At 41.9% G+C, this 51,301-nt stretch overlaps 7 protein-coding genes and 1 pseudogene across 13 annotated transcripts; 5 read left to right on the top strand and 3 right to left on the bottom strand.

Annotated features, from left to right (window-relative positions):
- Positions 1–4,052: 4,052 nt before the first annotated feature.
- Positions 4,053–5,969, bottom strand: LOC115755110 (flavonol synthase/flavanone 3-hydroxylase). Its single transcript, XM_030694403.2, has 4 exons — positions 5,900–5,969; positions 5,334–5,846; positions 4,920–5,247; positions 4,053–4,291 (listed from the first exon to the last, which is right to left on the bottom strand). Exons 2-4 carry the CDS (start codon positions 5,798–5,800, stop codon positions 4,079–4,081), a joined length of 1,008 nt encoding a protein of 335 aa, XP_030550263.1. The 5' UTR covers positions 5,801–5,846; positions 5,900–5,969; the 3' UTR covers positions 4,053–4,078.
- A 3,471-nt stretch (positions 5,970–9,440) lies between these two features.
- Positions 9,441–12,710, top strand: LOC115755111 (GRF1-interacting factor 3). Of its 2 annotated transcripts, XM_030694404.2 has the most exons (5): positions 9,473–9,543; positions 9,580–9,772; positions 11,208–11,284; positions 11,620–11,704; positions 11,786–12,710. In XM_030694404.2, the coding sequence occupies exons 2-5, from the start codon at positions 9,695–9,697 to the stop codon at positions 12,224–12,226; spliced, it is 681 nt and encodes a 226-aa protein (XP_030550264.1). In that variant the 5' UTR covers positions 9,473–9,543; positions 9,580–9,694; the 3' UTR covers positions 12,227–12,710. The 2 variants fall into 2 exon arrangements, with proteins under 2 accessions (XP_048140091.1, XP_030550264.1); XM_048284134.1 differs by having other exon boundaries at positions 9,441–9,772.
- A 1,472-nt stretch (positions 12,711–14,182) lies between these two features.
- On the top strand, positions 14,183–23,450 carry LOC115755106 (TOM1-like protein 5). 4 transcript variants are annotated; one of them, XM_048281259.1, is made up of 14 exons: positions 14,183–14,399; positions 14,542–14,620; positions 14,733–14,831; positions 14,919–15,032; positions 16,133–16,326; positions 17,162–17,246; positions 17,978–18,054; positions 18,751–18,909; positions 19,117–19,208; positions 19,301–19,448; positions 20,169–20,253; positions 20,648–20,733; positions 22,497–22,659; positions 22,887–23,450. In XM_048281259.1, the coding sequence occupies exons 1-14, from the start codon at positions 14,299–14,301 to the stop codon at positions 23,214–23,216; spliced, it is 1,812 nt and encodes a 603-aa protein (XP_048137216.1). In that variant the 5' UTR covers positions 14,183–14,298; the 3' UTR covers positions 23,217–23,450. The 4 variants fall into 4 exon arrangements, with proteins under 4 accessions (XP_048137216.1, XP_048137220.1, XP_030550253.2 ...); XM_048281263.1 differs by having other exon boundaries at positions 17,969–18,054; positions 19,319–19,448; XM_030694393.2 differs by having other exon boundaries at positions 17,969–18,054; positions 22,497–22,655; positions 22,883–23,450.
- A 267-nt stretch (positions 23,451–23,717) lies between these two features.
- Positions 23,718–25,352, top strand: LOC115755108 (annotated as a pseudogene).
- A 1,340-nt stretch (positions 25,353–26,692) lies between these two features.
- On the top strand, positions 26,693–33,676 carry LOC115755107 (ferrochelatase-2, chloroplastic). Of its 2 annotated transcripts, XM_030694397.2 has the most exons (10): positions 26,693–26,875; positions 27,187–27,502; positions 28,811–28,954; positions 29,413–29,514; positions 30,584–30,687; positions 30,764–30,890; positions 31,714–31,866; positions 32,608–32,708; positions 32,794–32,995; positions 33,295–33,676. In XM_030694397.2, the coding sequence occupies exons 1-10, from the start codon at positions 26,793–26,795 to the stop codon at positions 33,517–33,519; spliced, it is 1,557 nt and encodes a 518-aa protein (XP_030550257.1). In that variant the 5' UTR covers positions 26,693–26,792; the 3' UTR covers positions 33,520–33,676. The 2 variants fall into 2 exon arrangements, with proteins under 2 accessions (XP_030550257.1, XP_048135245.1); XM_048279288.1 differs by lacking the exons at positions 26,693–26,875; positions 27,187–27,502 and adding an exon at positions 27,688–28,684.
- Positions 33,677–34,280: 604 nt separating this feature from the next.
- LOC115755109 (serine/threonine-protein kinase SRK2G) lies at positions 34,281–37,009 on the bottom strand. 2 transcript variants are annotated; one of them, XM_048279292.1, is made up of 10 exons: positions 36,860–37,009; positions 36,522–36,707; positions 36,299–36,373; positions 36,109–36,210; positions 35,949–36,002; positions 35,738–35,830; positions 35,551–35,643; positions 35,345–35,449; positions 35,144–35,242; positions 34,281–34,791 (listed from the first exon to the last, which is right to left on the bottom strand). In XM_048279292.1, the coding sequence occupies exons 2-10, from the start codon at positions 36,639–36,641 to the stop codon at positions 34,465–34,467; spliced, it is 1,068 nt and encodes a 355-aa protein (XP_048135249.1). In that variant the 5' UTR covers positions 36,642–36,707; positions 36,860–37,009; the 3' UTR covers positions 34,281–34,464. The 2 variants fall into 2 exon arrangements, with proteins under 2 accessions (XP_048135249.1, XP_030550262.1); XM_030694402.2 differs by having other exon boundaries at positions 36,522–36,717; positions 36,866–36,998.
- Positions 37,010–43,722: 6,713 nt separating this feature from the next.
- LOC115755112 (defensin-like protein 1) lies at positions 43,723–44,350 on the top strand. Its single transcript, XM_030694405.2, has 2 exons — positions 43,723–43,864; positions 43,971–44,350. The coding sequence occupies exons 1-2, from the start codon at positions 43,798–43,800 to the stop codon at positions 44,126–44,128; spliced, it is 225 nt and encodes a 74-aa protein (XP_030550265.1). The 5' UTR covers positions 43,723–43,797; the 3' UTR covers positions 44,129–44,350.
- A 1,342-nt stretch (positions 44,351–45,692) lies between these two features.
- On the bottom strand, positions 45,693–50,890 carry LOC115755105. The gene is made up of 5 exons (XM_048285323.1): positions 50,573–50,890; positions 50,316–50,436; positions 49,360–49,431; positions 45,896–48,047; positions 45,693–45,846 (listed from the first exon to the last, which is right to left on the bottom strand). The coding sequence occupies exons 2-4, from the start codon at positions 50,323–50,325 to the stop codon at positions 45,952–45,954; spliced, it is 2,178 nt and encodes a 725-aa protein (XP_048141280.1). The 5' UTR covers positions 50,326–50,436; positions 50,573–50,890; the 3' UTR covers positions 45,693–45,846; positions 45,896–45,951.
- Between the last annotated feature and the right edge of the window lie 411 nt (positions 50,891–51,301).

Here is a 51,301-nt window from a genome sequence, read left to right as displayed (position 1 = left end):
TTCCTTTAGGACTTGCACCTTTCAATAGTCGGTATGTGATCTATTATATTTTTAGTTCATGCGTTATTAATTCCTTCCAGTGCGTATAATATAAGAAAATTGAATGTTTTTTGTTTATGCGGTTGGAGTCACGGTCGAAGCACGACGGAGATCCCTACGCATACGTTGGTACATTTGCGCTACCAACTTGATAGATTGGCATCCGAAGATGTAAGTAATGATAACAACGAATGAGTTTAATATAATGTTAGCTTTTAAATTAATTCTTCATTTAATTTCATATGTTTTATTATGATAACAGATTATTTGGGAGCCCTATGGTGGCGACATTCGGGAGAATGTACCGCCTTACCGCTTGCAGGGACAAGATATTTGGAGGGCTCGTGTGCCACTCATCCGGTTTTGGATAGTTGAGTGGCATTATCTAGATCGGGTACTTCGCCGCTTTGGTATGCAAGCCCGATACCTACTCCTCCCCGCGATCACACAAGCTTGCATGATATTGACAATAGGCCACCCGGGAAGGATTGGGCAGCCAAACACGGACGATGGATCGCTATGTGGGACAGACGTACCGAATATGTAGTCCATGCTGATCCCGCCACGGAGGAACTCCACTTTCACTCAACATATATGGAGTGGTTCTGCAGACATACACGGAAGTGAATTTCTATTACGGGAGCTGCAATGGGTTCAATGGTTCGTGCAAATACTTTCAATTTAATTCATTAACTATATTTTTACTAACATAAGTTATTGTAATTTTATAACATTTGTTGCTTGTCATATCATTACCAGAGTGATGGCGTGGAACAAATCTTACGTATATTAAATTCACGTCCATCTCGTCGGACTTTGGGAGATGTGGGGAGGATAGCTAAGGCAATGCTATACGCCCAAGATGAGGAGAGGCGTCTCACGATGATGCCACCACCCCAACCAGCAACTACGGCGGCAACCGTTGGCCCTCACGATGATGATTCGCCCGAGCCTGTTTAGTCGACCCGGAGGACTCCTCGAGGTCATGTAGTTGGCGATGCCGTCCCTTACACCTTCGAGTATAATACGACGAATTTCGCTCCGAGTTTCACTTCAGGATTAGACCGGATCGGTTTCAATGTTGGATTCACCCATTTTGCCGCCCCATTTCCCGAGGGATCTACTTTTGCATTTCCCGATCCGGAGACTCCAGCTCCTTCTCCTACTTCGTATGTACCCGATTTCCCTCCTTTTTATTCAAGCTTCTCTGCAGAAGGATATGTACCGTCCGGGCGGGGCATATTTTCACAAGATATGCCTTCATCATCTACACATCCTCCCGAGTCGGATCCTCCTCCTCGGCCTCCTCCTCGTCCGTACAATACTAGAGCCGCCGAGCACCGAAGAGAGCCATGTTGCGGAACAGGAGGTCATGTAGGAAGACGACATCGTTAGTACATGTAATTGCGATCCGATTATTATCTATTATGAAAATAGCATGTTTTTCATATATCTCAAAGACTTTCATTTTATCAATATTCGAATTAATTACACTAATAAAATAAGCTTCAAAAGAAACAATTTATAAATAAAATAATAATTATTAAAAACTTAACAAAAATAATGATTTCCTTTTTAAAAAAATGCCGAGCAGAACAAAACGCCCGAATCGTCCATGGCCGTTGATTGTGGCAATTTTCTTTTTACAATTTTTTTGGGAGACAATTTCTTTGGAAGGGCAAAATCGTCATTTTCTAAAAGTCGTCGACCAAAATACCCTCAATCATCCATGGCCATTGATTATGGTCATTTACTAATTTTTGAGATTTTTTACAATTTTTTTGAAAGACAAATTGCCAGAAGGGCAAAACCGTCATTTTGTAAAAGTCGTCGGCCAAAATAACCTGAATTGTCCATGGCCGATCGATTATGGTCATTTACTAATTTTTGAGATTTTTTATCATTTTTTTGAAAGACAAATTGCCGGAAGGGCAAAACCGTCATTTTCTAAAAGTCGTCAGCCAAAATACCCCCAATCGTCCATGGCCAGTTGATTATGGTCATTTACTAATTTTTGAGATTTTTTATAATTTTTTTAAAAGACAATTTGCCGGAAGGGCAAAATCGTCATTTTCAAAAATCGTCGGCCAAAATACCCTCAATCGTCCATGCCAGTTGATTATGGTCATTTACTAATTTTTGAGATTTTTTATAATTCTTTTAAAAGACAATTTGCCAAAAGGGCAAAATCGTCATTTTCAAAAGTCGTCGGCCAAAATACCATAAATCGTCTATGGCCAGTTGATTGTGGTCATTTACTAATTTTTAAGATTTTTTACAATTTTTTTGGAAGACAATTTGCCACAGGGGCAAAATCATCATTTTCTAAAAGTCATCGGCCAAAATACCCCGCATCATCTATGGCCGATTGATTGTAGCCATTTATTAATTTTTGAGATTTTTTACAATTTTTTTGCAGACAATTTTCCAGAATGGTAAACCTGTTATTTTCTAAAAGCCGTTGGTCAAAATACCCTGAATCGTGCATGACATGTTCATTATGGCCATTTTTGACATTTTTTACAATTTTTTTAGAAGACAATTTGCCATAAGGGCAAAATCGTCATTTTCAAAAGTCGTCGGCGAAAATACACCGAATTGTCTATGGCTAGTTGATTGTTGCCATTTACTAATTTTTCCGAGCTTTTATAATTTTTTTAGAAGATAATTTCCTACGATGACGAAATCGCTCGGCCGGGATCGGGGCCGGGGGTGGGGAGGGGCGACAGGGGAAGGGGGTGGGGGTGGCAGGGGAAGGGGGAGGGGGGGTGGCGGGGCCGGTGGCCGGTGGCCGGGGGGCCCGCTCGGCGTTATGACTGCCGAGCAGATCCCAAAACGGCAATTATGTTTTCTCTCCCCTAAAATGGTAAATAATTTTTTTTTTGTATGCAATTTGAAAAAAAGCCCCATTTAAGATCACTCACATTTTCCTTACGTAAACCCCCCACAGCCCACACTCTCTTTCTCTCTCTCCAAGTTGTTGCAAAACGACGCACCCCCACAGCCCTCTCTCTCTTTTCAAGTTTCTGCAAAAAGAAGAAGATGACGAAGATGACGAGTAAAATGAATGCGAAGCATAAGCAAAACCAGAAGCATTTCCAACGATGTCGACGGCCCACTCTCTCCCTCTTCAAGTGATAGGAGCCGCGGGCTGAGCCGCTAAGATTGCGGGAGGCAAGGCCGAGTACTTGAACAGAGATTGGAAGAGAGAGGTCAGGGGCGGCGAGGAGAGATTTTGCAAAAACTTGGAGAGAGAAAGTGGGCCGTGGGCTACAAACGGGCGCGAGGCCGCTTCAACCGTGACCATCGCCTCGGCCTCGCCGCCCGCGATCTCGGCCGCTCAGCCCGCGGCTCCCTCGTCGCCGGCCTCGATGAGCGGCGATCTCGAACGCGAAGGTCGCTCTCAACCAGATCTTGACCCCCCGCCGCCGCCTCGTCGCCCGCGATCTCGGCGGCTCATCCCACGGCTCCCTTGCGGCCGACTGTTGGTTGAAGATGTGAAGGTGAAGGCGAGGGGACTGATTAGTGTGAAGGAGGCTTTGTCCCCGGAGAGTGTCTTGGGTGGCCCGTCGTAGGCGGTGGTTGCCCCCCTCTACGGTCGACGGCGGCGCCGATGATTTCACCACCCAGAAATGCCGTCCTACGTTGTGGTTGTCTTTTTTGCAGAAACTTGGAGAGAGGGGGTGTTGTGAGCGTGCTTGCGGAAAGGAAAATGTGAGAGAAAAACTGAAATGTGGGCCCCGCTAAGCACGTGTCGATCATGGGTGTTTCAGAGATGACGTGGCGCTCTAGAAGCAAACAATACTTTCTTGCCGCGTAGCAAATTGTAAAAAGTACTTTGGTTAACTGTGACTGAGACGTTCCAAAAAGTGACACGACAGAAGACAGCGGGAACAATTATTATCGGTTGAATGTCAAAACACCACTCAGAATATCGGTTGGAAATAAATTCTAAGCGCAGAAATTGGGGACCGGTACCGCGGCGTTCCGGAGCAAAAACCAAAGTAGTTTTGCCTTGTAAAAGAGTAGGGAGGGAGTTTTACTGGGGAAGCTTGTTGAGTTTGCAGTACATGTAATCCTTGAACTTCTTGGCCTTGTATTTCGGGGGACTCTCGGGGCTGAGCAGCTGAGGAAGAGGCCCGACCACCCACTCTTCCGGCGGCTCCAAGAACACCGGCCACGACATTCTCGCCTTCTCCTTGTTCACTGTGCTCCTGTGCAGCACCGCCTTATACAGTCCGTTGCTCAGGATCTACAACAGCCAAACAAAGGAGCCAAATCAGAAAGAAAAACCCAGTGTTATGGATCGCTAGGAGGCTTGAACCCGATGTTAAAAGTAGGAGTGTAAGACTTTGTAATTTAGAATCGTCTTTGTGAATTTATCATGAAAGCTTTCAGATTAAAGATCGTTTCGCGTAAGTGGGACACTCAGGGCGTCGCATGGGGCCTACTACACTACACCTAGTGGAAGTACGAGGTGCAAAATGAACTTCCGATGTTGAACCTTTGAAGTGAGGTCACGTGCCCGGGCAAGGTAAAGAGGCTTTTAGTGAGCTGTGGGCCATAAGAGAGAGAGGAGAAGCACGTGATTAGCATCCCCCACATGGCATCAACTTTAAACACCCGCTTACGGAAAAGTAACCTAAATTTTAACAGGGATGCGACTGTTCCAATCCCCAAAGTTCACGGTACAAAAAACGCCAGGCGCACCTACACCGACATTGGCTTGGCATCATAGACGAGTTAGTTGAGTTTGTAGTCACAATCACCGCACCGTCGCTGTCGAACGGTTTCCCTAATTTGATCTGGTTATTAACGGCATTACCAGGGGGTGGTGGGGGTTGGGGGTTGAGGGGGAGAAGGGAGGAAGGGAGAGAGACCTCAATCTGGTCGCCGATGTGGACGATGAGGGCGTTGGGGATGTGCTTGGCGTCAATCCAGTGGCCGTCCTTGAGGACCTGGAGGCCCGGGACGTCGTTGGGCACAAGGATGGTGAGCGTTGACAGGTCGGTGTGGGCGGCCACCCCAAGGGCGAGGTCCGGGCGGGGGCAGGGAGGGTAGTAGTTGATCTTGAGGTTGTACTGAAGCTCTTCCCCGCCGACCGCCTCCATCATGGCCTTCTCCTCCAGACCGAGCCCCACGGAGAGGCAGCGGAACAGCCCGTCCACCACCTCCCTAATGTACTCGGTATACTCCTCGTTCACCTCCCTGCGTGCATGCAAGAAAGCTTAATTAATCCTCACGCCATGCCATGCAAATGCAATATGCACCTCCTGTTGCGACAGGGAACGCACCTGTAGTCTTGGGGGTTCGTGGGCCAGAAGCGGTAGTTGATGGAGGAAGGAGGCCAGACCTTGTGGAAGAGGTGGTCGTTCCACGTCCGCTTGCAGTTGACGTCCTTGGAGACGCGGGTGCCGTAGCCCTCGACGGACTGGGACTCGGGGGGCTTGGCGTAGGCCTCCTTCTCCTCGGGGGGGAGGTCGAAAAAGTGCTTCCCGGCCGCCTGCAGGCGGGAGATGAGCTCCGCGGGGATGCCGTGGTTAACCACCTGGAAGATCCCCCACTCCTTGCTGGCGTGGGCGATGGCCCTCGCCACGGAGTCGCGGTCGGGAAGGCTGAGGTCGATGGTAGGGATGTCCGGGGCGGGGCCCAGGTAGGTGGTGATGGCGGGGCGCTCCTGCTCGGGCCGGATGAAATCTGCGGGGATGGTCTCCGCGGTCATCAAGGAGGACGCCACGGCCTGCACTCTCTCGACCTCCATGAAACCGTCAAAAGACAAAAACACGAACACGAAGACAGGGGGCTGGCTGGCTTCTCCACCTCTCTATCTCTCTCTCTATATATATTATATATTGTATATATATGGAAGTTGGGAAGAAGGGCGGGGAGGGATTCACGGGGGAGAAGTGATAAGAGTTAAAACCTGGTGGATGAGGGCGGAAATGCGGAGGGGGTACGTTACCCACTTTGAGAAGGGAAAGAGGAGTTTCATTAACATGTGAGTTTTATAGTGGCGGAGGGAAGGAAAGGAAGGAAGGAAAAGGGAGGGGGTGTTACGGACTTGGTTGTTACGACTTAGAAATTGAAATTTGATGAAGTGGAGGACAGGTATGAGGAGAGGAGTGGGCAAGAGCGTGACGTGGACTCGTCTCCATCGCTGCTTAGCGCTACCAACCTCCCTCCCTCGACTCGCCCCCCGCAAACAAGCTATGACATGAATCTTTGCCTGCCCCGACCTCACACACAATCTTCATGCCCCCTCCAAAGTGACGTGGTTCCCCATTCCGCTTCCTCTTTTGCAACCCCAGACACAACACGACAGTGCCACCCACAATCTCCATGCCCTTCCTCTGAAAATTACAAGAATCAGAAGAAAGAAAGAAGAAAAGGAACAGTTCGCCATGATAGTCTTATTTCACATTGAACCCGAGCTTGTGTTTTTCCATCCTTCGGACATGGAATGCGACCCTCGCCTTCTCTAGAATCCGGTTCGCCACGTCCGAACGGATCGCGATGCCGTACGCCACAAGTCGACGAGCTCGTCACATCGCTTCATATGCCAATCTCTTTTTTCCTTTGTAGAGCCTTTTTTCTCATGTGTGTGGGTATGTGTATGTCGGTTTTTCATCTTTAATATACTTTTGTGTGCCTATGCTAAAGAAAGAGACCATCAATTAAAAATGTAACGTTTGTCGAGTTAATTAGATAGGCCAAATCTTCAAATTCATTAATTATACCAAAATAAATAGAGGTTAAGGCTAAGTTGGTTTTTGTGTAAAATGCATGATTTAAAGAACATCTTTTCACTAACCGATTATTTCTGGGGCACAATCTCATGGGAGTTCATGTGGCAAACGCTCCCGCCACGGCACTGGCATAAAATGATGGACATGCATGACGCATTGCATTGACTACGTGTACGATGCCCATCCACCTTTGCCTTAAAAAGGAGCTAAACGCAGTTCGGCTGAAAACCACACACACACGATAAAAAGAAAAATGGAGAGTCCTGAGATGGCCCCATCGATTGTGTTAATATCTTACGACCTAACCTATCCTCATTAAAGCTCGCGACCACATTATTATAGATCTGCAACTTCTGGTTAAAGTCCACGTTGACAATTTTAAGGCGTATTTATGTGGGTGATGGTGTTTCTCCAAAATTAGGCTAAAGTACATTGTAAAGTGTCAAAGTTTATGTACGGCGCTCACTTTAGTGTCAAAATTTTCAAAACAATCACTTTAGTACCAAGCTCGGAGAAAATCGATCATTTAAGTGCCGATCCGGCCAAATGAAATCTTATCTTATGTGGCAAAATTTTATAGAGCGGCTGCCACGGTGGACATCCGACGTGGTTTGTACATGGGAAGACAGGAAAAAACGACGTCGTTTGTTTTATATACATTCACAAAACATAAACGACGTCGTCGGGTCCTCTCTCTTCGTTCATCGGTGGGTCCTCTCTCGTGTGAAGACTTTGTCACTCGATTTGCTCTCCTCAGCCGCTCGATCGATTATGGTTAGTCGCCGCCGTCGCTTGCTCACCGTCGTTTGTCGCTGGTCGGCCATCATCGATGCTTCCCGAGGAGGGATATATCTCTTCGGTCTCAACATCCGAGGGAATTAGGGCTCCGATAGCAAACTTAGGATTCATAGGACAAAATTAGGATTGTCATGGGAAAATTTTGAACTAGGGTTGTTAATTTTTGGGGCCAAAGAGAGTCAATTACAGTTCAACCGGTTAGGGTTTTTAATTTGGGGTTCAATTGAGGATTTATGGTTTATGTTTGGGCGAATTGAGCTTGAATGACATCGTTTTATCTTCAAATTGCTGAGTTGGCTTTTGGCGAGCCACGTCGTCCTAAGTTTTTTATGTAAAAAATCCACGTAGGCTTTTCGACGAACCACATATACTTCAAATCGGACTTGGCACCAAAGTGAACGTTTTTCAAAAAGCTTGGCATTAAAGTTATCGTTTTGAAAGTTTTGACACTAAAATGAACTTGTGCGCCGTACTTTAGCCCCATAATTAATTTTCCGGACGTTCGCTTGTTTGGTTCGCCGAAAATGACTATTCAACTGAAAATGATTTTCGGTCAACAAAAATATTCATGCGTAAAATTAGAAAAGTGAATTCCTAAGACACTTTCTAAAATTGCTTCCCTCTCTCCTCTCTGGAACTCAATCTGGACGACGACAGTCGTGTGCAGCCTGTAGCTTCTCGAAGGCCGCTCGAAAGTTCTCTGCTTGCAGCTTCGTCATCGAGAACCTCTCCGATTGGACGCGGAAGCTGCAATCATCGGATCGCAGCTACTTGGCCACATCTGCGGACAACTTAGGAGCCGAATCAGCATTATGGACGGAATCGGAGTCAATCGGAGAGGCTCAGTCAAGCAACAAGATCCGCTGGGGATCGATCCGACCAACAATGTTGAATCCCGACTTGGAGCTCTGAGGAGAGTCGAGATGCAGCTCACAACACCATGCTTCGAGAAGGACTCGCGAGGCTTCTTGGGCTTGGAGCTCTTGCTGTTAAAGAGGGGTTTCGATCGAATCTAGGAGGCCACTAGGGTTTCGGAGCAACACCAGGAGGTGAGGGGATGTCGGTTGCGGGGGCGTTGGCCAAAGGTAGGTTTTCGCTGGGCGGGGGTTGAAGGCATTGGGCTGAGTGGGGAGACGAGTCATGGCTGAGCTAGGAGAGCCAACTCACGAGCGCGTTCAAGGGCCGAGCAAGGTGATTGTCGTTTTCCAAATAAAATCCAAATACCATAAAATATTTTCGATTACATATCACCAAACAAAGAAAAATTAACCTATTTTTTTAAAATAATTTTTATTTTCTTTTATCATGAAAATTTTCCTCGTAATAAATGCACCCTTGCTAATTTTGAATTTTGATACAGTTTTGATCAAATCAAATACAAGCTTGGGTTTCCAGACTAGACCTAAAGTTTAGAGTATTTTTTTTTTTTGGATAAAAAAAAAGTTTGGGATAAAATTGGGATTGGACCTAAAATTTGGAATTTTTTTTTTAAGGAATACAATCCATGTCTCTTATGGAACGACATAATATGAAAGCATCTTAACTGGGCCTGCGAAGCCCAAATGTTGGACGAGGGGCCGAAGGCCGAATCTTAGGTGAGGAGGCTGGAGACGGGGAGAGGGGACCATTCATTATCAAACAAGCTTTGGGTTTGATTTGATCAAAACTGTATCAAAATTCAAAAGTAGCCAGGGTGCATTTATTTTTGAGTTCATGATAAAATAAAAATCAATTTTTTTTATAAATAAATAAATAATCGTAAAATTCGCAATGTGAAAAGGGGGAAAAATAGGGGTTCCACGGTCTGGCTCGTTTGTCTTCCCTTTCTCTTCTCCGGTTTTGAAGAGTTTTTTTTGGTGGTGTCGTCAATGGTGAGTCGGTCCAAAATCCAAATAACAACATTCGAAACAAAGTAAACAAACAATAAAGTCGGGAGAAAATCAGGAGCAGAAGCCGCCTCCTCCTCCTCCTCCTCCTCTATTCTCAATTCAATCTCCTTTCCCCCATCGATTTCCGTGTCTTTGTTCGAGTTCGGACTAGCTGAGGTAGTCGCTAGGGTTTGCAGGATTTGATCGATTGATGCGCATTTGGGAGTGGAGCGACCGAAGAAGATGCAGCAGCCTCCGCAGATGATCCCCGTCTTGCCTTCATTCCCACCCACCAACATCACCACCGAGCAGATTCAAAAGGTATCCTTCTTGCTCTCCTCTTCCCCAATCGAACCCCCTCCTTGTTGTTGCTGGGGAAGAATGGACTGCCGTCTGTTCCTGCTTGTCTCTCTCTCTCTTCTTCGCTTGTGCTCGCAATCTTACGTGCAGTAACCCTCTTTGAATGTCCATGTTAGTTTAGCTCGAGATGTAATTGATGTAAGCTTGAACAATCAGCACTTTGGGAAACCTCAAAGTAACTCCCTAGGGCCGAAACTTGCAAACGAACCCTTATGAGGTTAGTGGATTGGATTCTTACATATGTTTTCGGTTTTCGAAGTCTCAGAGCATTAAATGCAAGACGAATAGCTCAGACGTGCGTAGAATGACCAGATTCCGTCTCTTCATGTGAGGCTAGTTAACACTGGGATCAATTCGTGGGACTCTTAAGGACAATTAAAAATGACTATCACGGAAATTTTACCTTTTCCCATTCCTCCCTGGCTTCCCATCCCAAGCCAACCTAAATTCTAGCTTCATCACTCGATGCGATTTGTACTAGGTTCTTTATATACCGCACCTCTTAGTATTCTAGGATCTATCGCCAGATCACCAGTCACTAGATTGTCTCCTTTCTTTGTAGGAAACTGATGGCGGGACATTGAGCAATTGGTCTAGTGCTAACCACAGATCTTCGTTTTTCTAAAGAGAGAAGTGGATGCACGAGTCCTGACTTCCTATGTCTGCCAATCTATATGTCGTATGTGAACAATGATATTTGCATATCATAGTTTTCTAAATATAGATCAGAGACATGAAGTATGCATGAAGATTTAACTGTATCATAGCAAATGGAAGGCAAAGCTTGTGCAACTAAGTGTTGTGCAGGGGTTTTTCAGTTAACATTGTCCGCCAAAATGCTGATATTTAATACTTATGATCGGTATTGTGGTAAGTTGTAATGTGTGATTTCAAAATAGAACTCTACAGTGATTAGTAGCTGAAGTTTCGTCGCTCGTTGCATTTATATGTCCTGTATGTGGTGTCAGCTATGTTTGGTATAATGATTCTTCATCATTTTTCTTCCCTTCTGTCTTTCTGTTTTGCATGTGTGAGGGAGAGTTAATAGAATTAGTAGCATGACTAATAGCTATACTATATTTGCAATGTACATAATTAATAGGTATACCATATGGCAAACTCTTCGTGTCATGGTACAAGTTTATTAGATGGTATAGGGACTTAATTACGTCCGATGCAGAGGTAATATAAGATGAGATGGAGAATTAGCTATTATCCGTGCATATTTATACCAGGTAATGGCTAGTAGACCTCATTTAACTTAGACAGATAGTATTACATGGTGACTTGATCAGAATCTGAGTTCCTAGTTTAGCATTTTTTTAGTACTGTTGATATCATGATCTATCTACTGACTTTCTAGATCATCTTATGTTTGTCTTGTGCATAATTGTAGTATCTTGATGACAACAAGAAGTTGATTCTAGCTATATTGGACAATCAAAATCTTGGCAAACTCGCTGAGTGTGCCCAGTAAGTCTCTCTCTCTCTCTCTCTCTCGTGTATGGAAGGGGGGAGTTGGTTTCAAAAAAAAAAAAGGACAGAGGGGAAAAGGTCTAGGTCGTGCGCACACACATATGCATGTGGTTAGGTAGGTGGCTCAGGATCAACATATGCATGTGAATGTGTGGGCTTTTCTTCTGTCTCGGCTTGTTTGATAGGTAGTACATCGAGTTGTTTGTACGGCTGGCCAATCAGGATTCATTCTGTAAGTGTGCTTTGGTTGGATGGGTATATGCATGTGCCTGTATGCTAGCCTTCGTATTCTTGGGCATCATCTGTGGACTCAATGTAGCTTGACGATTCAGGTACCAGGCTCAGCTGCAAAAGAATTTGATGTATTTAGCCGCAATCGCTGATGCCCAGCCACAGGCACCACCAATGCCTCCCCAGGTAGTTATTTATCTTGTCATTTTGCTTTCCAATTGATGATTATCTTTTCCGTGCTTATATCTTACTGAATGGCATTTACAGATGGCTCCTCATCCAGTGATGCAACAAGGTGGATATTTCATGCAACATCCTCAGGCGGCTGCTGCTGCTGCTGCTATGGCTCAGCAGCCAGGTCTTTTCCCTTCGAAGGTGCCATTGCAGTTCACTAGCCCCCATCAGTTGCAAGACCCGCAGCAGCAGTTACACCAGCAGCATCAGCAGGCCATCCAGGGTCAAATGGGCATGAGACCGGTGGGGCCCAGCAATGGCCTTCATCCCATGAACATGGAGACTACTTTGGGAGGTGCGAGTGCTGGAGGACCGCATCCATCAGCAGGTCCAAGTGACGCCCGTGGAGGAAGCAAGCAAGATGCTTCTGAGACTGGGACAACTGGTGCTGGTGGTCAGGGCAACTCAGCAGCTGGGCATCAGGGTGGCGATGGAGAATCATCACTCATGAAGGGTTCTGAGGAGGCAAAGTGATGGGCTCTTCGGTTGCTTGCATAAGCGACTAGTGGCTGTTGATAGTAGGTTTATCGGAACCTAGTGTTGCTATTTGATCTTTATTAGTGCTTTAGACATGAGATTTTTGTCCTTTTTTTATACTTCTGATCTGACAAATAGAGTTAGGGGTTTTGTGTTGCAAGAGATTGGTCGTGCAATATCTCTGCTATTTGGGTGCTGCGAAGTTTTGTCATGAGAGTGATGGGAAGCCCGCGCCTCAGTCACTCTTCCTTCTGTTCTTGGGGACTGAGTGGATTGTGATGTCGATGGCAATGTTAGATCTTAGGTAAATGGAGTAGTATCTGCTTGATGAGAGATGAGCAGTCTCTTGTGCAGTGTTGATTTCAGTTACTGTAATCTACATGCCTAGTGCTCATCTTCCCCACTGTGGGAGGGGTCCTCCGATAGAGCTGTATCTTGTATCAGTAGCTTTTATTGCTCTAGCGATGGCTGTTGTAATGGTTCTCCTCTTCTTGACAATTTGAGGTCTGAGATGCCTTCAAAGCCCCGAAAGATGGGAGTTCCATAAGCAATTTCTGAGGTGCATCTTAACAGCCAACTTCGTGTTGCAGGCTTAGGCTGTGTTTGGCAAGGCGATGCGAAGTTGTCATTGCCCTACGCTCGATTGATTGCCCAAATCATCTAGGGAAAGCGAGATCAAGATTGCGATAAAATTGTCCATTGGCTTCCTTTTGACGGCATACTATTGGGACGACGGAACAAAATATATTGTTTTCCATTTATGGATAGACTAAACATCAATAGCCAAAAAAAAAAAAAAAAGGAAAAAAAAAGCAAGTGAGATGAATAAGATAATCAGATGCTCGAGTTGGGCTCGTTAAGGGTGCGAATAATAATCATTCTTATTAAGGGTGTGAATAATAATCATTCTCTTTTTCTGTCCTAGAGAATAGAGATTCGTTTGGTAAAATAATTTTATTTTTTTATTTGAGAAGTATAAATTTTTTACTTTTTCATTTTCAAAATAAAAATTAAAATAAAAATTTTTCTTATATGTACATGTGATCTCTCTCTCTTGCGTCTCGCTTTCTCACATTCCTATCGTCGGTCATTGTCCGCCTATCTATCGGCAGCCGTAAGAATTTTATGGTGCCATCGAACGAATTTCTATTTTGAGAATCAAAATTTTGAGTTGTTATTAAATGTATTTCTCCGTTTGGGAATTCGATCGAGAAATAGAAATAGGTTGGAAATCACTCGCGAAAACAGAGAGTTAAATCGTCGTGATGTATCATTCGTCACCCTATTTAATCCATTCGACGGAAGTCATGGAGTGTTTTGGCTGCTCCTTTCAGAAAAGGAGGGGGGCGCCACGTGGGCTGTGAGGGCGCCAACTTTCACAGCCGACAAAGAGCTCGCTGCTCGGCTGTTGCCGTGTCCGAGAAGTAATTTGGGATCTCTTTTGTTCGGTCGGTTGTATTTAATCAAAGAATGTCAAGAAAGGAGCTGCTTCGTTAAGCCCGGTGGTCTTCATTTTAATCACTGAAGCGCGACCCCGCTCGAATCTGACTCCTCCGTCGCCTTCCCCGTGGAAGTCGTTACCATCTGGTCTCCGCCGTCGTCCCTGGCCTTGCGACTCTTGACTGTGAGCGTAAAAGAATTGTCTTGCCATTCCATGTCGTGTCCGCGTGAACGCCTTGACACTTGCTGAAAAGTTCACCGACTGGCATCGTATGAGCTCTGCTTTTTGCATCAGATCTCTCTTGTTGCACATCCCAAGCCAAACTTTTCACTCCTCTTCTTCTAGTTCTGCACGTTCGATGGATTGCCCCCTCTTTTTCGTGATTTCTTCTAAATGCTGATCGCTTCTCGCGTGTTTTGCAATTTTGTCTACATAATACTCTTGTCCAGCTACTTCGTCTGATTTTTCCTCTGACTCGGATAGTATCGTTGTTGTTGTTGTTATGCGTTCGGTGATGCAGCATTCCGTTCTCCTTTTGATCTGATCTGCTTGGAGCATCCCCTGCCTGGCCAATAAGTTGGAGATACTCATCGAACTCCCACTTTTGGCACCCCAAGTATCGACAACAATGGCAGCTGAGCTCGTCAACGCGGCAACGAGCGATAAATTGAACGAGATGGATTGGACCAAGAACATTCAGATCTGCGAACTTGTGGCGCGTGATCAGAGGTATATCTGCCGAGTGGTTTAGCTTTTCTCATCGATAATACAATGTAGTGTCAGATGCTACATTGTATTTTGTTTGTAAATAAGAATGTCAGATGTTTCTTGTTAATTTGACTAACATGACTTTGCTCATCAAACCACTCAGGGCTGCGAAAGATGCCATTAAAGCAATTAAAAAAAGGTTGGGAGATAAAACCCCAACTTCGCAACTGTATGCAATTATGGTAAGGACATATGTTTTGAAAGATCCTTACTTGATTCATTATGTGTAACCACTAGTCTCTCTGCATCTCTTTCGATGCACGTTGGTGATTCACCGCATTTCTAATTGTGCAGTTATTGGAGATGCTGATGAACAACGTCGGTGAGTATATTCATAAGCAAGTGATTGAATCAGGAATTCTTCCCATTCTTGTAAAGATAGCGAAGACAAAGGTGTGAACCTCAATGCTCAAGTAAAATTGCATCGCTTCGTCATATCTTTTTCACTGTTATTACTTACTTCATAAAAGTATGCTGCAGACTGATTTCTCCATACAAGAGAGGATATTTCATCTGCTAGATGCAACACAATCCTCCCTTGGTGGCGCTTCGGGGAATTTCCCTCGATATTTTTCTGCATATCAGGATTTGATGGTAAGTATGATCTTGAACATTGTTTGCCTCCTAGACTCTTTCATTCCAAATTCATCATACGCAATGCATATCTGGACCAACTTGGAACTCTTTAGAAATAAGACTGCCAGACATTTGGTTTTGATTTCACTGCCGAATTAGGTGTATAGAAAACTCTCATGTCTGACATGATAATGGATCATACTTTTACCCCCTTCAAAAGACTAGATGAAATATATGAAGCATCTAAGTAGTAGCCGATGGAACCTATAATCTAAAACATGAAATCAACTGAACCATCATGGGGCACTGGCCCCTTACCCTTTTTTTTAATCAGAATGCCCCTTACCTTTAAACAGACCTGTTTTGCTCAAATGTCTCAAGTGATGCTCACAAGTCTGCTTTTCTGGGGAATTGTTAAAAGTAGCATTTTGCTATCTCTTTGTCCCAATTCAGATCCTACTAGTCATTTGCACAATCTATTGCGGCAACAACATCCAGACCTTGCAGTTTAAAGTTGCTTTAGTGTCAAAAGTCATCTCGCTCAAGTTGCTTATTTAGATTTTTAATGGAGAGATGGGACATACAACCCATAACTTTGTCGTCAAAATTAATCAATAGTATAACATTATGATGTTCATTAGTTTGCAATTATTAGATATGAACTGTCTTTGTTCTCTATATGCTCAAGCTCTTGGATTAGTTGGCCAATTAAAAAAGGTCAGAATAAGAGCAGGTTCAACCCTGTGTCAAAGTTCTTACACTTTCAGTTATATTTCTTTGATTCTCGCTTACAGGTTCCATTCACTAGAACTATCTTAATTTCCCCTTTGTCCATCCTATTCCTGCTCATATTTACTTCATTTTTTAGATTCTCTCTAATTGTACATCTTTGTCCTTTTACTTGTTCCCTATTTGTATTGTTTTGCTGTGGCTACTCTTACTAATTTCTCTGATGAGATCTGGCTACAGTGCGTGTTTGTTGTGCTTTACTGTTGATAGATGATAAGATATCGGTAGTGTTAGCTATAAGGTTTTATCAAATAGATTATTTAACTGTTTAACTAACGCACTTCCATATTTTTCACAAGATTTGCCTTCTTTTTTTGTGGAAAACTCAGAGCTTAGGAATACAGTTTCCTCAACAGCATCAATCTGCACCTTCTGATCCATCTGTCATACAAGTAAATGGGAGTGCACCATCAGCCTCTACTTTTCAAGCAGAGAAGAATATCATGTCTAGTCAGGAAGAGGCCTCTGCCAGAGGTAATAGACTTCCGCATCAACCAGAAGTACAGTGCATTCCTGAATCAAGGTATGCATTTACTGGGAAGAAGAAGAAGGAAAGGTTCTTTATAACCTGCTTATGCTTCTCATGGATATCTTTTATATGTAGTGAAATCAAGAAAAATGTTCTGGCAAATTGTACAGACAAGAGTTATTTGTCATTATTCTCCATGTATACAATCTACATGGACGAATTCGTCAGTTGAATAATTGAATAGCATAGGTAGAAATATCAGTATTTCATTGATTTAAAAGTAAAAGTTCATATCATTTTTTATTTCTATTTATTTATATTTTTTTTCAAATTATAAAATAGTAATAGAAAATATTTATGGGGAGTAGGTATTATGTAAATTAAATGGGCCAAGCAGGAATTGGTCAGGGCTTTAAATTTCTTGTGAACTTCCACTAACGGGATAACCAGTGGCTGGACCCTCTCATCAGCCTTAGACTCTCTGTCTGTCTTACAGAAAGTAGATTGCTGAACATACTTGGCTACTCTCTCTCTCTCTCTCTCTCTCTCTCTCTCTCTCTGAGCGCGCACGTGTTGGTTTGACTAGTACTTTCCTTGCAGTCTAGTCCTTGTAGACCCTTCAAACCCCTAGTTCTGATAAATCAAGATTGTGCAGGTCTATGGATAAATCAATCTGACATCTAATAAGCCAAGCATGGTTATGACTTGTTGGAAGATTTTTTAACACCATGTTTGCTGAAAGATATATCTTGGCTTTTTCAAAAGATGGTTATGACTCATAAAATACATACCATTTGGCAGAGAATATGTACTAAAGACATGGCTGATAGAGAATTTTCCTCTTGCTTAGATCATGTGATCCAATAGTTTTTCTGATCTCTCTATACAGTATTATTCAAAAGGCTAGGAATGCATTGGAGGTTTTGAAAGAGGTCATGACTACTGTTGATGGTCAACAGACTCAACATTCTCTGGTAAGCCAGACTCGTATCTAGATCTTTCATTGACCTTCCATTTGTTTGGTTTGAAAATGCTCTTACTTTAGCACAGTGATCAGTTCATGAAACTGTGTATATTGGGTATAAACTTTTTGTTAAGAATCTCCAATAAACCCTATAGATGAGGAAGTTTGACTATCTTCATGAGGCATGAGTTCCCACTCGAGCATTTAAAGTTTTGAACACCATAGTTTTTATTTTTCCTATTTCCACCATTCAGTTGCTGTTGCCTAATTTTTTTTTTTTGTCACAAGTAGTGAGAATGCTGAAATAAATAGCAACCGGAATTCTCTGTGGTTTTCTCTAGCTGGTGCATGGCCATGCATGTATGGTGAATGACAATTCTGGAAAGTTGAGATGTAAATGTGACACCATGTCTGACATGGTAATGGATCATACTTTTGCCCCCTTTAAAAGGCTATGCCAGCATACAGAAAATGTCCTTTCACCAGTTAGGATAATAACATATAGTCTGACATTATGTGTACTGCATCAAGGCATTAGAGGGTTCTATCTTGGAAGTTAATTAATGGAGAAGTTGGAATTTTGATGAAAAAATTTAAAAAAGTGTAAGACCTCCTTCCAGTTCCGGTTTAATTTCTTGAAGGGATTCGGTCATGGGAAGTCTATATCCAAATGTTTGTGTTGAACTATTGAATAGCAATTTTTGACTTTGACTGCTTGTCTTGTTCCTTTAGGGTGCAAAGGATGAATTCACCCTTGATCTTGTGGAGCAATGCTCTTTCCAGAAACAACGAGTAATGCATCTTGTTCTAACATCTAGGTGAGGCCTTATTACTATATCTATTTTTTCTCTTTAGTGACCAAGTGGCTAATTTACTGAAAGTGTCAACAGTAACTTTCAGCTTTCTATTGGTGGTGTTGCCTGCATTTTCTAATGTACTATTGGCTCTAAAGTTATTGTCCGGATGCAAGGGCAACAACTCAATTGTTGGATTAATCTATCTGTGTGCCACCTTCACTGAGGAAGAGTGAATTTTGCAATGGAAATGATTTGATAAGAGGAGGGTATTTGGCAAAACAAGATGAGTTTTGTATCCGTTAGACGCGACTGATTTGGGAGTGTCAGAAAAAGGGTTTGCTGTAGCCTTTGTCTGAGTTGCAGCCTGTCAGTCTCTGGCGAAAGATGCATAATGAGAATGCCAACATGTCTAAAATATGCCTTATAAGGAAATGTCGAGTCTCCTGCACCTAACTTTACATATGGCTTTAACTAAATGACAAGCTTGGTCACATTGTCTTCCATGTGATGTAGTCCTTAGGTGTGACATATTGTTGGCAAAAGGGGATATCATTACCGCCCAATGATAATGCTCTTTAAGACCAAGTCATGTGATATCTTATGCTTTTTACCTTCCACAGGCATTTACTCTAAGCCCATGTACTGCTTCAAGGTTTTGAAAACTGCAAGCCATACACCTCCTGGATGATGCTTTGTTTTCATGTCTATCTTGTCCAGGGATGACAATGTAGTTTCTCAAGCAATTGAATTGAATGAGCAACTCCAGAAGGTACTTGAAAGACACGATGCCCTTCTTTCTGCTAGAACTGGAACAAGTGCACATCTTACTGATTGTAAACCAGAGGAGGAAGAAGAAGCTCAACAGCTTTTCCGAAGGTTTGTCCATGTCTCCGGCTGGCTTGAAAAGAATTCCTATCTTTTTCGAATGATGCATACACAAACTAAATTCAACATCCGGGCAGTTTAGTTCTAGTTGGTGATGTTGTGTGGAGATAGAACAAACATTATAAATAGTTTGGAGTTAAAATATTGTTGGGCTTCCTGATTGAGCAAAATTTATCTAGAGTTCAAAACACATGGCAGGATACGGAGAGGAAGAGCGTGTGCGAGGTTTGAAAACGAAGAGAACTCCAAGCAGAGGCACACTCTAGAGTTGTCAGAATCGTCCAATTCAGGTACATATCTTTCAAAAGATCTCTGGCCTTCTTTTCGTGGAATAACACAAGGGTATAGAAGTTTCCTCAGCAGCACCCATCTGTACCATCAGATCAATCTTCTGTACGAGGAATTGTGTATGAAACATCAAAACCTACGAGAAAAGCAGATAAGAATAATGTGTCCAATCAGGAGGTAGCATTTGCCAGTGGGAATGGACTTTCTCAGCAACCAAAAGTACAGTGCATTCCTGAATCAAGGTATCCATCCACTGTAAAGAGAATTTTTTTTTCTTTTGTTAGCCTACTTATGCATCCTTTTTATTGCTGGATCTTGTCATGGGCATTGGTTTAGGATATATTTGTGCTAACCAATTATGCACACTAATATACCTGTTGCTCTCAGAATGGAAAAAAATTAGTGTAGGTTAAATGAGATTAACAAGTAACTCATTCAAGAAGTCCTTCAACGGCCTTTTTTCCATGGTAAATTTTAGCGGTTTAGGAGCATTGAGTCTGAACTACCCATGTCATTCACAATCCTCTACTGCCAAGTGCCAAAAAGCTGCCCTTGGCTAGATCCCATTCTCAGTATCAGTTTCTCTTTTCATCCCCCTATGGCAATATAGACTCCTCTCTCACTCTCTCTCTCCAGGTAAGTGAGCAGCCATATACTAGTCATGCAGAACCTTAGGATACCTAACTCGTGATAATAAAATATTATTAAGCTCTCTGGGTATATCTATCCAGAAATCATCAACTGAGAGCAATAATGATTTGTTGAAAGATTTCTGGAAATATTGGCATTTTTACCCACCATCTCGTTGGTTTCACCTATCACTGTAAAGAGAGATGGAATGAGGGATGTGCATGTGATCTCATGGCAGTGAAAAAGAGACTTTGTAGCACACTTTAATTGTATTTGTCCTGACGACACATCCTTAACAGTTTTCCATCTTCTTCTTTTTTTTTTAAATACAGTATCATTCAGAAAGCTAGGAATGCATTGGAGGTTTTAAGAGATGTCCTTGATAATGCTGATGGTCAACAAACTCAACATCCTTTGGTAAGTCGGACTATATTTAAGTTCTTTAATGTAATTTCGCATCGCCTTTACAATCTTTAACCAAGCTTAATCAGGGATTGTCAATGGATGGCACATCTCATTTTCTTCATAAGTACTCTGCAATCCCTACTAGTCAAGGAAATGTGTGTTTTCTCATTAGGAATGAGTTCATACTGTGTCTTTTTTTAAGTTCTTGTTGCCATTTATCGTGAAGAGTATTAATGGTATTATTTAGAAGTATCGCCAATTAGTTTGGCTAAAGTACCTAATGTTAGTGAAAAGTGTTGGTATTCAAAATAAGGTAGCTGGGGATTTGGCTAAAAAGTAACTCTCTCCCTCTATCATCTATATACAACCTCTTATGCACTCTTGAATGCTTATGTTGCCTTTGTAGGGCGCCAACAATGAGTTCACCCTTGATCTTGTTGAGCAGTGCTCTTTCCAAAAACAAAGAGTGATGCATCTTGTTCTAACATCCCGGTGAGGTCTCCTTTCTGCCTCAATTTGTATTTTACTTCTGTTATTCTAGTAGCTAATAGCAGCAGTGAGGGCCTTTTCCTGCTTTCTGTAGCTTTGTTTTGTCAGCATTCCTCCGTAATGTTAATTACTATAACCACATACTTGTCGGATTTATCTGAGATAGCTCGAATCACTCTCGCTGAAGAGAGAGAATCTCATATATAGTGACACAGCTTGCATGGTGAAACTGAAATAATTTTTCTTCTTGTCCTGAAAGAAAGCATGTTGTATGAGAAATTCAAATTCTGTTTAGATTGAAAATGGAAAGTCTCTACCTTGATAGACTCTATTCATCTTGTGTTAATCGCTTGTGGGGCAGTAGATACATAAGAAACTTACCCACTGAAGAAATGAGCTCTTTTGCAAGCTAATAACTGATTAAGTGGAGCACTAATAGCTGGGAAAACACTGGGTGCATCTCCTTGCAGTTTAGGTGCCACTCACATTTGGAATTGTAAAGGGGAATACTAGCCGGCCTTAGTCTAAGGGGCAGCCTAGTTTACAGGCAGTTCATAGTAAGCACGTGAACCTTTTTGGAACGTCTTATCACTGTAATTGGAGAGGCCCACTTAGCTCACTTTTTGTAAAAATTCAAGCTTGATAACATCCAGTGCTGGCAAGAGGCAATATCTATTTCCTTCGATGCTTATCAATCTTAGGTCAGGCAGTCACTTAACCTTCACACTTCCCTCTTGCTCAACCACATTTACTTTACTAGAAATCACGACCACTGTCAAACTTTTCTAAAAGCTTTATTCTTAAATAACTTATGAGCTCTGCCAACTGAAAGCTTCTAGAGCAGTGCTTTCAAAGCTTTTCCTTATCGTTTCCTCTCATGTGTTGGCTAGTATTTAGTCTAAAGAAAGTAACGGATCAATTGCCCCATAGTTAAAAAATAATAATGCAGTTTCCTTACATTTAGCAATTTTTAATAGTCTATTTATGAGATGTATTTATCATTTTATTGATTCTTATTTGCTAACAAGACAACCCATCCAATTTAAGTAATGCATTTATGAAATTATTGTTAAACAAATTATATTTGGTGGGGAAAATAACACTTTCTTTGGAATTTTGCTATAAATATCTGGAATTGATAAAATAAATTAAAAGGTATCAGTTTGAAGTCATTGCAAAGGGAGAGCAGCGAGGGGATGGCATTGCACACCTTCTCTTGGCAGCACGCCTCTTTTTCCTTTTATCTTCCTTAAGATATTTTGTAGCGGATGCGACTTATTATCGCTTTTGAACCTCCATTGTTACACAGAGACTTTCTTTGCTAAATAAGGAGCAACATTTTAGAGGGTGTTAATAATTTTGAATTGCCGTGAGACCAAAGTTGATAAGAAACTTAAATTTCACATCAAAGTTAAAGACAAAGTAGACAATTGAAGAACATTTATAATATAGCAAGTATTGTCAACTAAATAAAAATCAATGATAGCGATTCAGTTTGTTTCAATTTTTTTCTAAATAACTATCACACTTATTTTTAAATCACTAATAAACCTGAATATATTGATATAGACCTTTATAGAAATAGCACATTCCTCTTGTGCAGAGCACGGCCTCAATGCTTGTACCACTGGAATTGTGAAACCATTTGTCAACTTAAGTTAAAGCTTAAATTATTAGATAAAGTTGTAAGGTTTAATCATTCTGACAAACTTTAAAAGATTGTCCGGTGAAGTGATCTCCTCCCCTTTTATGTCCATCTCCTTCAGGGACGAGAAAACAGTTTCTCAGGCAATTGAATTGAATGAGCAACTCCAGAATCTACTTGACAGATATGATGCGCTACTTTCTGGTCAAACTGGGATGGCTGCAAGCAATGTAGATTGTGAAGCAGATGAGGAAGAAGAGCCTCAACAACTTGTCAGAAGGTTGGTTTATTTCTTGGGCTGGTACTTTACTTGAAAAATTACTTGTACGTGCGCTTATAATGTGGTAGGGAGATTGAGCTTCCTGGATCTTGGCCGGTCTGTTCTGTGGAGTCGGTTCTGTCATGTGGAGATAATCTTTAACAAATTGTCAACATTATGCAGCCCAAATGAACTTTTTGACTACCTTGTTTAAACAAGTTCATCCAGTCTAACACAACATATGGCAGGATACGAAAAGGAAAAAATTATGTGAGACCTGAAGATGAAGAGAGCTCTATGAGGAGCCACACTCTGGACTTGCTAGAACAAACAAATTCAAGAAAACAAGTAAATCGCCAGCTCAAACAACCAGCATGCACTGAGCCATCTGAGTCCAATGGGCAGCTTTTGCCTGTCGCAATTCCACCCCCGCCTGCAAAACACGTTGAGAGGGAAAAGTTTTTCAAGGAAAACAAACTGGCTGGCGCTGCCATGGCTGGCCAGATGAGGTGTCTGTCATTACAGAACGTTGATGGCAGCAGCTCTCACAGTGGGAACAGTAACTGTAGTGACAAAAAATAACTGGTATCATGCTGTGCTTCGATAGTCTTGCTTATGGCTGTATTCTAGTAGGTTTTTTTTTGCTGATCTACCGATGGGTATTGTGAAAGAGAGAACAGCTACGACATGATTGTATAGAGAGCATTCAGGTTCAGACAGAGGTATTCGACCGAATATATGACCATTCTCTTTCAACTACTGGGTTAAATTTGCCTCATTTTGTGGAGGAATGTAGATTTCTGATTTTTCTCCCTCTTTTTCCTTCTTAGTTTCTTTTCCTACAAACAAAAATGGGCAATCTTGAATTTTGAGATGAATGTAACGGAAATAATCAACAAAGGAAACATGAGTGTGCTTTATTCGTCACGGTCCCATTGTGTCAAGTTGACTGATTTTAGTGCAGTTATTTTATTGGGGATACTATCGTGCGAGGCTCTGCATCAGTTCCAAAATTCAGTACTTTTCTCTTGTACTTATTCATTTTTATCCTTTTGGTCTTTTGGGTAGCCTCGCGATGACTTTTCTTAGTCTTTTGGAAAGGTCAGAGTTTGGTTTTTTTACCATTCCACCGGACTTTCTCAATTGTTTGGTAGACTGCCTCGATGGCTTTCGCTCACCTGATCATCTCCTCTCACTTAAGGTAACCCCAACATCTCCCCCTCCTTCCCTCCCTCCCTCCCTCACCCCCTCCCTCTGCCAAAAGAATGCAAGAAACCATTGTTCTGTATGCAGCCCCTGCTTTACACCACTTGTTGTCCATGGTGGAGCTTGGGAAGCTGATTCTGCGTTGTCACCCACAATTCACCCTCACAGTTTTGGTCGCAGCGATGCCAGCAACGGCCAGCGCCATCACCATCTACATTGATCGAATGTATACTGAGACCACTCTGCCCATATCCTTTTTCCATCTCCCTCCTGTCCATGTCCCACAGTCCCTCCAAAACCAAGTAGATACTGCTTTTGAATTTATGCGTCTCAACGGCGCAGGTGTTCGGGATGCCCTCCAAAACATCTCTGCCGACTACGCAGTTCACGCACTTATAACTTCAGCCTTCCACGTCCCACATCATTTTCTCAACAGACCTACTTATTATTACTTCAGCTCTTGTGCTTCTGTTCTATCTTTCTTCTTGGAGTTGCCTACCATCCACAACCGGACAAGCAAGAGCTTCGGAGACTTGGACACCCTCTTGCACTAACCGGGCCTTCCTACCATAAGAGCCTCTCTCGTACCTGAACCATTACTTGATCGCCATGCTTCCACCTATGGTCACTTCCTCGATTGTGCTCGATCTTTGCCCAAATTTCATGGGTTTATAGTGAACACCTTTGACTTGCTTGAGCCAGATGCAGTCAAGGCTATTGTAGATGGTGTTTGGGTTCCCGACGGCATGACTCCACCTCTCTATTGTATTGGGCCACTGAGAGCAGATGAAAAAGATCGCACTATTGGCCGTGTTGCTTCGCCGGACGTATCAACAATGCCTGTCAATGAATGTTTGTCCTGGCTAGACTTGCAGCCAAGCAGAAGCGTTGTCCTGTTGTGTTTTGGTAGCCGGGGTGCATTCGCCAGTGCACAAGTGAAGGAGATTGCTCTTGGGTTGGAGAGAAGCGAGCAACGGTTCTTGTGGGTGGTGAGAAATCCACCACCAAGTATTGCAACGGAGCCAGATTTAGACCACCTTCTGCCTCAAGGGTTCCTGGAAAGGACTCGGAACAAGGGTCTGGTCATAAAGTCTTGGGCACCACAAGCTGCCAATGCCATACTTAAGCATGAATCAGTGGGGGGATTCGTGACTCATCGCGGGTGGAACTCGGTTTTAGAAGCAGTGAGTTGTGGGGTTGCAGCGCATGAACAGCGCGGTCCTTGTGGAGGAAATGAAGCTGGCAGTGCCGATCAGCAAGTCGATAAGGTAATATGAAAAGGATAAAGAAGTGAAATTCATGGTTAGTGCAGAGGAAATGGAGAAAAGGGTAAGGCAGTTGATCATGGAGGTGAATATGAGAGAGAGGAGTGCCGAGATGAAGGAAAGAGGCATCGCGGCTTGGGCCGAGGGCGGATCCTCCTTCTTAGCATTGTCCCGAATGGTGGGTTCATGGAAGCAAGGCTAACTACTGCTTTACAGTGTTAAGGATCGCTCCTTAGGAGAATGATACGTTATGGAACCTTCGATCGGTGAAAGATGACCTTCAATCTTGTCTTTTAAACACCATACCACCTTCTGCGATTTTAAATTTGTCAAAATATCTACCAAATCATATTCTTGAGACAAAAATGACCTCGCTTTGTAACAGACCCAAAAAAAAAGTAAAAATTTTTACTCGAGAGATAAATATCTCCACATTTATCTTATTTAAACAAAAGTATTGTTGCATAGAGTTTTGGCTTATTCAATTGAGAGAGTGTGTTCAATACCAAATTGAGTATTCGAATAAGATGGCTAGCATTTTGCCTCGAAATAAGTTTGCAAATTAGGATTTTAAATCATCGATTTTCAGCTAATTCGTGGAGTTGGAGCAGATCGTGAAGTTTGATTAGCATTTCAAACTCGGCAATTGGATGAAAAAGTCACTACTGAATATTTTTGTCTATCAATTAAAATTATAAACTTTTTGGCTCGTTTGGAAAATGGGGTTATTTTGGTCATAAAAGGATAAGAGTATATATATATACGACACAAATATCCGGGGAAGTGAAGGGTTCAATCCCCCACCTCATTTACTTGTCCGGCGAATTGAGGTGCGTGTATCGGCATTGCTCGGATCCAACCTATGCGCGCCGGGTTCAAATCCTCCCACACTTGCTCGGTTCGGACTTACCCATCACGAGGGATGGATATCCGCGTCTACTAGAGTTTTAACTCGTGGCAACCAGCCAAGTAAGGAGGGTGTGGATTCCGCTCATATCCTGAAATTAGAAAAAAGGTTATAGGAACACCCTTTATACCGATGAAACCCAAAACACCGTTCTAAAAATTCCAATTTTTCTCCCCGAAGGCTCTACTACTTGGAAACTATAGACGGATTACATTTACTAGCACATTCAAATTGCATATGCGTATATATAAATATATAGAAAAATTTCACTTAAAAGCTCGAATTGCTCCCTTTTTTAAATAAAAAATGAGAGTATAAAATGATACTCATTTCAAATAAGAGTCTGGAGTGGTATGACACTTTCAAATAAAAAGCCTAAAATGACAATGCTGTTTCAAACAAGGATCTGACCTCGCCGGCTGACTTGGTATTCCGATCCATCAGGGGACTTTTTGTCGAAATACAATTTTAACCTAATTTTATTTGCTTTGACATTTATTAGAAATTTAAAAAAAAGAAAGAATTGAAATGATAAAACGCAGGAACGTAGAGGGAGAGGGAGAGAGGCCTTGGTGGGTGAATTTAGTTCTCATACGTCGCCTTCCCCTCTTTGTTTGCGACCTGTGTTTCTCCTCCTCCGATTCTAAAATCTGCACTTGTCTGATTCTTGCGGTTGTGGTGGTGACGTAAAGGAAGCTTCGTCACTCCGTCTCTTCCTTCCTTCCTTCCGCCATTATCGATTGGGGCCGGGCGGGGCGGTCTTCTTTCCGGCAATCGAGCATGAATTGCCAAGTGATGAACACTTCCTCTCCGTCTCCATCTTCGTCTTCCTCCTCTCGCAATCCCATTCCCAACTCCCCACTGTAAGTCACTTCCTTCCCCACTCTTCTTTTAACTTCTTCTTTGCTCATACCACATAGGTACGCCTCCCCTGATAGCTGCATTCGCTGATTTGGGGCCGTCGCTTCATCTTGCCGGGCACACCCACCATTGCTAATGCTGCCCTTTGATACCCCTTTGGCCTGATGAGTTCTTTTTTGTAGAAATCAACTACATAGGAACCGTAGCTTAAAAGGGTTGCTCAGTGCTTACCTTCGGTGGGCATTATCTGGTGTTTGCCTCCCACGGTGCATCGTTAGTTATCTGGGTATTGACGTAATTCTGTTCCTCTCAGTAAATTGCTCGGGCGGACTGTTTGTTACTCCCTTTCTCACAAGACGAATCGATGCTCCGGCATTCAAATTGGAGGTTGCCATGAGATTGTTTATCTTCCAAAGAATTGTGTAGTCCGTAAATATGCTTCCGGCTGGTCCGACGCAAAGCAACCGGTCAGATATCCTCCCCGAGCCTTGGTGGCTTCGGAATCTCAAGGTTTATCCTCAATCCCTATCATTGGCAAAGAAAAGATAGGAGTATTGCTGCTCAACCTTGGAGGTCCTGAAACCCTTGACGATGTGCAGCCTTTCTTGTTCAACCTTTTCGCTGATCCAGTTACTCTCTCTCTCTCTCTCTCTCTCTCCCTCTCTCTCTCTGGGTGCGCGCTTGTGTGCCAGGATCATTCATATAGCTCTTATTGTTTACATTTAGGCCAGATAAATTCTGCTCAACTCTTTTAAGAGTTTGGTTACTAACTAATTCCTTTTTCAATTATTTCGTCAGGGGCATGCATATATTTCAGCATGAAGTGTGTCGGGAGTAGTGCAGCTAATACATAGTCATATGTGATCCCGTTTGCTTGGCCGTTTTTGTGCATTGTTTTGTCTCTGGACATCTAGACATAAAGTCTACTGCATGCATTTATTTTCTTAGATACATAGTAGTGTACTTATGCAATGAGGAGTTTCTTTTCTTTGGTTTATTCTTTTTCAGGAACTTGTGCCTTTAGTACCAGCCTTTACAATGAGGATAGATACACAGACACACACATGCACGCCCATAGATCTGTTTTGTCTAAGAGCAAGGTTCTCACTTATCTATGTCCTTATTTTCTCTATAATCTTGAATTATATTGTTGCTTCACTTAACTTGAAGCTTCCAATTAGTGGCTGGCCGTATGGTATTTTGTGCATTCCAGCAGCTGATTTCCAAGGAAACAAAAGCAAAAACAGTGCTGTGTCCTACCTTTTTTCTACCTTTTTTTTCTATCCCACAGAAGCTTTAAAGATTAAGTCATGGAAAAAACGAAAAGAACAGTTTGGATGTCTGACTATGAAACCATTAATCATTAAGCTTGATGTGGTTTTACAAAACAACTTCTTGAATAATCTATGGACACAAGATCAGCATTTCTTCAGGCATACCAATTTTGTAGCTAGCTTTCGGACACAATTTTAGCATTTATTGATATTTTCATGTTTATTGCTGCTTCTGCTCCAAGCACATGCTGATCAGTGAATATTATTTGATAGTGGTAATCTTGTCCTTGATTGTTTAGATGAATTTTTCATTTTTTTTCAATCTTCCCTTTTTTCACTGGAAGAGTTACACAAGATGTTTTGTAGGTGTAGCCATGTAAGAATCGGGTAGTGTTCTTAGAGGAGCTTTGTCTTTGTTGTTGTACTATGTCAATAGCTTTGTCGGATTTCAGTGAGCCGTGTAAAATCAGACAGAATGTGGATGGATATAACTGTCCATGTCTGCTTATGAAGAGAAGATGCGAGTTAGCCACGACGGTGCACCGTAACTTCACGTATTGTCTTTTAATATTTAGAACTGGGTATATATATAGCTTCAACATTGTTTCCCTGTCAGTAACTTGTTGACTTTATTCCACTTATCTAACTTCATGCTGTTGTCAGGACATCATTCGGCTGCCAAGGTTGTTTCGCTTTCTTCAAAAGCCATTGGCACAATTTATATCTGTTCTTCGGGCACCCAAGAGCAAAGAAGGCTATGCATCTATAGGTGGTGGTTCTCCTCTTCGGAAAATAACTGATGCCCAGGTACGATTTGAAACTTTGACTTTTTGACATTAATCTATCATGCATCCTTACAAGTTTGTGAAATCTAAGTTCTTGGTAGTGTGTGTGTGTGTGGTTTTTTTTTTGGGGGGGGTTGGTGTTGGGGGGTGCAGTGAGAATGCACGTGCACATATTGGTGAACAAATGACAGATGAGTAAGATGCAAATAATATCGTATTTCAAATAAATGGACCGCTTCTGACCAAAAAAATTAAAAAATAAATGGACCACTGAGGCTTCAATTTAGGAACTTTTTCTAGGATGCCTGTAAGAGAACTCTGAGCTTGCTTTCGGTACTCTGATGCTGTTAATGGTGATGCTCAAGTTATTGTGAGGAAGAATGTTGAAGCTAAATTGTTCGGTCAATTTAAACAAAAAAGTTCTTACATTTCTTCATATTGAGGTTGCTTACCATTCGAGAAGTGTCATCCGTTGTTCAGGCAGAAGAATTAAGGAAATCACTTTGGGCAAAAAATGTTCCAGCCAAGGTGTATGTTGGCATGAGATACTGGCACCCATTCACTGAAGAAGCCATTGAGCAGGTAACTTCTATCTTGAAACTTGTGTCAGTAGAATGGTGGGCACAAATTTAGTAGTTAAAATTGTGCCCTTCTTAGCGCAGTCTTTTGGAGCAGACATCCATCCATGCCTAAGAAGGCACATGCAAAAGCGTGTTCTCTCTCTCTCTCTCTCTCACACACACACACACACAAAAATTATGTGCCTCGACACTGCACTTGTGTATCAATCTCCATTTCCTTTAAGCCTTGATGGTACTTTGTTTGTTTATAATAAACTATATCAGAGGGGCATTACCTGCTACATCACTTGGCTTATCTTTGGAGGAGTTTGTCCTGGACTTCGCTGTGTTATCATGATTTAGCTGGTCATATTGTCTGTAAATTTTAAGGGAGTCTTGTCCTTCTTTGCAGAGGGATAAGTAACATTAAATATTTCAGAGGATAGGTGTTTATTTTCTCTGTATTCTTCAATTTACTTCAGTGGAGGGCATGAGTTGATTTCCTAGTAAACTGTCCTCCATGCCACTGGAGTCATTCTCTTAGTGCATCTTCCTTGAGCTGATATGCAGTCATGTAGTTAAGCAAATTCTTTAGCCTCTTCATAGTGCAGGTTCAGAACTTGGGCTGTGAATGAACACCTAAGCTTTTAAGGCTTCTATTCTTCAGGTGGATAGGCTAACTTATTAACAAATTAGATTAACTCTGCAAATCGCTTTTCCATTTAAATCTGCTGAGGACATACTGGCTGCAGAATATCTTAACCTCCATCTGGGGTTGAAAAATGTCACAAATTTTCTGCTACTTCTAGAATCATGATGTTGGCACTTTACTTCTTAACTGCTGGTTGATGCATGTCGATTGCCAATTGTTTTCTGACTGTGGGAAGTCTTTTCAGAATTGAGTGAACGTTGTCACTTTTCAATTACCTTTATTTAACTTCTTATCACAGCCTTCTGTTTTGGGAGGAAATATATTCGTTTTTTCCATGTTTGCAGTGAAAAAATATATGTAGTCCTCCTTACCAAAAAAAAAATATATATATATATGTAGTCCTACTCACTATTTATTTTTATATGTATCCTTTCCTCAGATAAAGAAAGATGGAATTACCAAGCTTGTTGTTCTTCCACTTTACCCACAGTTTTCAATATCAACTAGTGGTTCAAGTCTTCGACTCTTAGAGAGTATATTCAGGTGACAATGCCTTGACATTTTCAGTGGAGTGGACAAGCATTTCCATATACTGACAAAAGAAATTTATTGATATCAGGGAAGATGAATACCTAGTCAACATGCAACACACCGTTATCCCATCTTGGTATCAACGCGAAGGATATATAAAAGCTATGGCAGATCTAATAGAAAAAGAGTTACGAACTTTTGGCAATCCTGAGAAGGTATAAAAGTGTTTTCACTTTAATTTATGTTTAATGAAGATAAGTTTCCTGGTGCATATCAACTTTAGTTTGAGCTGGTCAATTAGTCTTTGCTATTGGCTATATATAATGATGCAGGTCAAACTATATGTTATAATTTCTAAGTCTCAATGTATTCTTAGCAGTTTGGCCAATTTTTGTGTGTGTGTGTGTGTTCGTTCTTAGCAGAAGGTCTTATAGTATATTTTCTGTCTAGGCAGGGACTTGTAGCACAGCATAGTTTCTAGGCGCTTGTCCTTATTTATTCATAATCATTGGGGATAAAGGTGGTAGCGACTGGCCTTTCAGCCTAAGTGTAAAAAGAATCCTCAGAGGATCTGGATTACTCTTATTATCTCAATGCTCGTCTGTCCTAATGATCTTTGTGGTTCTTGTTATATTAACCTTGTGTGTGGGGGTTTTTTTGGGGGGGTTTTTTTGTTTTTTTTTTGTTTAGGGGGGGTTTTGTAGCAGGGCTTAGTTCCTAGGCACTTGGAACCTTTTAATTTATATAATCAGGGGATAAAGGGGAGCGACCTTTCACCTAAGTGTAGAAGAATATGCATTACTCTTATTATCTCAATGCTAGTCTTCCTAATGATCTTTGGTTCTTGTTATATTAACCTTCTTCCTACACTTGGAACCTTTTAATAATGTGCATAAGAGAGTATTGCTTCTTTATAAGAAGAGGTGCTTTAAATTTGGGGAGAAGATTTTCTCTTTTATAAATTCGCTTTCAATATAAGTTTTGCTGCCTGCACCAATCTTCTTTTTCCCCAAATTTGATTGGGTGTCTATGCAATAGGTTGTGATATTTTTCAGTGCACATGGGGTGCCACTTGCGTATGTAGAGGAGGCTGGTGATCCATATAAGGCAGAGATGGAGGAATGTGTGGACTTGATAATGGAAGAGCTAGAAAAACGGAGAATAACTAATCCGTACACTCTTGCTTATCAGGTCCGTCTGACATTACTTATTTATTTTACAAACTTCTGGGTCTGGCTTGCATTGTGATAAGAACATTTTACTGATTTTTCGAAACTGGAAAGTGATGTATTGATATTGTATATTGTTGTTTATGCCTTCACGACTTGTTGTTTCAAAAAGACAATCAATGAAACAAGAGATGGGAATTTCTCGCTCATTTAAAGTTTCTACTTCATTTGTTCTTTTTACTTCACCAAATCATGTTATGTATCCTTGTTGTTGACCAGTTTAAATGAAAGTTCTTAGCTTCATATTTCTCTCCTCGATACAAGTTTTGCGCTAAATCTCACCTTACCTCATCAATTAAATCTTTAACATTCACAAAATGCTTTCACCACACATGGGTCACCTCGTGCCTACAAAGCTCGCTTATATTGCTAGAGTAAACAGCTAGAATTGTAGTAGTACAATAATATATTTCATGAATGAATTTTAGGTTTAATGTAGTGAGATTGCTCTATTTGACCACTCTTTTCCTTGTTGGGAGATTGTGTAAAAGTTCTAGAAATGAAAAATGTGCTGTCTATTAACCTAATAACTTTGTTCATTGATGGTGGTTGGTCAGGGAGTTGACCCGTAGAACTGTGACCTGCCACGGTGCTCTTACTAGGACAACTGTTAAAACACTTCATTTACCTACAATGAGTTGCATTTATTAATTTTCACTATTTCTGACATCGTGACTTGGTCTTGTTATGATTATCATTGCAGAGTAGAGTTGGCCCGGTGGAATGGCTGAAACCATATACAGATGAGACAATTATTGATCTTGGACGAAAGGGTGTGAAGAGCCTTTTGGCTGTCCCGATAAGGTAGACAATGCTCTCATAAATTGCATGCTTTGATACTTTGAAGTCAACGGTTCATCCTTTGACGAATTTGGAGCTGGATCCACAGTTTTGTGAGCGAGCACATTGAAACTCTCGAAGAAATTGATGTAGAGTATAAAGAGTTGGCTATTAAATCCGGCATCGAGAAATGGGGTCGTGTCCCTGCTCTAGGATGTGAACAAACGTTCATTTCAGACCTGGCAGACGCAGTGATTGAGAGTCTCCCTTATGTTGGTGCCATGGCAGTGTCAAATCTTGAAGCTCGACAGGTATCACTTTTCTCTTCCTAATCTTTAAATGCTTTTGTGGGATTCATGCTATAGAGTTATTAAGTGTAATTAACCCCAGAGCCAACATGGCAACCTTGCTTCCCTTTTGCATTGGTATTTACAAATGCAGAATGAGGCATTTTGTCACCCTACTACGTATCTCATATAGGGGGCCTTTTCTTCCTTGGGATCCATGGGTTCTATGTAGCTACGTTTTCCTGTCAATAAGATCACGAGGTTTACAAACTGTGATGATAATTCATTATGCTGTTTGATCCAGTTGTACTTGTGCTCTGCAGTCTTTGGTGCCACTGGGTAGCGTAGAAGAGCTATTGGCAGCGTATGATTCTCAACGGAGAGAGCTTCCACCTCCTGTGACAGTTTGGGAATGGGGCTGGACAAAAAGTGCGGAAACTTGGAATGGAAGAGCGGCTATGCTAGCAGTGCTGGTATTATTGGTTTTAGAAGTCACTACTGGAGAGGGATTTTTGCATCAGTGGGGTGTATTACCATTGTTTCACTAAGAAAAATGCTCTTGCTCTCTTCCACCTCCTCTCTCTCTCTCCAAAGTTGGTGATGATTTCACCTCCAAAATGGAGCCCCATGCATGATAGTTTGTGCGATTGTCCTGCAGTTGAAGTAAATGTATATCATGTCCTTGGTGAGGTTCAAATGTGAGTAGATACCTGGCCACAAAATTTTTGATGCAATTCACTGATCATTCAGTGAAGCAATTTCCTTTTTTGTATGTTGTAAAGTTCTGCAGGCTGAGTCAGCACTTGACCTAACTATCTGCCCAAGACATCTGGAGTATAAGAAGAGACAGAATACTTACATTGTAATTTTCTTTAGTGGGATCGAAAAGAAGTGGCATGTAAAGTGTATTCATAGATGAGTCATTGGACTGTCTTGAATACTTGCAGTGTAATTTTATTTACGGGGATCGGAAAGATGTGGCATGTAAAATGTGTTAACAGATGAGTCATTGGACTGTCATGAATACTCCAATTAATGTGGGGAGGTCAATATTGCTTGTTTGCACAACTGTTACTACCTTTACCTGTTCTGACTAGCATGCTATAAAAATAGCCATAGAGAGAAAAAAAAAAGGGTTTTGCTTAGAGCTCTTCTATCGAAAGCTTCTGGGATGTAGGTTTGGTATAATGAAGGAGGTCTGCATCATTACATTTGGTAGTTGAGTTACTCAAATTAATTGGTGCCATCATTACTAATACAAAGGAGGATGACGAGGTAGGTCAGTACAGATGATCCGTGCAAATAATGCTACTTTGGAGGAAGTTTGACTAGATACATTATTAATGAGGAGATTGAAGAGTGGTACACAGTTTTCTCTTCTCCTCTTAGTGCCAATTTGTACACTCTCGGAAAATTATTCATTTAGAAGTTTGAAAGTGAGGATTGAGATATGCAGATGCATTTGAGTTTCCAACGTCCGTGCTGACTGCTGCTCAACTGATCTGAAACTCCCCGCTGGCATGAGCCTCTTTAACCCTTTTGTCATATTCATCTTCATCTTCTTCTTCATCAACCTCTGCGTCTAGGTCTTCATTGCCTTCCTCATCTTCATCGGCACCCCAGCCAAAATCTTTGGTGGGCTTGGCTATTGGAGGTGGGTTTCTTGCCTCTCCCACTATTTTCATTATTTCTTCCGCACTTTGCGGAGAATAGCTCTGGTTGTCTCTCTGGTAATATGCTGCTTGAGCTGTTTCCGTTAGTTCTCTCGGCAAGTTCTTTAAGAACCATGGATGATTCTTGATTTCTTTGATTGTAGTCCTCTGCAAATGTAACAAGAAAAAGAGAAGTAAACCTCAGGCAGTCCATTCAGAATGGAGCCACGATAACTGGTTAAACTTCAGGATACCATAACAAAGTGCGATATCTTTAAACATACGCATATGAATTGCTTTTCTGTGAGGATTGGAAGAAATGAACACCAGAAGTTTAAGAGTTTGCAGAACTTTGCATACCAGGTTAAAGTCTTAAAGAATAGCAACAAGAAGTACCAGAATCATAAAATCATAGGTCAGACATGTAGATTGCAGAACATATATGTCTCTTGCAATTGCAATTACTTGAAGGAAACTTTAACTGAAGAAAACCAGAGTCACCATTTCTATCAAGACGTACCCTTGTTGGATTTGCAACAAATATACGAGACAGCAGGTGTCTGCAATCTTGAGATACATGAACGTAGTCGGGAATCTTGTATTGCACGGCCATAATTTGCTGTAGAAGAATGGAAAGAACAGGAGGTTCATAAACGTTTAGGGGAGAGAAGCTATGCGATGGGCAGAATTTGAAGGGAAAAAGGAAAGAACGTGCATGTACTTGAATTGTCTTCCTGAAATTTTTGGGGTCCTGCTGGTCCTCAAAAGGATATGCACCCACCAGCATGACATACAAAGTCACTCCACATGACCACACATCTGCCAACTGTTCATACAGAACCAGAACACGAGAGTTGGATATCTTCTTTATAATGAGTTCCCGGTCAAAAAGAAACAGAACTCCTTCCATGAGAGAGATTGAATTACCTTGCCGTTGTACTCCTTGCGAGAAAGGACCTCGGGTGCGATGTATGCAGGAGTTCCTACTGTGGATTTGGGTCTTGAATGCAACAGTGATGACTAATAACAGCATTATCCAGAGTGAGAATCAGCGCATGATGCAATTTAAATGAAAGAAAAGAGTTGGTACGAGATCGAAAGTTTTGCAAAGAACCTTAGAGTAACCAAAGTCGCAGATCTTCAAGCGCGGAGCAGGGCTTCCATCTAATAGCGTATTTTCCAGCTTCAGATCCCTATGACATATTTGCTGCATTACAATTACGAGAGTAAAACGTCAGCAACACACATGAAGGTGTCCAATGGACATTGATAGATGTCAAACTGCAGGCTTTCTAACAATAACTTGGGCATGAGAGATCGTTTACCATGTGATGACAGTAGTTAACTCCAGAGATGAGCTGCTGAAAGAAGTATCTGGCCTGCATAATAAAATCAAACACAACGTTAGTTTAACACATACACACGGTCACCCAGAGATGGGACTGGCTGGGGTTGGAGTTGGCGTTAAGAGTCTTAGAAAAGGACCTCGTCTTCACTGAATCGACCGGCACTGCAGATGCGATCAAAGACCTCCCCCCCAGCGGCATACTCCATCACTATAGCCAAATGAGTCGGCGTCAACACAACCTGCAGCATCAATTCCACGATGTCATGCAACACAGAAACTTTCGAGCCTGGAACTTGGAATCAGGATAGGTAAGGCAAATCTGCTTGCCTCCTTAAAGCGTATGATGTTAGGGTGGCGAAGCAATCTGTGGTTAATGATCTCTCTGGCGACATTCTCATCTATCTGCAATAAAGCATAGGCATAGTCTTCTCAAGTCTTTCTTAACTAGCGGCAGATCAAAATTTAGACTCATCGTGAAGTGAAGGATCCAAGGAGGTGAGTATTGGAGTGAGGCATTGAATGGATAAATCGAAAGCGGTAACAAAAGGACCTTGTGACCGCGCTCGATGTATTTCATGGCAACAAGCTCTTGAGTGTCCTTGTGGCGCATAAGCCTCGCCACGCCGAAGTTGCCCGCTCCTAAATGCTTCACCACTTCATACTTCTCCATCTCCTCTCCTCAGTCCCTCTTCTCTCTCTCTCTTCTAAATACAAGCTTGCTGCTACAATGATGAATCTGTTACGGACTCAACATGTACGTGTAAAAGAATATCGTGAGGAGGAGTAACACGACCCAATGATCAATCCGCCATGAAAAGCGGCATCCTGGATAAACAGTCAGCTCAGATGACTCGAAAGAAAAGAAGTGGAATAGGTTCGAATCTCACCCACGGCAGAGGAAGAAGATAGCATTGGGAATGTGAAGAACCTTTGGTTCTCTGCTTTATACACAAAACAAGAAGAAAGATATACGCGTGAGGAAGAGAGCTGGAGGGAAGTGATGAAGAAACCTGCACGTGGAGAGGGGTAGGCTTAGAAGTAGAGAAAGAGGGGAGTCAAGAAGGGGGTAGAAAGGAAGCCTTTTGAGTAGATTCCATTCCATCACCGCCAATCTGTAGTCAACCCTCTCTCCCACGAGCTTTGCATTAAGCCAGAGAAGGAGTAGTTGAATAGGATATAGTCCTTGCTGTTACTGCAACTTTAAGCGATGCATTGTATCTATGACCATGAGTCGACAATGACAATAGTAGGATCATCTTCAGAGATGAGCAAGAAATACTAAAAATACGTCAGAACAAGTGTGGGTGTGAGCGAGAGTTAGATGGGATTTGGATCTCCCACAACGGCGTTGGGCCAGGGGTTGGGGGGGACTTCAAAGTTCACAATCACAACTCAACCCCCACCATATTGTTTAGACTTGTTCACTTTGACTCCAAGCTTTTGTCGGCGTCCATGCATGTGCCTTGCCCAGAGGACTGAATGAACGAGACGGTTGCATGTCGTTAAAGAAGAGAAGAAGGAAGAAACCTGCGGAACACGGCTTATGACATTGGCTAATTGTCCAGGAACGAAATATATGTTTATATGGATTGCTGATATTGATTGATTGATTGATTGCCCAACATGTGTTGGTGCAGTTCTTGACATTGACCAATACCCAATAGTTTCGTGTTTTAGTTGTTGACCCCAATTTGTAATTGTGTTTTACCTGGTTCGCGAGGTTAATACGTAAGGTGTTCTGCTTTTAATTTGACGGGTCACAACTAGGATTAGTTTACACGGCGATCTCACATGAGCTGAAATTATCCTTATGATGGCCGCCAATATGGGGATGATTGTTGGGTTATGTCGTGATCGTATCACGCATGCATCCCATGCAATGACCGGCAGGGTGTTATGCATTCTAAAGTTGAATCATTTTTCTTTGCCTTGGCAAAACATGTGAGGGAATTTTGGTAACGATGGAATTACAATGTTAAAACGTTACGTAAGGAGTCATACTACTTTTTGTTACCTTTGGATGGGTAGGAGTATGGCGTTGCATGAAGAAATAACTCCTCAAGCTCACGGAGTCGCTGCTGCTGTTAAGGTTGCATCAGGAGGTTAAACCATTTTGCAGTGCAAGAAGAGGCCTATAAATGTTGAGCAGTTCCTCTGGTGAATGGTGGTTGTGCTGCTAGTGCTTGTGCATCCCTGATGTTCTGAAAGCAAGAATTTGAGCAAACGAGAGTGGTCATTCATCTAACGATGGATTCAGCTTTAGGTTTGGATAATAAGGAAATTGGCCTGTTTTGTGGGACACTGGGCTTAATTTGAGGGCCCGTTTGGTTCAACATTTGCAAGGGGCTTTGAGGGCCCAAAGCTCCTTAGCCAAATGCAAATGGTGTTTGATAAATTTCTTTTGGATAGTTTTGTCAAAATACAATTACATTTTCAAAGACCTATAAGTCCAAGGCAGATTTGGAGGTACTTTGGAATGCTTCATTTTTTAAATGCAAACGGATTTTTCTTCTTTCAATTTTACTTATGCTATGCTTTCATAATTACAATAAAGGCCTTGAAAACCATAATCTTTCCGACTAAGGCATAAGCCATCGATGGGCGGTCGGTGAACCACGGGCGAGCGGCCGCCAAGCCATCGCCAGCCTTGCCAGAGATCGCACGACCCGGGGGACCGTCGTCCTAGCACTTGGGTTGAGTTTGTGCCTATTGGCATTTGGGTTGTATAAGGCAGTGCCAATTGATCAATAAAAGAAATTGGTCCTAGGGACCAGGATAGATAGTATTTTAAGGAAAGCAAATATTTAGGGAGCGAATGATAACTATTTTGTTCATGGCAATAATTTCTAGACAGAAATAGAATTGTTCATTTCTATTCCTGGACCAGAGTAGAGAAACGCGTTTGATAACGACACAAAATTTACTTTCCCAAAGCAGAAATTGATTTGATAACGTAATAAAATTTCTACAGTGACCAGCTAGTAATTAGGGACCGGTGGATGGCCAGTGATCAAGGACGGATGGTGACCGGTGGGGGGCAAACGATGGGTGCCCGGCATCAAGTGACCGAGGACCGGTGGTTGCGATCGGCCAGCATTCAAGGATCGATGGCGGTGGCGGAAAATGGGTGGCCAATGATTGGGGACTGGAGGGGGTTAGGGACCGGGGACCGATGACCAATGATCTGCGAACGACGACCAAGGATCGACGGTGAGAAGAGTTTTTATCTCAATTCATATTCCAAAAGTAGTTCTGTTCCAAACCTATTTTTGGAATAAAAATTTATTTCAAAATAGAAAAATGAAATTGCATTATTAAATGGATTTGTGTTCTAAACTTGTTCGGAATAGAAACAAAGAAACATAATAATTATTATCCGTGCCCCGACTAACTTCGCCTATCCGAGAAGGCGTTCAAAGTTGAAAATGCACACATTACAGAAGACTACCTATACTGCAATCAAAATTGGAAATTTTAGATTTCCAAAGTAGAGTTGTTGAGTGGTAATGAACGTCTTCATAGTTTCATTCAACCGAGAATCTCAGAATGCCTAGGGTGGTCCCTTTGCTTGAAGGAAAACTTTTTTCGGTAAATTATTTTTTGAATTTTCAGTGTTTGAATGATGGAAAGTCAATCTATCTAAAAATAAGCATTTTTCTCGAAAATGATTTAATGAAAGATGTTTTTCTCTATTTTAAAGTTTCCAAACAAACGCACCCTTATTTGATATAACCTAAATTCTAGCTAGATGCTAGTGCCTTTTAGAGAGGCTCTGACTTAAGAGGAGACCCCCCTAAGAGACTTTGTTATGAGTGTTAGAATAATTAGATTGATGCTGTTAGAATATTAGGATTGATTTTGTTAGATATATTACGATTATAATTTTGTGAATCGTAATTAGGATCGATTGTAATTGATATTGTAATATCATGTTACTAAATATAGCTGCTTTGTAAAGCCTATAAATAGGCTTATGTATAGACAATGAAAAACAGATGGAAATTTCACATTTACATTTTCCGCTTCGCTTTATCTTGATATCAAAGCCAATCATCTCCGAGTATAGGTCACATTTCTCCATGGTGACCACAGCCACACAACAGCACCACCTGACCATAGCGGTCCAACTTAGACGCCGGAAGCGGTCCCATGCGCCTCCACGCGCCATTGTCTCGGACTCGCGAGAACTCGTCCATGATCCGTAAGTTCTTGTACGACACCTTAATCTGGTTATTTTCGACAAGCGCGTGTATGGTAGTACTTCTAATTATAGTCTTCTTCGAATTTTTGGCAATGCTTGTTTTGTGCATTTACTTCCTAAGGAACGCACGAAATTAGAACCTTGTGCTCGCTTATGTTGCTTTCTTGTGTATGGTATTGAGCACAAAGGGTATAGATGCTGGGATCCAGTCTCTAATAGCCTGCATGTTTCCCGTCATGTTACTTTTGGGAACACAAAATATTCTCATCTCTTCGTTCATTTGAGTTATCTTCAACTGTTCACTTTTTCACCAATCCTTTAGTGGAACTACTTTTGGAAGATGGCACACTTGCATCGTCCTCTTCGGAATTGTCTTCTTCTAATCTTGATGCATGTATATCAAGCGATCCCATTTCAGCAACTCCCGACATGTTTGCACCATCCACGAACTCTTCATCCTTAGTGCTACCTTTTTCTCCTATTTGTCGTTCTACCCCCGTAAGTCAATCTTCTATTCGACTTCGTTGATTTTCATTGTTATTCCATTATTGCCTCATTCACGAGTCTCGCACATATAGAGGAGCTCGTACTAATCCTCTTTAGCAGCAAGCAATGGTGGATGAGTTGCGAGCGTTAGATAAATCTCATACTTGGAATTTGGTTGATTTGTCTCCTGGAAAGTTCGCTGTAGGTTGTAAATTGGTATATAAGATCAAAACTAAGGCATATGGTACGGTGGAATGCTACAAAGCTTGATTAATAGCAAAAGGATTTACTTAGAAGTTCGTGATTGATTATAATGAGACTTTGCTTCAATTGCACGTCTTACATCTATTTGAAGTCTTATAGTTGTCGCCTCTATCAACCAATGGTATATGTTCCAGATAGATATTAAAAATGCTTTTCTCAATGGCGATCTTTACGAGAAAATATATATGGAACCTTCTCCTGGATATATTACTTCTCACAAAGTATGTCGATTACTTCAAGCATTATATGTATTGAAGCGGGCATGTCGTGCATGGTATTCTAAGTTCGGTTCCACCATGGAATGCCTTGGATTTAAATCTAGCCCTTATGATAATGCTCTTTTAGTTCAACGAACATCTCGCAGGTATATTTTGCTCCTTTTATATGCGGATGACATGGTTATCATTGGCAATTTGATCATACCGGCACTACAAAACTTCAATAGTATCTCATTCAGCAATTTGAAATGAAAGATCTTGTTAAACTCGGTTATTTTTTAGGCATGGATGCTACTTCCGATTCCTCGGGTATTATCTTTCTCAAGCTAAATATGCTACTGATCTTCTATCTTGGGCGGGATTTACGAAAAACAAGATTGCTACAACTCTCATTGAGACTAATGCCAAATTTAATGACAAAGATGAGACTCTTCTTTCCAATTTTACTATTTATCGACAGCTAGTTGGTGATCTTGTATATTTCACTTTCACTCGTCCTAATATTGCTTATGATGTTCATATTGTCAATCGGTTCATGATTGCACCTCGAACCGCTCATTTTGTCGCTATTCTTCGAGTTCTTCATTATGTCAAGGGCACCTTATTTCACGATCTTCACTTTTCTGTTCAATCCGCCTTGGAGTTAAAGTCTTATTCTGATGCTCACCGGGCGGGAGATCGTCTTGACCGTCGCTCCACTATCGGCTACTGCTTCTTTCTAGGTAACTCACGTATCTCATGGCGAAGCGAGAAACAGATCGTTGTCGCTCGATCTAGTACGGAAGCAGAATATCATGCCATTGCTGATACAACGACAAAGTTGTTATGGTTACAATGGTTACTAGAAGACATGGGTGTCTATCATAATGGTGGAACCGTGCATTATTATGATAACCGGAGTGCTATCCAAATAGCACATAATGACGTATTCCGTGAGAGCACCAAGCATATTGAAATAGATTGCCATTTCATATGCTCTCACGTGCTTCATGGTACCCTTCGTCTTGTCTCAAATTCATTGGCTAATCAAATTGCTAATGTATTCACTAAGGCACATCCTCCTGCGCGCTTTTAAGATCTTTTATCCAAACTCCAGTTGACTTCTTCTATGTCACCTTGAGTTTGAAGGGGATGTTAGAATAACTAGATTGATTATCTTAGAATATTAGGATTGATTATGTTAGATACATTACAATTACGATTACGTGAACCGTAATCGGGATCGATTGTAATTGATATTGTGATATTACGTTACTATAGGTAGCCGCTCTATTGTATAGACAATGAAAAACATACAGGAATTTCGCAATTACATTTTCCGCTTCGCCTTATCTGTGAGATTCGAGTCGGTTCGGGGGAAGAAGGAACTCGAATTTCGAAGTCAGATTCCCTAGGTTGAACGTTATTAAACAAATCAAATTAAGGAAGAAATGACGACTTTGGAATGATGCGTGAAATCACTAAATGAAATATCCCGGAACAAAGTGCATCGAAATCAGACAGGCGATGCATCCTTTAACCAAACCAAAGGAATCATTTCATTATAATAATAATAATAATAATAATAATAAGAAGAAGAAGAAAGAAGAGGGAGTGGCATCGCAATTCGCGAAGATTCACGTGGGCCGGGTTGGATGGCCATCACATGTCCAGAGGTGGGTCGGTTTGGATATCATCCTTTCATTATTATTTCTTTTTATTTCTTTTCGTCTTTCCATTTTTTTGTCTTCTCTGCTCTATTGTCAATGTGAAGAGTTGGTTTGGACCCAAGGGAAAAACAAAAAAAAGGAGTTTGAGAATGGGATCCTAATCCCGCCTCTTGTTCGGTTGAATCAGGAATTCGATCCCGACTTCAATGGCCACGCATTTTGCGGCCATTCGATATGGATTTGGACATGGATGTAATAAGGTTGTGTTTTTTCCAAAGCTGAAGGGGGTGAAGCGTAACGCTCCTTTGCAACTCATCATCACCAATCTTCTTTGCAACACTGACTCTTGTGATCCCACCCGTTGCTGTGAAGTGAATAATGAATATGATGCAGAAAAATGGGTAATGACTCAGCAATCCATCCCACTTTTTTTAGGTAAATGTTTGTTGTCCACAAGATCCAAACGTTTTATCAAATAACTCTCCCTAATTTTTTTTTTTTTTTATGGCTTTTGGGTCCTTTTAGGCCCACCAAACTTCCTCATTGCTTCCTACCACAAACCTGATGCCAAAATTTGTACTGTGCATGGAGAATGCAACCGGAGGGGTTGACGATAGACGAGGTGCGTGGAGAGCAGAGCGTGAGGTGCATCGTTAGCTGTGGTCCAGATTCAAACTAGGCTTTTGTCCTCTAGTTACCTGGGGTGAAGTAAAGAAAGAGCAGAGCAGAGCAGAGCATGGCAGGGCAGGGCAGGACATGCATGCCCCTCTGCACTGCAACTTGGCACGTCAATGTGTCAGGACTCCTCTCACACTTGTCCATCTGCTTTTCCTTTGTTCATTTCTTTATTCTGGATGAAACACTACGTCTATCTCTACCTCTACCTCTATCCCACCTCTACGGTCCTGGCCTTGCTAGTGGTCTCCCTCCCTTCGTTACATAAATATATCACCACCACCACCACCTCAGAGCCCTCCATTCCCAAGCTCTGCAGAGAAGTTGAAAGAAATGGAGAAGAGCAAGATGAGATGCTGCATGGGGCTTTTCCTGATGCTCCTCCTCGTCCTTGCCGCCCGTAAGCCCCCGTCTGTCTCCCTTATTCTTTCTTTCACTTCCTAAATGTTACAATCTATATGACCCTGCGCCTGTGTGTGTTTGTGTTTGTGTTTGTACACGTGCAGAGGAGGCGGAGGGGAGGGTTTGCGAGTCTCAGAGCCACGGCTTCCGCGGGACTTGCTTCCGCAGCCACAACTGCGCCCTCGTCTGCCGCAACGAGGGCTTCTCCGGCGGCGAGTGCCATGGCCTTCGGGGCCGCTGCTTCTGCACCAAGCTCTGCTGAAAAATGCCAATGCACGTGCGTGCAACAGAATAAGAACGTGATGCGTTGTAGTGGTGTGAGCGAGTGAGCCAAATAAAACTTATTTGAAGATTCTGGGCTCGTTAGTTTCTCAGCTTTCTAGGGCTTGATGTGCTTTTTGACCATTCGCTGTGCTCTCTCTTCCTGCCCTTTTTGTGTAATTTCCTGATCGGGGGTGTAATGTGTTTCATGCTTCTGTTTTCCCCACTCTCTCTCTCTCTCTCTCTCTTGCACTTCCATTTCGACTTATGTCTGGTTCAGTTCAGACTGGATTTTTCTACAGCTTCGGAACAGCTACAGATCACGTCAGTTTCTTGGGTAACAAATCGAAACTAGGGTCTATATAACCTTCGACAAAGGCTCATCTGAACAATATGTCCAGTGTTGGTCGGGACGTGCAGCAGCTACTGCTTGACCAGGGAGGACATCTTCAGCCTGTTTATTTTCATTTTCTTGTTCGTGCAAACGCGATGAAAATCAAAATACTCCACTCTCCAACACCAACAATATGATCATGGGCAGAGCTCGAGTAGGAAATGCAACGAGTCTTTGTTATAATGCTCAGTTCCATTGGGGGAAAAAGTGGTTCTCTTCAGGCTGCAAGTTTAAAAAGAAAAACCAATTTGCATTTACATCAGGAAAAAGGAAAAATGAGACAACAAAATAGTATTCGAGAACATGGTGAAGTAAAAAGCTTGACTTACCCATTAGAACAAAGGTGAGCTGAATTAATCAGTATGGTTCAGCTTCAAACTTGAGCGAGCGACCCAAGAATTGTCTTTCTCATTACTCACAGTAACCAAATCCCTGAGGTCAAAGTAGGCGAAGGATCGGATCACTTAGTATGGAGATTTTCATAACATTACTCAAATATCACTTAATATGGAGATTTTCATAACATTACTCAAATCCGGTGAACGGTCTAATTTGAGCTATGTTTGAGATTCAAAATTTTTTAAACTCCAAAAAAATTCCCATCCACATTTTTTCCCTCTTTTTTAACACATGACGTGGCTAAAATCAAGCTGTCCATTTTCATTTGGACGGCCTGATTTAAGTAATGTCACACTTGTCACGGAAATCTCAATGTTAGACAATCCAAATCCGTAGTGGAATAGGAACTTATTAGAAAATGGACATCCCAATGTTAGACAATCCAAATCCGTAGTGGAATAGGAACTTATTAGAAAATGGACGACAGTAAGGAAAGGATGTTTCCCAATCCAAAAAATTCAAAGATTTCCTTCTGTCAAACGGCAATCTGGCCTCCCCGCTAACCGAACATGGCCATCTGGGCTTGTTCTGTTTCATTGCTTGCGTAGATCATGTCTAGGAGTTTCAGTGCTTACACAACACACGTTCAAACAATGTGTATGATCGCAAGCAAATGTTTGTTGGTGCGGTCAAGCATTCCTCAGCCCGGCCATCAGAGCCGGAAGGTTTCAACAAAAGGATCTCTGTGGTTCTTCATAGCCTGCAAACTAGTTCCTTCCGTGCTTGATTGGGACCGACTTTAATGGGTCAGAAATGTAAGGCACTACTGAAAGATTAGCAAGATCCTTTCCTTTCCATCAGGCACTAAATCTACTGGTTGAACTCAATTCCAGTCGGGATGCATTTGCCATTTACACCTTGACCAGTACAAAAAGGAATCACACGGCAGAGACCCACTATACCCTTCTCCAGAATACTGAAAGCAAATTTCACCCGACTGCTGTTGCGGAAACCCAAAACTCCCCATCAACAGAAATAAAGAATGCACGCACGTCGAGTTCTGAACATACTCAGGTCGTAGTTGTGAGTCCTTATGTTGCCTCTTCAATTGTTTTACCTCTATCTGTCGAGCCATCGACAGCTGTGCTCAACCTTTTGAGCCATATATCATAGTCGACAGGGTATGGTGTTCCGCAAAGGCCGTCCACATAATCTGCAAATGCCTTGAGAAGAGCCGAAACCTCACCAAGGTGTGTCTGGATTGAACGTCTTGCCCAGCTTCTTTCCCTCCACTGTAGCGCCGATTCGATAGAATCCTGTGGGTCCATGGTTCCTCCACATACAAAAAAGAGGAGGTAAACAAGGCTCTCGGCATCGGATGATGGACAGAGCTTTCCATGCTCCAGGGCATAAGATGATGAAAATTGCAAATTTATTCCGGGGCTATCCCTATCTTCCAGAACAGCACGTCCCCATGATGTGAGAATATTCAACTTCACTCCCGAGCCGTGGGCATCAATGACCCGGATGACATTCTCCGAAGAGATGTCACCATGCTGAATGTTGGCCATAGCTGCACTTCTCAGAGCGGCAAGGCAATCTCGGCAACACCGAACTGCCTCGTTGGCGGCAAACGGACCATTCCGAGCAACTATGGAGGAAAGTGGCTCCCCAACTGGACGGGTCACAAGTATAGGCGTTCCACACCAAGGGTGGTCACACCGGCCCCCTGGGCTCTGCTTCGCGCATGGACCCAAATGCAGAATACGACCAGATGCAATTATTTCCGGCAAGTATTTGCTCGACACTCCCTGCTGCTTTAAAGTGTTCAATACCTTTGTCTGCCTCTGTACTTGATACCACAAACTCATATCCTCCCAAGATGGCTCTAGTCTGGATGGATGAGCGCCTACATACAAGCTCAGTAACTCTGTTGGATGATCGACGGAGACAGCATTATACAGAAATTGATTGCCACCAACAATAGATTCCTGTATTTGGAAACTTCTAGGTCCCTGTTGCTGATCATCTAGGAGCAACATCTCACCTCGCTTTATTTCGAGACGCAATGCATGCCTTCTCGACAACGGAACATCTTGCTCCTCAACTTCGGCAATCTCTCCTTGGTTACTAGCTGGTTGGAAAGGTACCAAAGCTCTGTCATTCTCGAGGGCACCACACTCCATCCTTCGCTTGTGAACACGAAGGTGATGACCAGAAGCCAAGTAATCTATCGATTTTCTTGGCGGTCCATTTGACTGGACAAAGGAGTAGAAAATGGCCATGATTATTTGCAGAGTTCCCAAGTCTCCCCAATTTGGATTCCCTAGCTTATTCCATATCTTATCAACAGGGGACACACAAATTTCGGAATGATTCTTGATCCACTCGGCTGCAGCGTGATATGGATCAGACGGAGTTGACTCAAGTTTGCCAAGGTCACCTCCAAGCGTCACCACTCCTCCATAATTCGAATCAAGAACAAGGACGAAAACAGAATCGCCATTCACAGTATTAGATTTGCCCAAGCTCCTAGAGACAAGAATGTGAAATCCATAAAAGAGGGCTTCACAGATAGTTCTTGAAGATAATCTCAACTCATTACCTGCTAATATATCCAGCTTATACAAGACAAATACCATCACTTGATCCCAGTGCACCTGTAAGTTTCTCTCACTCCTTGATATCAAAGCTAAACCGCAGAGTTCTTCGAACTTTCCTCTCGATATTGCTTTTTCTAACGTGTAGAACTTAGATCCAGGAGAAAAGGGACAAGATACAAAGCACGGCAACGGAAGGCTTTTATGCCAAAATGTACGCCATAAACCTTTCACAATAGCATGAAGGAAGTCCTCTAATGCAAGATACTCCTCCTCCTTTGTATAGTTTGGAGCATAAGGTGAACGCGGCAAGCGCCACAGCTGCTGTAATAGTACCCCCTCCAAAGCTAAATCCAGCTTTTGCAGTTCATCAATCTCAAAGGGAGTTGGGAAAGACTGCTCCATATTCATTGGGTCTGACTCGTTGGAGAAGGAATTCTCAGAAACCCAATCCTCCAAACACTGTACAAATAATTCCAGGTCCATGAGCTCTTTCTTATAATCCTTTAGGCCCTTGAACAATTTTCTGGACATAAGCAAGGATTTACTTGAAGCCGAAACCCCAGGTATGCTGTGAGCAGAGAAATCTGCGTCGTGCACAAAAGGTTATTTAGAAGAGCAGATTTTCTTCTTTTCTATAAAATCACAAAAAAGCCTTTGGATGATATTTTCGATATTAGATACACGGGACGGATTGTGCTATGCATATAATCCAGCACATGCACGTGCTGACTGGACCCTCATATAAAACCAGATATTAATCATAGAATATCTAGGACTTTCTACAAGAGCTCAGTGAACATGGATATTACTGGTGCGATGCTATTGTCTCCTGCAGGCTATAGTAAGAACTACCCTCATGCACTCGAGATTGATATGCCACAACGTTTAGATAAGTCAACATTTACATCCATCATTATTCTGCCATGTCCTCTCCTACTGCATTGACTCTATCAATGGCTTTTTCACGGTTTTCTCTTACCAAACATGTAACACATTTGTTTGAATATAGGACAGGATTTCTGGCATATGACCAAAGTATCTCGGTAGGCATATTTTTTGCTTTCAACTTGCAAAACTGAACATGACAGCTTTTATGATATTATTAAGAGGACATTGAAGCAGGTTTTATGTGGGGTGTTAAGAATGTCCAACTTTATGTTCTTCTGCAAGAAGAAGAAAGCCATGCTGAAAGAGTTTAAGCTCCCAGGGTAATTTACTTGAGTAGAATAATTGACACAGAATTTCCCCAAAACTAAGGTGAGTAAGTAAGCTGCCTCTCATTGGACCAAAAAAAAAAAGTAAGCTGCCTCTCTTGATTGAAATCCATATGTTGAGAAATTGATGATGCATATTTAGATAAACAATGGCAATTCATCCGTCCTTTGTACTTTGAGCTCTAACTAGAAATGCCAAATAGCAGATTCTCTCCAATTTTGATTGCTCTACCAGGCAAGATGACATCTGGTAAAGCACCATTTTAGGTTGAAGCATGGAATTTGTGCCCTAGCTGACTGCTCCAGGAACATAATGTTGATATTCATAAAGACATAAAGATGATTCCATGGACGCTCATGGAAGAAAAAGTATCTGCAGAGTTTAGGTCTATATAAGAAAGTAACAGGAAATTCCTTGTCTTCTTTCTTTCCTTTCTCCCATGTTCCTTATTCTCTTGGGATATGGCATCCAAGGAAGTCTTGCCTTCATTGATGTTACATGATTTCATGCACCATAAAATCTTCTGAAAATTGGATGAGCTTACCAATGTTGTAGCTATGGGGCATTGATTGTCAAGTACGTGACAAGAAGTTCGAGAGCTAACCATGCTAGTACCAGCTCAATGTCATATTTAAACAGAAAACACATAATTAAAGGAAAAAAAAAGCTGTAGTAATTTACCGGAGTTTGACTTCCTGAAACTTCCATTGGAGCTTCTTGCTGGGGATGAGCTGAAATGATTCTGGAGGAAACCTGGATAACATTGAATTGTAAATTTGGAGAACTTCTGGGTATGGCATTTCTAAACAAAAATAGTGAATCCCATGTCAAACTCCATTCTAAGGAACTTCAAAATTGGTTCCCACTTCCTCTTCCCCCCAAAAATAGCAATTGGAAAGCGAGAGATCTGAAGGGTGGGATAGGAGAAAAGAGAGAAAAACTAGAGATTCTTCAAATCTTGTGCTCAAGCTAACTTCTTTTTTTCTGATAATTGAGGCAAGATCTTTAGTGGCAATGTCTATAAGGTCCTAGACAGTATTGCGACGCTCTTTTACTTTTCTTCATATTTCAAGAGAAGCTGATAGATTGATGTACATTTATACGGTCAACAAGGTCTCAGGATCTTCCCAGATGAGAAATAACTGCTTTCTTCAGCTGTCGATAAAACAGTATTGAGAAAGAAATCCTAGATTCAGTAACTGCAAGCTAGATCTGAACTCAGACAGACTTGTAACTAAACTTAAATAAAGCCACATAACTCAACTTCGTTGTTTTTCTATTGCCAAAATTGCATTTACGCCACGATTGTATTGTAAAAGAAGAGGATCGAGAAGAATAGAGAGCTCCATGATCCAGTGAAGCAAATAAACCGGCGAAGAATGTGTGATGCAGAATCTGTCAACATTCAAGATATAGCCCTGCATTTTTCTTCTCCTTTTGGGCTTACCTACTACAAGTTATTTTAATGGGAAGGTAAATATGGAATCTGCATTGTCGTCACTGATAAAAGAGAAAAACAGAACGTGCATTAATTAGTCTGGGGATTAAATTGTGGGGCACTACTGACTAACCTTAGTCGTTGGAAGTGGATATAAGATAACGGAGGACAGAGAAGAAGAGGAATAATGTTCGCTCACCTAATTTCATGTTGGAAGCTGAAGGCGTGGCGGTCCTAAACAAGGCAAAGCGCTCTCTGGACTCCAACAACCTCGATTTTGGAGACCATTTTTGGAAGAATCGTCCTCTCCTCTTGTTCAACTGAACCAAAAAAGGAAGAAGAAAAAGAAACATTGCTTAAGCGGTGGACTTGGCAGAGGCAGCTGCAAGATGATGTAAGGAGCAAGAAGCGAAGGGCACGGCCAAAACAGAATCTTGAAAAATGCAGACAACGTACAACCAGCAATGCGCATCAAGAAAAGGGATCGTCGTCGTGCCCTTTTTGCCTTTCTTCTTTTCTGGGTCGTGTGTTTTGGAGACTTCTGGTCTGGGAAGGAAAGAGAGAGATGGGGTGATTGCAGAGTGAAGGGGGAGCGTTTTAGAAGGTGAGAGGAAGAGAATGCCTCATGAGAACAGGAATTGCAGGAAAAGCAACCACGGAGAACGACAAGGACAGAGCGAAGAGGCCGAGAGAACAAGACAACAGAAGAGGTTAATGAACGAAGGCCGGGCTGATCTGAGCTGAGGAGGAGGTGAAGAAGAAGGAGGAGGAGGAGGAGAAGAAGAGTTTCTGAGGTATGTGCTTTGCCAGTGTGCGTTTCTCTCCCCTCCCACTCTTCCACTCTGGCAGTTGGTCGGCCCTTGGTTTGACCACACTGCTTTTTTGTCGCGCGTGTACCCTACTCGCTTGCTGTATTTTCATTTTTGCCCCTCTTTTCTTTTCTCTTCTTTTTGTTCCCCCTGGTGGGAAGTCGAATTTGTAAAATCATACAATTTCGCCATATAATTTATAAAACTGATGTTAGTTTCCTCCGACGAGCCCTTTTTTTTTTTTTTCCTATTAGTGAATTATTATTATCGATGAAATCGTAATTTATTATAGTTCAAACCTCAATATCTATAATGAAAACCTTCAAATCAAAAATTCGATTGAAATGGATATCTTTCATAATACGCGTCTGTTTTG

Source organism: Rhodamnia argentea, chromosome 1 (genome assembly GCF_020921035.1).
Source record: "Rhodamnia argentea isolate NSW1041297 chromosome 1, ASM2092103v1, whole genome shotgun sequence".
NCBI lineage: Eukaryota > Viridiplantae > Streptophyta > Magnoliopsida > Myrtales > Myrtaceae > Rhodamnia > Rhodamnia argentea.
This window is presented reverse-complemented; position numbering and strand designations above follow the sequence as displayed.

What these genes read in the sequence shown, in the direction of transcription:
- LOC115755110 (XM_030694403.2), bottom strand. Translation starts at nt 5,800, where the DNA reads ATGGAGGTCGAGAGAGTGCAGGCCGTGGCGTCCTCCTTGATGACCGCG. An exon ending in ACGAACCCCCAAGACTACAG is followed by an intron (nt 5,248 to 5,333) that starts GTGCGTTCCCTG and finishes GCATGCACGCAG; the next exon opens with GGAGGTGAACGAGGAGTATA. An exon ending in ACATCGGCGACCAGATTGAG is followed by an intron (nt 4,292 to 4,919) that starts GTCTCTCTCCCT and finishes TGGCTGTTGTAG; the next exon opens with ATCCTGAGCAACGGACTGTA.
- LOC115755111 (XM_048284134.1), top strand. Translation starts at nt 9,695, where the DNA reads ATGCAGCAGCCTCCGCAGATGATCCCCGTCTTGCCTTCATTCCCACCC. An exon ending in AAACTCGCTGAGTGTGCCCA is followed by an intron (nt 11,285 to 11,619) that starts GTAAGTCTCTCT and finishes TTGACGATTCAG; the next exon opens with GTACCAGGCTCAGCTGCAAA. An exon ending in CACCACCAATGCCTCCCCAG is followed by an intron (nt 11,705 to 11,785) that starts GTAGTTATTTAT and finishes TGGCATTTACAG; the next exon opens with ATGGCTCCTCATCCAGTGAT.
- LOC115755106 (XM_030694393.2), top strand. Translation starts at nt 14,299, where the DNA reads ATGGCAGCTGAGCTCGTCAACGCGGCAACGAGCGATAAATTGAACGAG. An exon ending in CAGTGCATTCCTGAATCAAG is followed by an intron (nt 16,327 to 17,161) that starts GTATGCATTTAC and finishes CTCTCTATACAG; the next exon opens with TATTATTCAAAAGGCTAGGA. An exon ending in CAGTGCATTCCTGAATCAAG is followed by an intron (nt 19,449 to 20,168) that starts GTATCCATCCAC and finishes TTTTAAATACAG; the next exon opens with TATCATTCAGAAAGCTAGGA.
- LOC115755107 (XM_030694397.2), top strand. Translation starts at nt 26,793, where the DNA reads ATGAATTGCCAAGTGATGAACACTTCCTCTCCGTCTCCATCTTCGTCT. An exon ending in CCCATTCCCAACTCCCCACT is followed by an intron (nt 26,876 to 27,186) that starts GTAAGTCACTTC and finishes TGTTCCTCTCAG; the next exon opens with TAAATTGCTCGGGCGGACTG. An exon ending in TCAACCTTTTCGCTGATCCA is followed by an intron (nt 27,503 to 28,810) that starts GTTACTCTCTCT and finishes TGCTGTTGTCAG; the next exon opens with GACATCATTCGGCTGCCAAG.
- LOC115755109 (XM_048279292.1), bottom strand. Translation starts at nt 36,641, where the DNA reads ATGGAGAAGTATGAAGTGGTGAAGCATTTAGGAGCGGGCAACTTCGGC. An exon ending in GTCGATTCAGTGAAGACGAG is followed by an intron (nt 36,003 to 36,108) that starts GTCCTTTTCTAA and finishes TTTATTATGCAG; the next exon opens with GCCAGATACTTCTTTCAGCA. An exon ending in GCAAGGAGTACAACGGCAAG is followed by an intron (nt 35,450 to 35,550) that starts GTAATTCAATCT and finishes CTGTATGAACAG; the next exon opens with TTGGCAGATGTGTGGTCATG.
- LOC115755112 (XM_030694405.2), top strand. Translation starts at nt 43,798, where the DNA reads ATGGAGAAGAGCAAGATGAGATGCTGCATGGGGCTTTTCCTGATGCTC. An exon ending in CCTCCTCGTCCTTGCCGCCC is followed by an intron (nt 43,865 to 43,970) that starts GTAAGCCCCCGT and finishes GTACACGTGCAG; the next exon opens with AGGAGGCGGAGGGGAGGGTT.
- LOC115755105 (XM_048285323.1), bottom strand. An exon ending in TTTCAGGAAGTCAAACTCCG is followed by an intron (nt 48,048 to 49,359) that starts GTAAATTACTAC and finishes TGCACGACGCAG; the next exon opens with ATTTCTCTGCTCACAGCATA.